At 45.5% G+C, this 72089-nt stretch overlaps 2 protein-coding genes, 1 long non-coding RNA gene and 1 pseudogene across 5 annotated transcripts; 2 read left to right on the top strand and 2 right to left on the bottom strand.

Annotated features, from left to right (window-relative positions):
- The first annotated feature begins 1403 nt into the window (after positions 1 to 1403).
- On the top strand, positions 1404 to 4774 carry LOC123166187 (protein CWC15 homolog). The gene is made up of 7 exons (XM_044583956.1): positions 1404 to 1663; positions 3146 to 3252; positions 3399 to 3440; positions 3527 to 3611; positions 4012 to 4102; positions 4195 to 4301; positions 4427 to 4774. Exons 1-7 carry the CDS (start codon positions 1533 to 1535, stop codon positions 4548 to 4550), a joined length of 687 nt encoding a protein of 228 aa, XP_044439891.1. The 5' UTR covers positions 1404 to 1532; the 3' UTR covers positions 4551 to 4774.
- A 13496-nt stretch (positions 4775 to 18270) lies between these two features.
- Positions 18271 to 22938, bottom strand: LOC123165169 (putrescine hydroxycinnamoyltransferase 1-like). Its single transcript, XM_044582798.1, has 2 exons — positions 22475 to 22938; positions 18271 to 19179 (listed from the first exon to the last, which is right to left on the bottom strand). Exons 1-2 carry the CDS (start codon positions 22901 to 22903, stop codon positions 18271 to 18273), a joined length of 1338 nt encoding a protein of 445 aa, XP_044438733.1. The 5' UTR covers positions 22904 to 22938.
- A 5527-nt stretch (positions 22939 to 28465) lies between these two features.
- LOC123163933 (uncharacterized) lies at positions 28466 to 50992 on the bottom strand (annotated as a pseudogene).
- Positions 50993 to 53024: 2032 nt separating this feature from the next.
- On the top strand, positions 53025 to 56822 carry LOC123167418 (uncharacterized). Of its 3 annotated transcripts, none has more exons than XR_006483921.1 (4): positions 53025 to 53466; positions 54009 to 54070; positions 54894 to 56128; positions 56546 to 56822. It is a non-coding gene; the product is annotated as an uncharacterized lncRNA (long non-coding RNA). The 3 variants fall into 3 exon arrangements; XR_006483920.1 differs by having other exon boundaries at positions 54894 to 56135; XR_006483922.1 differs by having other exon boundaries at positions 54009 to 54102; positions 54894 to 56135.
- The last annotated feature ends 15267 nt before the right edge of the window (positions 56823 to 72089 follow it).

The following is a 72089-nucleotide window of genomic DNA, read 5'->3' as shown; positions in this document are numbered from 1 at the left end:
CGTTCATGTTTAAAAAAAATCAGGAAATTGTTCGCTTTTCTATAAATGTTCATTTGAAAAAAATCATGTTTAAAAACAATAGAAGCTTAGATATTTTTCCAAAACTGACTGGAAAACCGCGCGCTACGGTGCTTATGAAAGGAAATGCAAAATAAGGCAGGTGGCTTCATGAGTTGGTGCTTTGATCCCTCTAGACTGGGGAGCTCCTTATTGGCGATTTCAGCGCCGGTCTGTTTCTCTTTCTGGCTCCACTATGCATGATAGTGGGCTCAATCTACTAGGCCCAACTGGTGTTTGAGCGGTTGCGTGACTGTTTCGACTGAGACCTTTTTCCATTGTTTCGTTTGTCTCATTCCCTTCAGCATATTGTTTCCTTCTAATGCTTGTTTTAAAACGTCCATTCTACTTGAAGATGGTAATAAAACTAAGTAGTATATATCCAGTCAAGATAATTTGGAACTCGAATGCATGGTTGACCGTTCGAAAAAAGTTCACCAACATGCGAAAAAGTTTGCGAACGCCGAAAATATTCATGAATTAGAAAAATCATATATTCAAGAAAGTTCATAAATTTGACAATTTCGCAAATTTCAAAAAATGTTCACGAATTTAAAAATAATAATTTATTCAAAAAATTCCACGAATTTAAAAGTTTCGATTTTATTTCATTTTTTTTCAAACGTTTATTTTTTTAGAATAGTTAAGAAACTTGGAAACAGTTCATGAGATTTAGGGAAAAAATGCAGAAAAATTTTATTTTCGAATTTGAAAAAAAGTTTAAGACCTGGGAAAGTCATAATTTGAGAAAAGATACAAAAATGTAAAAAAGTTAACGAATTTGAATTTTTTCACAATAATTTGATTTTTTTGAGTAATTTGAAAAAGATTTCATGAATTTGGGGAAATTCCACAAATTTGCAAAAAATCTAAATTTTTATAAAGTTCATGTATTGGGAAAAATGAAAAATGAAAAAAAGTAAACAAAAAGAGAAAAAAATGGACAAAACCCGAGTGAAATAAGAAAACCGGGAAACCAAAAACACATTAAAAAATGGTTGGGAAGCTTCTGGAAGGTTACCAGGGTAAGACCCATGGATGAAGTTGACAACCCATACCCCTACCCATTCGGATTGGGTGCTCATGGGCGTGTGAACCCATGCGTCAGAGTGCGGACTTGAAGCGAGGGAGTGTGCGCCAGTTGTAGATACCCTGTTTTTGGCGCATAAGGCGCCGAATAGGGTTTGGGCCCAGACTGTGAGGCAAGAGTCTGTCGGAGGAGGCCCATCCACGCAACTGGAGACCCAGTTTCTAGTCGCTGGAGGCCCAGCATGCACGCGTCGCGTCGTTACCGGATCCTGGCCTGGCCGGCCCGCCACGAAGGAAACAAAACGCGCTTCTGCAGGGTCCTCTCCGCAAAATCGCCTTCCTCTTTCCCCGTCGTCTCCACCAACGCCAGTCCAAATCCAAACCCGAAGGAGGAAGAGAGGCTCGCTAGGGTTCCGCCTCCCGCCGGCCGGAGAGAGAGAGAGAGGATGACGACGGCGGCGCGGCCGACGTGGGCGCCGGCGAAGGGCGGGAACGAGCAGGGCGGCACGCGCATCTTCGGGCCCTCCGGGAAGTACTCCTCCCGCGACCTCGCCGCCCACACCTCCCTCAAGCCCAGGTAAATTAAACCCCGCCGTCGATCCCCTTCCGCCCCGCGCTGTGGTACCGAATCCGCGCCCCCGGTGGCTCGAATCGCCCGCCTGGTTAGAGGCCTCGCGCGCACGCCGCCGTTGGAATTTGGGGTTGGGGGAACGAACGGGTTCTAGGGTTCCTCGCCACTGGAGGCCTGGGCTCCGTCCAGATCGGTCTCCGCGTGGTAGAATTGCCGGCGACAATTGGCCATGGATAGCTCCTGCCTCGGCGCAGGCTGGGGGTGGTTGTGTATCGCCAACTCCGTATAGTGGTTTCTTACCCTGCCCCGCTAATCGCTTGGAAATGGACGCAGCGTCTGCTATTCTGTGTGGGGTTGCCGGGGTTTGGTCGTTTTCTGTACAATCTGACAAGTAAAGGCACCACTTGTTTACTGCAACAACGGAATTAACTAACCAATATTTACATACATACTTGGCTTAAGAAAGTCTGGATGCGTGTGGAAACCTGCAAAGGTCAAACAGAATGTAGCCGTTTGCTATGTTGGTAGGTGGTACACAGAACAAAGCACCATTTTAGATGTTTGGAGCTGGGGAGCTTACTTAGCACCAAGTGTTAATGTTCTACAGCACTACCTGAATCATGTCTGCTGCTGCAGCGTATGGAGAATAAATTTAACCACCGTAAGCAAATGGTTCATCATGGTGCATATGTTCCTCATTTGGGGTCTATTACCCGTTAACAAGAACCAAGGACCAAGTGGAATTAAACCAGAATCATGGACACGGTACATGGCTAATATAGGGATGGCTGGCCCTGACCTTGCTCGTTGAACCCTGTGCGATAGAGTGCTAGCGACATATGCCGGTCGCCAGTCCTTACATTAGCGCAGGTTGTGGTTGGTCTTTTGCCAACTATGTAGTCATATTGCATATGTTTTGGGCCTGAATAGGCCATTACAAGTGCAACCGGCTTTTTCTCTGGCAATCTTTGCAAATAGTCTGCTACTTTGGTTCAAGGTTGCCAGGATTAGATTGATTCTGTACAAACCCAGACACTTGTTTACTGCACCAATACTACTAGTTAAGTAACATACTGAACACCCCTGACCTAAATAAGTCAGGTTATGTGGAAAAACCTGGGAATATCAAACAAAATGTAGCCATTTATCACCAGGACAACCAACTATTTGCATTTTGGAGCTGCAGTAACTACTTAGCACCTAGTGTAACTGTAACGAACATAATCACCTGAACTTGTCTGCTGCTGCTGCTGCTGCTGCTGCATCAAGAGAGTAAATCTATGAAAAAATTCCTTAGCATGGTTCATATATTTGGTTCATCATCTGGGTTTATTACCTGTTACATAAACAGAACCTAGAACACCATATATTGCCAAACTATTGCTTCAGCCTTACATGATTGTTTTTAGTTCTTGACACCGAATCCTTAACAAAATGGGCTGGCAGTTCTTTGATGTCTACATACTGACATTCCCGCTTTATGTGCAGAAAAGAGGGACAACAAACTCAAGAGGAGGTACAGAAGAGGAATCTTAGGGATGAACTTGAGGAGCGTGAACGCAAGCACTTCTCATCCAAGGATAAGTCCTATGTTGGTAATACCTCTGGATCCATCTGCTCTTTCTCCCTCATTTGGGCAGATAGTGCTTGCCATATCCTTTCTTCCGTGATTTTTATCTATTGTTGTTTTATTGTATCTGTGGAATTGTAATTGATTAGTTCAACCACTTCTTTCCCGCAGACGAGAGGGACCGGCGAAAAAGTTCAAGCCTGCTCTTAGAAGGTCGGTGACACTACTTTACCAAAGTATTTTTAGTGCCTAGCTTCAAGGCAGCATAATAATTTACTTGGTTCTTCTGGTAATCACAGGTTCAAAACGGGATGAGGATAAGATAGTTCCACGTGAAATTGATGCAGATGACTCTGATGTGGAACTCAAAAGTGATGATGAAAGGTCTGTTTAGTTCTTGCTCAGTAGGTTATTAATCACACCCGTTCAAAATGCTGATGAGACTTCTTTCTGTTACATTATATGGATGGGATCGATACATCTTCTATCTGCATGAATAAATTTTATCCTAAATTGGGGCCGAAACTGTTCACTATGTGTTATCTACCATAAACTTTGGAATTGGGTGATACACATTCTTATGCTGTCTAGCATGCTTTTCATTGCAGTCGGATTATGTTTATGTTTACAGAAAAACATATAGTAAAATAGCAAAAAAGAATAATGCAGCAATTGTCCTGATAGTTTTTGGGACAGAGCTGTTAAGCTGGGCCCACTTTTGTAGTTCAGTTGGTTATCTCAACTTATTTTATGTCTTACTCATCAAATTGAATCTTTTATTCAGCGACGATGATGACGACGACGATGACACTGAGGCACTAATGGCAGAGCTTGAAAGGATTAAAAAAGAAAGAGCTGAGGACAGGCTTAGAAAGGTTTGTTGTTTTCTTCTCTGCATTATCATTTTGAGGCGCTCTTTTTCTTTAGGTTTAGAGAATTAATGTGAAGTCATGTCTGTTTGCTGCAGGAGCGTCAGCAAGCAGAAGAAGAGGCCAAGATGAAGGAGGCTGAGCTGATGCGAGGAAACCCACTGATCAATATGAATAACTCCGGTTCCTTCAATGTGAAGAGAAGGTTAGGACAGTGATGCGTGTATCATATTATGTGCTTCTTTTATGTTTGTTGGCCCTTTTTTTATGAAAGAATGCTGCCATGCTTTATGCCGAGCTTAATCCTGTTCATATATGTGTTTGTCGCAGGTGGGATGATGATGTTGTATTCAAGAACCAGGCTCGTGGAGAGACCAAGACACCGAAACGGTTCATCAACGATACCATCAGAAGTGATTTCCATCGCAAGTTTCTGCATAGGTACATGAAGTGATTTCCACAGTATGCATGCTGAAAGAGCCTGTGATGTTTCTGTATTCTGAAGATCGATTTGTATGACATAACTGTAACAGCCACGTTATCTTAATGTGATATCTTTACCCTGTTCCTAAGAGTAAAGAAAAGAACCCACTGCTTGTGTATTACTGATGCTTCGCTGAGACCTCAGGATGTTTCTACTGGTACATTGACCTGGAAAATATGTATGCTTGTCGTGTACTCAGTTTGTTTGACTGCCCAGCAGTGTCTTGGAAAGTTCATTGAGTGGTTGATACACCAATTTTCTTGTCGGCCTTCTCTTTGGGAAACTGATTTTAGCAACCAAAGTTCCTTCTCTATTTGATTGTTTTCTGGTTTGGCTAGATGGACAGTTAGTGAGAATTTACCCGAGCAAATTGGCAGGTTACCCTTTGCCTCTTTCTCATGGCATTGGAGTCGTTGTACTGCTCAGAGATTTATATCCTGGTTCTCCAATGTTGGCTGGCCACTTTTTTCATGGCTGGTCGGGAGGAGCTAGGGGACATTTATGTTCTCTCCTTGTTTATTTGGTCAGTCAGTTCTGCTTGCATGGTTGCATTTGCTGTATTCTTACTGTTCAGAATCTGCATAGAAGATATCTTGATTTTGTCGATTGATGTTGAGATAATGTTGCTTGTCATCGAATTCGAATGAAGTAGCTTATTTTCCTTTCTATTTCTTCTCTCCTCTACTTTGGATTTATTGTTTATTTGGTCTTTTATGTTGCATGCAAATTGAATTTCTATTTTCTTGCTGGCTCCTTAGGGGGAAATGATCTTACTTAGCCTGCAATTGAAGTTGTGTTTTTGGTTTGTGGTTCTCACTGTTTTATTAATGTCTAATGTCTAATTTGTGATTACTCTAGTAGTAGGGAGAGCTTTAGCCGAGCAAAATGGCAGGTTACCTTATGCCCCTGTTTCTCATGGCATCGGAGTCGTTGTGCTGCTTGGAGATCAATCACTCCCTGGTTTTCATGATGTTTGCTGGCCACTTTCCAGGGGCAGCTGAGTGAGGCTGGGTGAACATATTCTCTCTTTGGTTGAATTAGTCAGTTGGCCTCCTTGCTCTGCAGTTTTCTTATTTTCCAATGATGTGATCTGGTTTTGTCGGCCATGGCTGAACTTATCTGCTGGTTCTTTCTATTTTATCGGTTGATATTTTCAGATTGTGGCCTGTTTCTTATTGCTATCTACTCCCTCTGTTTCTAAATATTAGACTTTTTAGAGATTCCAGTATGGGCTACATACGGAGTAAAATGAGCGAATCTACAGTCTATATACATCCGAATGTAGTCCATATTAGAATCTCTAAAAGGTCTTATATTTAGGAACGGAGGGAGTACTACCTAGGTCTGCTCCTCCTGGCCATGCTTTTCTTTTGATGATTTGGGTCTGTTCAACCCTTTGTTAGTTGGTTGATTTCTGATTAAACTAGACTGAAGTAGTGAGAGTTTAGCCGAGCAAAATGGCAGGTTACCCTATGCATCAGTTTCTCATGGCATCGGAGTTGTTGTGCTGCTCGGAGATCCATCACTCCCTGGTTCTCATGTTGTTTGCTGGCCACTTTCCTGGGGCCGGTGAGCGAGGCTGGGTGAACATAATCTCTCTTTGGTTGAATTAGTATGTGCGCTCTCCTTGCTCCTGCATGTTTAGAGTGATTGAGATCTGTTTTGTTGGCCTTGGCTGACTCTGTTTTATGCTCCAGAGAAGATATATGATACTCCCTCCGTCCTATAATATAAGAGCGTTTTTTACACTAGTGTAGTGTCAAAACACTTATATTATGGGACAGAGGGAGTACTTACCTGCTGATTCTTTTGATTTTGTTGGTTGATATATGTTCAGACAGTGGTTTGCTGTCTACAACTGGAGCTGCTATTCCTAACCTGCATTTCTTCTGTTTGTTAATGGTTTGTTTGACAGTTGGTTAATTTGTTGATCCCTTATTAGACTAGACTGTAGTAGGGTGGGAGGAAAATGGCAAACTACATGGCATTGGAGTCGTGCTGCTGTTGGGAGGTCCATCACTCCTGGCCCTCCAGTGTCCATGCCCACTCTATGGGTTTGGTTGAGACTCGAGAGGGCCTAGGGTCATTGTGTTCAGTCGATTCTCCGTGTACTCGAGATTGAGCAAAGGATCTCTGAGCTGGTAATTCTCTTGTTCTTGATGTTGAGATATAAGTTGCTTGTTATTCAATCCAATGAAGTAGTGTATGTTATTTTTCTGGCCTGTGATCTTGAAATCTTGGCAAATAAGATTGAAAGGGCTTGGTGCTCCTCCCGTTACGGTATTTTGAGGACTGATTTTGGCAATATGTGAATCTATGGTCTTGGTTTTCTTTTGGGGAGAGCAACATTCTTATTATCTTGAGAAAAGAGGAAGCCCCTGTTTGATGGAGGGTTAAGGAAGGTTGCTGATGTATGCTGTGTCCCAGAAGAATTTTGTTGTATTGTCCATAGAAGAAATGAAGATGAATCAATGTACGTGGTGGTAGTACTCTACCCAGTTCCAAATGTAGAAGAGTAATAAATCGTAGATAACTCTTGTTTTATTCCGTTATTAATTGTTTTTGTCCGTTGAGATGTAAGTATCGTAATGTCAGCCGCTTCACAGGAAACTAGGTAAATGCACAGAATAGAGACGAGAGGAGATATGTACTGTACATCCAAGTCACGTCACAGCGACTGTAACTCTGGCCATGATGATGAAGAAGAAGAGATTACTGTACCACCGCCGGATCCCTGCCGTGAGCCGGCGATCGCCTGACTGAGACTGACACACAGGCATAGTCAGCACACACATTGATTCATCCATCTCACTTCATCTTTTCTTCTTGTTCGGCCGGACTTGCGGATTTACTGCCAAGTTTGGCCTCGGGCCGCCGCTTGATAATCTGCAGTCGTGCATGGTGGACTCAGTCATCAACGACGTCTCCGTCAAATTGACCGAATCCGGCCGGGGTTATCTGATCTACGTGCCTCTTCAGACGTGAAAGGTGAAATTCCCCCTGGCTCATCATTTCCAAGGCGTACAGCGTACGTGTCTATCTTCTTGCTGAAAACTGTTTCTTATATTGTCCTTCTTGGTTGCTAATATGTACTACTAGTCCAATCCATAGATCTCCTGTCTGTAAAAGGTGTGTGTGTGTGCTGAATTTCAGATCTTCGGAAAAAATTCCTGATTTTTACCAGCAAATGATAGTATGATATGATTGCTGGTGCAGTGGGGAATAGGTACACTGTAGTTTGGTGGTATCCTGCCCAAACCTTTTAGACTTGCTACAAACAGAAAGTGGAAACAGCCCCCCAGCCCAATATGATCTTCTAAATTTTGCTATGCTCATCATCAGCGTTTCTTGTATATATATGAACCTTTTTCCCTGTAAGATTAGGCCCTGCTCTGCCTGCATCATGCCTTGCTGAAAATTGTTTCTTGATATCATTCTTGGTTGCAATAACCGTTATTCATAAGCTTCACATCATAATGTATACAATTATGTCTACATTGTGAGTTATCTTTTTAGTTGAAAACGTAGATGGCTATCTCAGCCTACTGTTCTTCCATATGAGATTTAGTTGCTTATTTTTAACATTGTAATAAAATAACATGTATTAGTCTTCTCTTCTATTTAACATACGAGCCCCAAATGCATTTGTAGAAATGCACCTGCAAATGGTTAGACAGGATAGCTTTCAAAATTGTTTGGAGTTTATGTGACTGAGAATGTATCCTGTGCACCAAGCCAATTTGTGCACCCAATGCACCGGTGGATTCTGGGCCCTTAGATGAAAAAGAAACGGGCTAGATTTTGGTCAAAAGTTGGACTATGACTTTTTTGCAGAGACAACCTTGTACTTTGCAGTAATTAACCCGCACTCAGCAGACCACACTCCCATCAGAAATCTGCATGTTTATTTTTTTGGCCCAAACACAAAATGATTCATATATTTTGAACCGAATATTCGATTCTAGATCCGTTTTGACTGCTATTTTTTTCTTGACGAGATCTTTGAAATAAGATCAATATTGAATTTCCATTTTTTTTTACTTTTTTCAAACTTGACTGAAAACTTGATGTACTAGAAGCATGTTGCACAAGAGACCAACGTGTAAGAGAGGCGGATGTTTCTCATAGACGAATTACAAAACTTGTAAATGTTCTTTTTTCCAGTCAAGTTTTGAGTTAAGTTTCAAAAGGAAAAAAATGAATTTTCAAAAATATACCTAATATTAATCTTGATTCGAAGATCTCGTCAAAGCAAAGAAGGCAGTCAAAACGTTTCCGAAATCATATCTAAAATTAAACACACAGAGTTATTTAGAGGGAAGGGAGATGTGGGTCGATTTTGATAAAATAAAAGGACTGTTCTGCAATGTTTCAACAATCCACCTACCAACCTGATCGTATCCCTTTGTTTTTCATCTAATGGCTCATATAGCAACGGAGCATTCAGTGCATGAATTGAGTTGGTGCACCTGATACGTTCTCTTATGTGACTAGTCAGATTGGAGGGCGAGATAGATGTGGGTGGGCCTCTTGGTTTAGGAGGTCATGTAGCGCCATTCGGTGGATGGCATGCCTGATCCGGCCAAGGTACGTGGGGCTTGGCGACCGGGATAGATTTGGGGTGTCAGACCTTCTATGCCTGGTGGATCAGATCTAATGTCGTGCGATCGAAAGTGGCTAGAGTGTCGGGGAAAAAATATGCCATCAAATGTCACATGGCGAGAAATAATAAATGTGCATATGTGTAGATCAAGGCATTAGTATCCTTGTGTTTGAGCATGTATTCGAGGAACACAAAACGTGTGGAGCAAGGGAAGGTTTATGCGGGTTTGTCAACCAAAGTTAGTCGAACATGCGCATATGAACATAGGTATGATGGTGGGCAAAGAGGAGGAAATATAGTGTTAGGAACTAGATGTAGGAGGGGGCAAGCAAAGTTGAGAATGTAGGTACCAGTTTGTAAAGCTTCAATCGAGAATTAAGGGGGAGGGGGGAAGCAGTAGGACAAGTAATGTGTCTTTTGTAGTACGAATGAGCCGCTTGGTATTTCCATTTTGAGGTGAAGCGTAGGGACAATAGAGGCGAACAGACGCACCATGGCGAGAAAACAACACACCGGGGGAAGTGGTGAGGGATTCACTCTTTTTTCACATTGCATGCACTTGATGGGAACATGAAATGGAATGAGAATGTTGGTGAAGAAGCGATAGAGAGTAGTAGAGATGTCGGATTTGTGGCATCGAGAGTAATTCCACAAGTAGTGGGAGAAATCATCATATGGACAATGAGATAATATTGGTAACTAAGAAGCTACAAATAGGTAGGTTAAGTTCACAAATCACAATGGTTAATTGAGAAGGCGCGGTAATAATAGAAGACGTGGAACAAGAACAACAAATGTGGTGTGTTTTTACATGATTCACAAGCATGTGGTGGCGAGTTATCTTTATTACATGATTGAAGGTTTTTGCCCAAAGTGGAAAGAGATATATTGCTAGGGTGGCCGAGTCGTTGATGCCATAGGTCACCGACTATGAAGAGGGGGCGGTGTACTTGCTGAAGACCGGGTAGAGGTCGAGATGACTATTGGACCTCATGATGATTCTTCGAGTTGCTAGGGCCTTAAGAGTAGGCCAAAGGAGTGAAATTTGACGGTGCATAAATTATCGCGAGTGAAGTGGCAGACATGAATTAATTTCTTAATTATGCTAGGGAAACAAATATATCATTGAGAGTAAAGGTGGACAATTTGATTGAACCAGTAACCATAACGGGGAGCCTAGAATTGTTTCCAAATACAATACCTTGAAAACTTGGCGAAAGAACCCATATTACCTGTGATGTGAGAGGAAACATAGATGTCCAGATACCAGTCATGCCCATCCTCTTCTTGCTGCAGTAAGAGGTTGTTGAGGGTGGTATCCAACATGATGTCTAGGCAGACAGTCCTGGAGCCAATACGACATGTTGACAACCCTCGATAACCTCTTGATACAACAACAAGGTTTCGGACAAGACTGGTATCTAAACATCGGGACTTCCTTTCACATCACTTGTAAGACGAGTTATCTCACCAATTTTCGTGCATGACTGGTACCAAGACATGGTTGTTGAAAATGGTTCTAGGCTTCCCATATAGCTAGTGGCTCCACCAAATTGTCCTTCCTTTACTCTCAAGGATATCATTGTTTCCACTAATTAAGAACCTAATTATTTTCCTCCACATCACTCACAATAATTTTTGCATCATCGAATTTGACCCTTCGGTTTTACTATGAAAGACCTACCAACTCGGAGAATCCTCACGAGATCCAATAGTGATGGCGAACTTTGCTAGTTCTTCAGTAACCATGGCATCAAGCAAGACTCTCCATCGTCAGCGACATGTGGTATCAATGACTCGGCCACCCTAGCAATGAATCTATTTCTACTCTAGCCAAAAACACATCTTCAATCATGTAATAAAGACAACCCGCCTGATGTTTGTGAACCATGTCAATAGGAAAGCAACCAACTTTGCCTTGTTCTCATTCCATGCCTATTACCACTGCACATTTTCAATAAATACACTGGGATTTGTAGACATCTCTTATTTGCGTCTTCTTGGGTTGATGATTTCTCCTGCTAGTTGTGGACATTCTTCCTATGTCACAAATACGACACTTGCTCTACACTCCATTTCGTCTTCATTTGTGTTCTCCCACAGTTTTACGTACCCTTCTAGTACATGTAATGCAATAACAACGGTGAATTTCTCACCACCACCCAGCGAGATCTTTCCTCAACATGCTGCTTCCTTTCCCCTCTCCTGTCCGTACACCTCATCTCAAAATGGAAAGGCCGAGCGGCTTATACATACCACAAACATCTTAGGTGTCATATCGCTCCAAGCCTATCTCCCCCTCAACTATGTTCTAAAAAAATCTTGCACTATTTGGTCGAAAGTTACTTTATGTCGTATGATCAATTAGATAAGTAATTTATTTTGGGAACTTAGCTTAGTTTCCAAGTTTTCCCATCCTTGCAATCGACCTTAGGATTTAAGGTGATGTATGGATCTCGTTTCATGTATTTGATATTTTGCACACTAATAACCTATAATAGATCATGGTCATGTAAATTTATTTATTTAAATGTAGTTGATTCATGCAATGATGATAAAGGTCAATGGTCATGGTGTTACTTTCATAAGGTATTTGGTAGACTAACCTACATGAAATGATGATTTGCAAGATGATTAGTGTTTTTCTACCCTTCAATTGTCGTTTCTTATAATTCTCACATGGAATGTTTGCATATGAGCTAGTAAATAGGAGCATTTGATCTTGATGTGATTTTGGTTGAATTAAGGTGAATGATGAGGAGATCAAGCATAGACGGTGAGAGTACTTCGACAAGCTGTTCAATGGAGAAAACAAGAGCTCTACCGTCGAGCTAGATGATTCCTTTGATGATACCAACATATATTATTTGCGATGAATTTTGGAGTCTGTGGTCAGGGAGGCTTTAAAAAGAATGTAAAGAGGCTTTGCAGACATTGCGAAATATGCAAAGTTATACAACCTCATCTTTCGGTCAAACAAGATGCCCGAAGAATGGAGACGGAGTATATTAGTACCAATCTTCGAGAATAAGAGGGATATGCAAAGTTATAGTAATTATCATGGAATTAAGATGATGAGCCATACAATAAAGCTATGGGAAAGAATGACAAGTGTGACAAAATCAATTTGGATTCATGCCGGGAGGTTGAGCCATATAGTGAAGCTATAATTCCGGCTACTTCAATATGAAGAGAAGGTCAAGGCACTGATGCCTAGTGTATCGTACTATATGCTTCTTTTATGTCGCGATGCCTTTTGTTTTTTAAGAAAAGAATGTGGCCATGCTTTATGTTGAACTTAATGTTGTTCATATACGTGTATGTCGTGGGTGGGATGATGATGCTGTATTCAAGGACAAAGCTCGTGGAGAGGCCAAGACACCGAAACGGTTCATCAACGACGCCATCAGAAGCGATTTCCACCGCAAGTTTATGCTTAGGTATATGAAATGATGCTGCTGTACGCTTCATGCTGTCTTGAGAGTTTGCATGCTAGAAGAGCCTGTGATGTTTATGTATTCTGAAGATGGATTTGTATGAGATAACTGTAACATCTTTGTTAAGTGTACAGTGATATGTTTACCCTATTCTTAGGAGTAAAGAAAACAACCCACCCCTTGTGTATTACTGATGCTTTACTGTGACCTCAGGATCTTCCTATTAGTATTGACTATTTGAATTCTTTCAGACCCACGTTGACCTGGAAAATTATTGTGACTGCCCAGCAGTGCCTTAGAAATTGTTTATTTTTTTAGGTGAATTCATTGAGAGTTAGAAACACCAATTTTCTTGTCGGTCTTCTCTTTAGGAAAGTGATTTTAATTGAATTAGAACCCATAGTTTCTTCTCTATTTGATTGTTTTTCTGGTTTGTCTAGCTGGATAGTTAGCGAGAGTTTAGCCGAGCAAATTGGCAGGTTATCCGTTGCCTCTGTTTCTCATGGCATTGGCGCTGTTGTACTGCTCGGAGATTGATATCCTGGTTCTCCATTGTTGACTAGACACTTCTCCCATGGCTGGCCGGGAGAGCTAGGAACATTTATTTTCTCTCCTTTTTAATTGGTCAGTTAGTTTTTATTTACTTGGTCAGTCAGTTCTGCTTGAACGGTTACACCTGTTGTATCCTTATTGTTCATAATGTGCATAAAAGATGTCTTGATTAATGTTGAGATACTGTCGTTCATTCTGAAATGATTGGAGGGAGTAGCTTGTTTTCCTCTATTTTTTTTCTTTATTCTAATTCGGAGTTATTATTTATCTGGTCTTCTTTGTTACATACAAGTTGAACTTTTATTTGCTTGCTGGCCCCTCAGGGGAAACAATCTTAGTGCTCTTGATTTTTAGTTCTTGCTATTTGATTACTGTTTGATTTGTGATTAGTGTAGAAGCAGTGAGATTTTTAGCCAAGCAAAATGGCAGGTTACCCTATATATGCCTCAGTTTCCCATGGCATCCGAGTCGTTGTGTTGCTCGGAGATCCATCACTCCCTGCTTCTCGTGAAGTTTGTTGTCCACTTACTCTGGGTACTCTGGGGCTGGTGAGCATGGCCAGGTCATATTCTCTTAGGCTGAATTAGTCAGTTAGCCTCCTTGCTCTGCAGATGATTTCTGGGGAAAATAAGTCGTCTTGCCCATGTGCCATGCGTCCTCGTGGGGCCATGCACAGCGCTGCTGCCTTATCCCAAGCGTCAAGCCGAGCTGCTCGTTCCTTTCTTCTACCCAGCGAGATCCCTTTTTCCTCTTTCATCTCCTACCTCTGTCACACACAGAATGACCATCTTCCGCTTTGCTATTGGCGCTCGTCGGAGCAGCCCATGGGTGGCTTGCAGCACCAGGCGGCGATGCAGCACTCCAGGGGTCGGCGATCTGTACCCGCTCCGGCCTCCCTGTTGCCGGTGTTGTGAGCACGGCGGTGCAACGTTGGCAGTGCTGCGAGGGAGCGCCCAGTGTTGCAGAGCGCACCGATGCAGCGTCTCCGGTATTGTGGGAGGGTCTCAGTCTCCTTCCGGTTTTGGGAAGCTTCCATGCTGTTTATTTTTGCCTGCTTGTCAGTTTTTTCTTCATTTCTTTGTTTTCATTTTCTTTTTTCCTTTTCCAAATGCATAAACTTTTCCAAATTAGTGTTTTTGTACAAATTTTGTGAGCTTTTTCAATTTTAAAACCTTTTCTATTTGCAAAACTTTTTTCAAATTCGTTAACCTTTGCTTCAAGCAGGTGAGCTTTTTTCAAATTTGTGAACCTTTTTTTGAACACGTGAACTTTTCTCAAATCCGTGAGCTTTTTTCAAATGCATGAATATATTCAAATCCACAAACTTATTTTAAATTTATGATATTTCCTAAAATCCATGAGCTTTTTAAAAATATGTATTGTTTTCAAAATCCGTGAAATTTTTCAAAATTGATGAACTTTTTTCAAATCCGTGAACTTCTTCAAATTCAAGAACATTTTTTTTCAAAATCTATGAACTTTTGTCAAAATTTGTGAACTTTGCTAAATTCGTGATTTGATTTTTCAAATTTACGAACATTTTAAAATTCATGTTTTTTCTAAAATTTTCAAGAAATGATTTTGAATTGATTTCTTTTCAACAGTCAATGCTCAGTCAACCGACAATTGGCAACCGGTTTAACTAGCATGATGTGTCCAGAGCGAGCGAGCGATCGAGGCAGAGAGGCCGGCGAGCGAAGACCCGAGCGAGTGAGTGGAAAGTGCTTAATGGGATGCGGTCCGATTAACACGCATGTGTCCATCCGCTCCTGGCAATATGGGTGGACATACCAAGTGGGCTTCTAGCCTGATCGTGTTGTGCTCTGGGCCGGACCTAGCGGTTTGAGCCCGCTTGTATATTCAGTCAGTTTGCTATGTATAATTTTACCTGAAAACACTGCTGGTCCAGTCCGGATTTCGCCCGCTCCGACCGAGCGGATCAAGATCTATCCCCTGCGCAGTCACCTATTCCCCCCCCCTCCGGCCTTGGAGAGATGCCCCCCCCCCCCCACCCCCCCACCGCAACTTTGCTTCACGGTCTATGTCGACAACAAGACATAAAAGAAGACTCAGAACGTTTTCCTTTCATTTTATTATTTCATACAACGATATGCACACAGAAGATCAGGGGCTCATGAACATGGTAACCGAGGGAGAAAGTTACTGGCTAACAAAATAAAAACCTAAATTTGAAATATTTAGTGAATCTAACATGTGTATTAAACAACCCCTAAGCTCCACGTTGGTGCCCGAATCTCACCCCTAGAGTTTGGCACTTTTATTTTATGATGTAAGGGACTTAGACTAAAGAACACCTATAAGATTTTTCAACCCACTTCTGGCCATAATTTAATGTATCCGCGGTTCAAATTTGAATTATACCTGTTAAATGCATGGAAATACACTTACTGACTTAAATATAGCAAACAGATACCAGAAAATGCAAAATTTTGACATTCTATATGTAATAGTGTGTTGATTGTGGAAAACATTTCAAGGCCAATGGATAAAGCATCGGTCATTTTGTCTCCAAACCTGATCCAAATCCAGATTCTTCCTTAGAGATGATCCGGTTTTTAAGCATTCTATGTAACAAAGTTTTGTGAAACATTCTCAAATTTTATCTCAACCTCTAGGGGTCATATAATGACACCATGGCATGTTTCATTGTTTTCCGGCTTAGTTTGAATTTTTCATAATTAAATAACTTCTAAGATCCACATTGTTGCATGAGTCTCGGCCCCTCGTGTTTGGCACTCCTTTCCTTTTGTGGTATAAGGGCTAAACATATACTAAAGACCACAAATAAGATTTTTCAACCCACTTCTGGCCATAATTTCATGTACATGTACTCCCTCCGTCACGGTTTAGAAGGCGCGCTTGGAAAATCTCAGGGACCTAGGTGGTTATCTATTGGTTGTGAGATGGGCTAAAAAATAGCATTCACACCACGCATGCATATAGGAATAGTACATCAGAGTACTAGTTAGCTATTAGAAATAAATGCAATGCGCCCTAAACCTTGTCTATTGTGGAAACACACGCAAATTTAACTGTGCCTTCTAAACTGTGACGGAGGTAGTAGTTGGAATTTGAATTGATCAATTAAATGCCTAGAAATGCATTTAATGACTTTAATATAACAAACAGACCACAGAAAATGCCCATTTTTGAGATGTTACATTTAATATTGTGTGTTGAGTGTGATTTTTTTCAAGGCCAGCAGATGAAGCGACATGACACTTCCCATGCAAACCTGACCCGAGAAGAAAGAAAGAGAAGAAAGAAAAGCAAATAAAAGAAAAGAAAGAAAAAAGAAAGAGGGAAAGAAACAAAGAAAAAGGAAAGAAAAGCTAATAAGACAAAGGAAAGGAAAGAAAAGGAAAAAAAATCCAAGTGTTATTTACCGTGTACTCTGCAAGCACTTTCTTCATTTTGAAAAAGGAAATAAAAAGGTTTGCCGAGTGTCACAGCCCCGCCCTCACAGCGTGGTCAGCTGCGGTGGGAAGGAACACGTGGCATAAGTGTGCTTAGTCAAGTGTCGTGCGTTGTATTTGCCGAGTATCATATGTTTACCGAGCATTTTCTACGCGGCACTTGACAAACCACACTGCCTTACCGAGTTCCCTCCTTTTGTCGAGTAGTTTATTCTGTGGTAATTGGCAACAACCTTGTTTGTCGAGTGTCCGCGAAAAGGAACTCGACAAACAGATATGCAGTAGGCAAACAACGTTTTTTCAGTAGTGTGAATAACAAGCTATGGCAAAGAGCGAATCTAAAATTAGGGAACATGTTGTAAGAAAAACACTGCATCAGTTATTTAATTAAATATAAGTTGTGCAGAAGGATGGACCACTAAAAAAAGATGTTACAAGGGTAAGCGGAATATATTTTGATAATATCGATAACATGCACTAACAGAAATTAGAGTGATGGCTCCTGCCTCCTGTGAACTCTCGTCTAGGGTTTTCCTACCTCTTGCCGGCCCATTGCCGGTCCGTCTCACCTCCTATGGTCCTTTGACCATGGAGGCACGGTGGATCCCGGCCCTTGCCTTCGTTTTAGGTGTTTTTCTGAGTTTTGTTAGGATTTATGCCATGCTCAAGAAGTCGAGGTGGCGGCGACGGCTTCTTGAAGCTGGAATAAGGTTCTCCCCACCTAGGCCCCGTTCTGGCGATGCTTCTAGCATCATCGGAGGATGTGTGGAGGTGTGTCTCTGGTGGATATCATGGGATCCAGTCGGTGTTTGTCTTCGATGGATCCGCCTGGTCCTATGAGGCCATAGCGACGACTTCCCAACTATCTACTACAACAATGTTCGCCTGGCTCCGACGTGGGAGGAGCGTTGACGGCTGCGCGCCTTCGGCTCGCTCTAGTGCTTGTAGTCGTCGCTAGGTGGTCTACGGACCTAGATGTAATTTTTACTTCTGGTGTTCTTTGTACTATCTTGATAGTTGATGAATAGATCGGAAAATTTCTCAAAAAAAAGAAAGAAATTAGAATGATGAGAGGGCCGGCCTAGAAGCATCTGGAGACAAGTAATTTTTCTAACTAAAAAACATAATTGGAATATGGACAACAGCAAGTTTTTTTTAGTGAGATACAACAACAGGGTTTTACATGTGATAAATGACGTTCTCAAAAGTAAAGCCAAGTATATTTTTGCATGGTGTATTATGGTTACAAGCTTTTTTATAATTTCAAATATTATGCATCTAGTGATTTGCCAATGGTTCAGAACCTATATAATAATAAATATATAAATACAAAATCACACAAATCAAATAACACATAACTAATCTGGCCACACAAATGCACGTGTCATACTGCTAGGTTTATATATTTGCAATGACATACCAATGTCAATGTAGTCATATTAAATATCGCTTAGCTAGTTGCATCTACACAAATGTCAGAACAAGCATATATAATCAATCTAGCTAGCCGTGCAAATGTGCAGGCCATCGTACTAGTTTATCTCCCTTAGCTAAGCACAATTGAGCATATCTTCGATACCGTCTGAGACATACAGATAATTAGTTCTAGATCTAGTGGAAGAAAATCATTCGACAGAAATAATGGAGGTATATACAGCCGGCTAGAACTTGGAATACACCTTGCTATCCAGCTTTGTATAGAAGAAACGCTGGAAGTCCTTGAGAATTGCAGCCTCTATGGACATGGACAGGCGCACGCTGCCATCCCCCTGCGCGCCGTTCATCATGAGCACGAAACCTCCGCGGTTTTGCTCGGCACGCAACATAGCCAACGGCTTTCCCCAGCCGAAATCCACATCGTACAAGGGCATGCCGAGCCAGCTGACCACGCACAGGTCCGTCGCTGGCAGAACGCCGATAGCCGGGCGGTTGTCCCTCTCTGCCAGGTCGAGCTCGAGGTAGTCGACCGCCGAACGCACCAGCTCGTCGTTCACCCGGCCGAGGGTGTCTCTGATCCGGTGCGCGACGTAGGCTAGATTGCCCGAGACGACGTCCCACGTTTTGTCGGCGACACTTACTTGCAACATCGCGTTGCCGAAGTAGACGTCCGGGAGCGGTGGCGCAATGCTGCGTCGGAAGTTGGCCGGGAACTCGAGGCGCGTCGTGGAGTCTGGAGGTAGCCGCCGGGCTAAGCACATGCACCGCCACATGTATGCACTCACGGCGCTGAAGGTGCTCACACGGCCGCCACCACACATGTGCTTAAGAGCGGAAATTTGATCCTTGCGAAGGGTGAAAACCTCGTTGACGACTACAGGCCCCGGCGCCGGCGGCTGGGACAAGTTCGTTGTCTTGAGGCGGAATAGGGAGAGGGTGTCCGGATGAATAATGGGTGGGTCGCGCGCACATAAGAGTGTGCGGTCAAGGTAGGGGAACTTCACCACATCCCGGTCGCCATCCCTGGAGAAGGCTGACCATGTCTGGAAGAAGTGAAACGCGGCAGTGCCATCCATAGCGCCTTGGTGCGTTGCCGTCCCTAAGGCCACTCCACCACACTTGAAGAATGTCACCTGCATACATATATAGATTTGCATGTCGCACATATTACTTGCTTGTTGTTACCATATGTAAGCATGTTTGTGCTATTGCAATATAGTAGTTGATTTGGTGGAGTTATTTGCATAAAACCACCATATTTCGGGCTTCTTCTGCAAAAAAAATCACATGGTCCCTAATCATTTGTAAAAATCACCGCGCACTCGGTAAACTTTTTGCAAAAAACACTGATCAGATGATTTAGCCCGTTTAATCACTTTCTGACAAGTGGGGCCGGAATGTAAGGAGCTGACTTGGCAACATATTAACACACATACCCCTACATCTAAAAGAAAAATGCAATCAGGCCCTCCCATTGTGGATACCACGACAGGGCCTGGGCACGCCGCCAGCCTTCAAGGCCACGCGAGCAGCAGCCGCACTCGCGCTGCTTCCGGCAGATGGCAGGGCCACAGTGGAGCGAGCGAGCGTCGGATCCGCCACCTGCATGTCCAGCTCTTCGCTCGGCTCCGACGTCCCGGCGGCTTCGGTGAAGAGCTCGGCGGCCACGGCAGGTTCGGTGAAGAGCCGGTGACCACCGCTGCCCCGTGTACCATCTCCTTCCTCCTCCCTTTTCTTTCCTTCTCCTCTGGGACGACGCGTACCTCGCCCCTGCCTAGCCCAGCCGCTGCCGGCCACAGTCGGCCCAACCACGACCATGTTCATGGCGACGGATTCTGCGGCGGCCCGCAGCCCCCACTGCTCTCCAACGTGCTACCCGCCACGCACAGGTGCGCATGAAGGAAATATACCCTAGAGGCAATAATGAAGTTGTTATTTATATTTCCTTATATCATGATAAATGTTTATTATTCATGCTAGAATCGTATTAACCGGAAACTTAGTACATGTGTGAATACATAGACAAACAGAGTGTCACTAGTATGCCTCTACTTGACTAGCTCGTTGAATCAAAGATGGTTAAGTTTCCTAGCCATAGACATGAGTTGTCATTTGATTAACGGGATCACATCATTAGAGAATGATGTGATTGACTTGACCCATTCCGTTAGCTTAGCACTTGATCGTTTAGTATATTGCTATTGCTTTCTTCATGACTTATACATGTTCCTATGACTATGAGATTATGCAACTCCCGAATACCGGAGGAACACTTTGTGTGCTACCAAACGTCACAACGTAACTGGGTAATTATAAAGGTGCTCTACAGGTGTCTCCGATGGTACTTGTTGAGTTGGCATAGATCGAGATTATGATTTGTCACTCCGACTGTCGGAGAGGTATCTCTGGGCCCTCTGGGTAATGCACATCACAATAAGCCTTGCAAGCAATGTGACTAATGAGTTAGTTGCGGGATGATGCATTACGGAACGAGTAAAGAGACTTGCCGGTAACGAGATTGAACTAGGTATTGAGATACCGACGATCGAATCTCGGGCAAGTAACATACCGATGACAAAGGGAACAACGTATACTGTTATGCGGTTTGACCGATAAATATCTTCGTAGAATATGTAGGAACCAATATGAGCATCCAGATTCCGCTATTGGTTATTGACCGGAGATGAGTCTCGGTCATGTCTACATAGTTCTCGAACCCGTAGGGTCCGCACGCTTAACGTTTGGTGACGATCGGTATTATGAGTTTATGTGTTTTGATGTAGCGAAGGTAGTTCGGAGTCCCAGATATGATCACGGACATGACGAGGAGTCTCGAAATGGTCAAGACATAAAGATCGATATATTGGATGACTATGTTTGGACATCGAAAAGGTTTCGAGAGAGTTCGGGCATATACCGGAGTACCGGGGGGTTACCGGAACCCCCCAGGGAGTATAATGGGCCTTATGGGCCTTAGTGGAGAGAGAGAGGGGCGGCCAGGGCAGGCCGTGCGCCCCCTCCCCCTCTGGTCCGAATTGGACTAGGAAGGGGGGGGGGCGCCCCCTTTCCTTCTCCCTCTCTCCTCCTTCCTTCTCTCCTACTCCTACTACATGGAAGGGGGGGGGGAATCCTACTCCCGGTGGGAGTAGGACTCCCCAGGGCGGGCCATAGTGGAGGGCCGACCCTCCCCCTCCTCCACTCCTTTATATACGGGGGAGGGGGGCACCCCATAGATACACAAGTTGATCATTGATCTCTTAGCCGTGTGCGGTGCCCCCCTCCACCATAATCCACCTCGGTCATATCATCGTAGTGCTTAGGTGAAGCCCTGCGCCGGTAGCTTCATCATCACCGTCATCACGCCGTCGTGTTGACGAAGCTCTCCCTCGAAGCTCTACTGGATCGTGAGTTCGTGGGACGTCATCGAGCTGAACGTGTGCAGATTGTGGAGGTGCCGTACGTTCGGTACTAGGATCGGTCGATCGTGAAGACGTACGACTACATCAACCGCGTTGTCATAACGCTTCCGCTTACGATCTACGAGGGTACGTAGACAACACTCTCCCCTCTCGTTGCTATGCATCACCATGATCTTGCGTGTGCGTAGGAATTTTTTTGAAACTACTACGTTCCCCAACAACGCACCACCGCCGTCTCCTCTACTCCATTAATCCATGACAAGGAGGGTGGAAGTCGGGGACGAACTCTAGGTGCAGGCCCGAGCCTCCGGCGCGCATCAACATTGCCCGCTCCTGGTTGCCTGGGACACCATGGTCGTCTCCCCATGTCGGCGCCGGCCACGTGGCTTGGACGGCGAGTAAAGGGGGCCGCAACCTGCTAGTCCCGCGTGCGCACGCCCAGGCGACTCCGACACAGGTGGCGCAGGGGTCGGCCTTGGCTGGCCAGTACCGCGCACGCACCTCGCCGCCGAGCTCCTGGTTGCCGGCCACGTGCTCACCTCACTGTCGGTGACGAGGGACCGAGCTCCTGTTCTGGTCGAGGTCGGGACGAACTGCAGATGGTGGGGTCAGCGTGCGCGGAGGGGTTGATTGCTTTTCTATTTGAGATCCAAGGGTGTGTGTGTGCGTGTAAAGTTTTTGCTGTTGCTTTCTTTTTAAATCCAGGAAGGTATATGTCAATTTGTTGCCAAATCAGCTCCTTACATTCTGGCCCCACTTGTCAGAAAGTGATTAAACGGGCTAAATCACCTGATCAGTGCTTTTTGAAAAAGTTTATTGAATTCGCGGTGATTTTTGCAAATGATTAGGGACCAGGTGGTTTTCTGCAGAAGAAGCATGAAATGTGGTGGTTTTATGCAATTAACTCTCATTTGGTGAGAAAGAAAGAAAAACTAAGGGCCTGGTTGGATTGAGGATATTTCTTTGTGTGCTTTTGCTCTTTCAGTGCCTACTTAAGAAAGAATCAAACCTGGGTGGCGCACAGGATGGCCGATGAGTCGTCCATGCGGGGAACAAACAACCTCCTTAGCTTTGATGATGGCTTCAAGTCGCGGAAATCATTGATGGTGAGACGAGAGTAGGCCATAAGAAAAAGCATGCCCTTACCGTTGCAGTCGATCTCCAACCTGCCATGGGCGCCCACCCTGAGCCGGCCGGCCATGGGGTAGAAGGCCACAAGAGCCTTGCCCAGCGCAGTCTTCAACTTAGTCACGTCAAAGAAGTCTTGGGCACTGGTTTCGTCGACACAAGGACGGTAGAAGTGGACGAGAGGGGTGTAGCCTCTGCTGGCCAGCATGATGTCGAGTGGCGAGAGCCAGAGCGCTTTTCTAGGCGTGTCTACGGCCGGGGTTACAAAGCACGACTCTACCACCAGCACCTCCTCCTCACCGGCGGCCATTCTTCTTCTTTCTTGCTCTCCTCCCCCGTTCTCTTTCTTTCTTCTAGTGCTACTCTGATGGAAATGGGCACCGAGCAGCAATGATTTAAAGACAAAGATTTCTGACATATGACGATAAAAAAAAGTCAATACAGCTCGGCTAGATCGGAATTGTGGGTCCAATCCTTACGCCATGACAATGAGATGCTTCTTCCTTAAAATAAAAATAAAGGTAGATAAAGGCTGCTGGAGCGTCGTTTTCTTCCCTACAGCGATGACTCGTATTAGAGCATCTTCAGTAGAAAGTGTAGATGTAAAAATACTTAATTTTTGCATCTTCAAAGCCCAAAACCCCCTCTCCAACAGATGATGTAGATGCAAAAGATTTTACATCTGTGTCTTTCGGAGATGTAAAATACAACACCTTGCGTTGCAAATTTGCATCTCCGCCGACCGGAGATGTAAAAAGGGCAGCCGCGCGCCAACCGCCAACTACCGTTCCATTTGCTTCCCCCCACCCATCTTCTTCGTCCCGCCGCCCAGCCGCACTTCCTTCCACCCGCCCACCACACCCCGCCGCTGCCGCCCCACGCCAAATCAGTCCCCTCCAGCACCTCCGTCGCCGGTTCCAGCGTGTTTCGACCGCCGGCCGCCGCCCCACGCCACGTATCGGGTGTTTTTACCATCGCCGCTTGATTCCGCCGCCGCCACTCAATTCCACCACCGCCGCCGCCCCACCCACATCCCCACACTGTCGCCGCTCATTGGACCTCCGCACTGACAGCCTCGCTCGCCGCCCCGCCCCACCGCTGCCTACAGCCCTGCCCGCCACCCCGCACCACTGCAGCCGACCCGCACCACCACACTGACCGTTGCCTGCCGCAGAAGAAGCTCCCGAAGAGCAAGACGGGGTTTTTCGGCATGCGGGCGAATCCATCCGGCCATTTTGGCATGGAGCTCTCCGATGTCGGCCACCGCTCTGGCTCGGCACCTACCCCACCGTCCATGAGGGTGCGTGTGCCTATGACGTGGCTATGTGGTGTAATCAAGTAGTAGTTGAATTTGCTATGTTTGAATTTACATGTTTCAAATGAAGTAGTAGTTGAAGTATAGTTTTACATCTCCATTTGCATCTTCTATTAGAGTTGCTGTTTTACATCTCCAATATACATTTTCTGTTGGAGTTGCCCCTTTTTTGGAGATGTAAATTTTTACATCTCCAAAATTGCATCTTCTATTGGATGACAATCAAAACACATGCATGGTGGCCCGTCTCCCTCAACATAACTGATAAATATCACGTGGAAGTAGATCTTATTAGGAGCTTTTACCATTTTGAGCGAAGATCTTGTTAGGAGCTTGTTTCTACATGCATGAATGCATGACATAAACACATGGATGAATCATTCAACATTATTACATAACCACATGTTTTTTTAGCCTGCACGCATATTTGTTGGATAACCCTTATGATTGGATCTTATGAGGATTCTCTGGTGGCTCTATAATGGGAAGCCTTCAACAACAACACCCCCCCCCCCCCCCACCCGCGCCACCACACTAGATGTGCCGCTACCGGGTCCATCAAATTTTCCTCCTTTACTCTCAGTGATATGTTTGTTTCCCTAGCATACTTGAGGACTTAAATTCTGTACAGCATTTCACCCGCGACAATTCTTACACCATTAAAATTTTACTCCTTAGGTTTTACCATGAAGGATCTAGCATTTCGGAAAATCATCATGAGATCCAGTAGTCACGATGACCTCTATAAGTCAGCAACTATCCTCCAACAAGTCTCTCCTTCGTTGGCGACTTCCATGATCTACATTACCCAAAAACTTCCTTCACTCACGTAATAAAGACACCTAGCCTCCTCTTGTTTGTGAATCATGTCAAATAGGAAAACAACCATGTATGCTATTTCCCCGTTCCACGTCTATTACTACTGCACCTTTCCAAATAATTCATTGTCATTTCTGGACTTCGCCTAGCTATTTGTAGGTACTTGGGCTACCAATATTATCTTGTTCTCCTTGACGATTTCTCCCAAAGAAAAGGAAATGTTTCAAGATTATATGCATTTAATTATTTTTCACCTTCTTGGATACCACCCACTGAAAAAATAGTGCGCTATAGCGTGTAGAGAATTGTCTCGCTAAAGAAATCAGTATACAATCTCTTGCTAATAGCAATTCTATAGCACGCTATAGCACACTAATAGTGTATTTTAAGGGGCGGAGCTATTTTGTATAGCACGCTATTTTATTTTACCCTGATACCACCCCATTCAGTGTACCATGTGAGCTTAAAGATAGTCTCAAACAAAAACGAGTACAAAACTTTACAGATATATTCTCTGTCACAGTGGAGCACAATAGTCGTCGGAGTAATGCTACACATACATAGATTTACACGGGTTTTACAAACAGATAAGTTTTGATTGGAGATTATGGGGGAGGAGGGGCCCACCCCCATGAAAATCAGGGGGGAGTGGTTAGTTAGATAGAAAGAATCCTAGCCAGCGTGTAATTGCGTGCAACTCTTTATATATTAGCATTATTGTAGTCATCGGTGGAGTATCCTTTTATGTACATGTCTCCTCCCCTCAAAAAAATAAAAAATAAGATGTACATGGCTCCACATTGTCTGGATAAGTCACCGATCGATATGAGCATATTTTACTCACTACACCTTGCTAACCACCCTCGTCTCTTCTAGCTTTAAAATACAGATGATCAAACATCTTGCAAGTCTCTAAAAAAATGATGAAGTCTTCTTAATCATGATTAAGCTCTGGCCTCATGTGAATTCGATGGTTGGCACGTCCAAGTCTCCACCAACTCTTTAGGAAAAAGTAAGCATCTTCTTGGAGGCTGGCCTTTCAAACATTATACTCTCCCCGTCCTAAAATGTAAGATAAAAATGATCTTACATCTTGGGATGGGGAGAGTAGTTCATTATAGAGGCCAACAAGTTAAGTTGTGTCTCAGAATCTTACATGCCCAGAAAAGAGAAAGCAAGAAAAAGAAAGGTTTTGTATGTAAATGGCATGAACCTTTTTATCCTTATCGGTTGAAATGAGGAGTAGAGAGCTATTTTCATATTAAAAGATCAAACAAACAGACAAACAGCTCTACACAACCTTTTGTTCCACAAAAGCCCCACCCACGAAGCGACGAACAACCACTAGCTGAAATCCCCTTCCTTCTCAGCCCCTTTCTCCTCAGTCCACAGAGAAACAAATGTAGAACCGGTGACGACAGTTCATCACGGAAGAAAGAACAAACGACGAAGTTTACCACTAGCTGAAATTAAGGGGCTGCTACCCAAAAAAGAAAGGTTAGGACCGCTAGTTCCGAGCTTCATTTAATGGCTCTCGTTTAAATTTTGGATCTAAACACATCTAGTTCAACTGGCATGCACGAGCAATTTACTTATTACACATTTGAATTTCAGTTGTGATAAATACTTTTTAGGAGTGAACAGTTTCTTTAGTTTTAAACTTATTGGAGTAACGATGGAGTTATGAATAAGTATAACTTGAAGTAAAAAAAAAAACAGCATCTCAAGACTCAAGTTGTTGGCTCACTGGAATCTGAGTCTTGAGGTATATTCAATTTAGTCTTCTTGGATACCACCTCATTGATCAGTGTACCAGGTGAGATTAATGATGCTCTCTGATCTCGGATGGTTCAAAATGCAAACAAAAAACTAGCATTGTGTCCTTTTCAGACGTTTGTGGCTCCCCATTGGCCACATAAGTCACCGATGGATCAGTTGATCTGCCATATTTGAATCACCAGACCTTGCTAACCACCCTTGTCTATAGCATGATCAAACATCGTCTCGCAGGTCTCTAAAAAAACATGGTCTAAGTCCTCGTATTTAGTCCATTGAGCTGCGGCCTCGTGTGAGTTGGATCATTGGCTCGGGTGAGGACGGCCTTTGGAATAATGTAGTAGTTCATTCAAGACGCAAGCAAGTCAAGTTGTTTTTGAGAACGCTATAAAAATGGAGTACAAAAATGGTTCAGTACGCAAGTGATCCATTCACCAAAGACACATAGACAAACAAACTAACAAACAAACAAACAGCTCTACACAGCCTTTCGTTTCACAAAAACCCCACTGTTGAACTTTATCACTAGTTAAAATTAAGGGAGTGCTAGTCTTGGGTTTTGTAATGGCTCTCATTTCTTTCAGATCTGGTCACCATCACATGGCAAATTTACAAATTAACACAGCAGAGGAGCCATCCTATTCCTTGTCTCCACTGCCGCTCTTCCCAGCAATTTTTTTGGCACCGAAAGGTGCTCCTTTCGAAATGTCCACTTCAAGGCTAGCTGCCGCTGGCTTTGAACATATGCAAACACCAATTCCACTTGCTCCGGTAACTAGTTCGCACCCTAACCGCATCTTATGGCATGAAAATTAGCATACGGCTGGGTGTTGTTAAGACATCGTATTGTTGCATATTCATGCACGATCTCCTCTAACCGCATAGGCTGGTGGTTGACTGATCTAGGAAAACAGCAAACGGGCCAGCTCCATAGCGTGCGGGAAGAAAAGGCCCAACTGCTTGAGGTGCAGGTTGTCTAACCGCATCGTGAGACCGGCCTAGGACTAGCGATAGTTAGCTGGAACTAACTGTACGGGAGAGGTAGCACAGGCAAGAGGCTTAGGTGCCTAAGATTTTGGGATTTTTGGAAAAAGCTTGGGTGCCTAAGATTTTAGGAAGGAGTAACTCACAAACCTTTTTTACAGACATTAGCGTATACAATATGATGTTAAGCTTCCGAACAGTACCTGATCTTACAGGGAAATAGGTACTCCCTCTGTAAAGAAATATAAGATCATTTAGATCACTATATTAGTGATCTAAACCATCTTATATTTCTTTACAGAGGGAGTACATATACAAGAAATGCATAAGAATATGGGGCATAAGCAAGCCAATTTTAGCAGACCACAATGAAGAATGGAGCTGTTTGAATCTTTGTCTCTATGGATTCTAAAAAGTTTTGATTGGATATCAGACCTGTGTAACTACTCACTAGTGCACCAGCGATCACATAATATTATGGTGAAATTCAGCAAGCATACATACCTTCTATACACAATAGATTTATTATAAACAGGATAACAATATCTGGATTTGATTAGTATGTATGAGTAACTAAAAGCCAATAAGGAGACAAGGCATGGACTAGTGCACACCTTGGAGATGATGAACTGGGGATCTTCCCTTCCACGTCTAAACAGATAGATGCATCTTTAGTCAATCATACCCCTTGCCAGAAGAGTACCATATACGCTGATTGAATAAACCCGGCCTGATTTGATAACTTTGACGGAAACGACACTGACGGCTGATGACACCATGTACTTCTCCAACTTAGGAATTAGATTGCTATCAAGAGGCGGCCCAAGGCCAAACTTAACTGTAAACAAAGGGCAAGAGACACAAGTCAGAGCCAGCCAACAAAAGATGCCTAGTTCATCGTCCATTACATCCCTCCATTACCATCCAGGCATCCACTAGCCACAACTAACCTGGGCAGAAATTCTAGGGCACGACCAATCAAAACAGAGGCTCGTACTTAGGGCAAGTATAAGCTCGGGGTATACTGGCCCCTCTTGTTAAGACATGTTTTGCCATTGGTTTGCACAGGATGGCAGTCCATGAAACCTTCACTTGCATCTCCCAGGCGCCGTGACCGCAAACTTGCTCTTCAGCAGGGTATGCTAGATTGACCACGGTGCCTGCATCCTCATCATCATCAAGGAAGCGAACATAGACGCCAATTTCATCTTCTTCATCATCCGGATCAGGGACAGCTATCAGGTTGTGAGTTAACACAATAGAGGAGCGGCACTTCGTATCTCTACTATCATACAAAATCATCTGAGAGCAGCTCCAGCCGCGCCCCCAACAGGCCCCCCTAGACGATTTTTTAGCGCCGACGCCCAAAAATCGGCCCAGTCGCGCCCCCCAGGAGCCTGTTTTTCGCCGGTTTGACCGAAACTGGCGCCGGCGGATCCAGGCCAAACCCGACACGCTGGGGGAGGGGGGGGGGGGGGGCGCCCGGGGGCGCCGGGGCAAGCGATTTTGGCGCGAACGAACTGTAGGCCCGCCGAGTCAGCGACCCCCGCCTCATCGTCCTCACAACACATCGGTTTCCACGGGGAATCAATGCCAAGGCTGCCGTCGGTCAGCCTTCCATTGATTCCTCACGGGCGGCGCGGCGACGCCCCCCTCCCGCCACGCATACACACGGCGCCCACCCCCGGCCGGTATATAAAGCAGCGCCTCCCCTCGCCTGTGGCCGCACCTCGCCCACAGCCGCCGAGCTTTTCCTCTCTATTCCCGTGCGCAGCCGCCACCGATGTTCCTCCCCTCTCTCCCCGTGCCCAGCCGCGACGATGGGCGAGAGGTTCCCTGGTGATGGAGCGGCGGCTCGTTGCACGAGTGGGAAGCCTACCCATCCCCCCGCTGCCCGACGTCGCCGCACGCGCCGACTACTTCGGCGACGAGGTCGACCACGTGCGGGCGTCGCTGACGGCGGAGCAGCTGGCCCTCCCGCAGTACGCCGCCGACAACAATGAGGCGTGGGCGGCGTACTTCCAGCGCCGGCAGGCGGAGCGGCTGGCCTCCACCAACAACGCGCCGGTGGTGTAGGGGGGACCAAGAACAGCGAAGGCCGCCGCCTGTGGTGGGGCGCCCCCGGCCGCATGCTCCACGCCGTCCTCCAGCACCTCGAGGGCGGCAACGAGCCGCCGATGATGTACCCTACCGCCCCGGTCCCCCGCCGGAGCAGCGACCAATGGATGCTGGGGAGGGCCGGCTCCTCTTCTTCCTCCTCCCAGTCCTCCTCCCACTCCTTTTCCCACTCCTCCGGGTCGCCGGCGCTGTTCAGCGTCAAGCCCGCGGCGGCACCGCTCGGCCGGCGCACCCACAACGCCGGCATCGTCATCAACGAGGGCGGGCGCGCCTCCTCCTCGGTTCCTCCCCGCGTCGTCAAGCGGAAGACGGACCCGGGTCTCGCCGCCGTGAAGACGGAGCCATGGCTCGCCGGTGTGAAGACGGAGCAAGGGCTCGACAACGCGGCGGCCTTGAAGTGGGCACGCGAAGACTGGGCGCAGATGGAGCTGTTGCGCCAGCGCCTCGCCCTAGAGCAGTTCGCCGCTCAGCGCCGTGGCCGCGATGAGGGAGGCGTTGTCGTCCTCGACGACGACGTGCCGCCACAGGTCCGCTAGGGTGACCCCGGGCAGGGGTCCAGCAGGGGCGGCCGCGTGAAGGAGGAGAAGGATGACGAGGACAACGGCGGTGGCGGCGATGACGGCGACTTCACCTCTCTCAGCGCGTTATTCGACCTATAGTCGCGACCTCTTGTGTTTTTTTTCTAAGTATTTTATCTATGTATAAAACTATTCCAGTTCGCCGAACTATACTGTTTCACCGAATATTTGTCCTGATTCACTGAATTTTAGTCGAAATAATGTTCAAAAAAGTTTAAAACAGACGCCTGGGGCTGACCCGGGGGCGTCGGCTGGGAACCCGATCGTCCCCAAGCCTATTTTAGCGCCGGTTCACCCCCAGGCGGTGATTTTTGGAGCCACCTGGGGCCAACGGCTGGAGATGCTCTGAGTCATTGGTTTTTAACTAGTCCCAGCACATGTTTTGCCACTGAAAGGCGCTGCTCCTTTCGAAACGTTGACTTCAAGGCTAGCTGCCACTGGACTTTCAACAGGTGCAAGCACCAGCTCCACTTTGCTCGGCAAATTTGACAATTTTGACCTCGGGACGAAATCAAATCACAGAATGAACTGTCCGTGAAACTATTTCACGCCGCTAACCTTTTTGTGTAGCGTCCGCCACGCAGGCGCCACACCCTACGGTGCAGTGCCTATCTCGGGGGCGTTGCACCTGTGTCCACCGTGGCAGCCCCTGGGCCCGCATCCATCAGTGCAGCGCATCCGAGCTAGGCGCCACACATGTAATGTGCAGCGCCTAGCGCTCGGGCGCTGCACTGTCTGTTACTACTTGGCTGGACCCCCCTCCCCCACTCCCCCACCCCACACACCCCACCCCCATAGCATCCGACCCGAGCTTTGCCCCCTCTCCCCCTCTCTCCCCCTCTCAAATCCTCTCCCAAATCTTGCAAATTTGAAGAATTTGTCCGTGGATTTCGAAGTCAAACCCTCCCTCAAGGTAATCTTCTCCGATCCCCTTGTTTTGATCCAAGTAATGTTATCAAATTGCTCATTTGTTGCTAGTTTGGGGAAACCCTAGTTTTGTATGGATCTAGAGATTTGCATGGAGGTGTGAGATGTTTGTTTGCCAATTTCCTATGATTAGACTTGTTATATGTTAGGGTTATTCTTATGGGTCTTCTTATGTTGGTGCTAGGGTTAGGGTTAGGGTTGCTGTTTCATATATATTTTAGGGTTTGTGTTCCGTGTTAATCCTTGGATTAGTACTCATGGAAGCAATGTTACGTTGTGTTGTTTGAATGCTTATAGGGATGGGAAGAACATGTGTGTTTATTCATCATGGGGACGAAGACGCCTTCTGGAAAGGCAATATTGAACCGGGTCCGGATGAGCTTGACATGGTGTTTGATAGTAGTCCTAGCTATGCGGAGCTCTTGCAACAAGTGAGGAAAGATTTGAATTGGATGGACCCTAGTGATATCGTTGAGTTGGAGGGAAGGCATAATGTAGGTTTTGGAATGCACATCCGTTGGAAGACAATGCGTGTCAACTCGGAGCAACGTTGGATTGCATACAAGGAGACGGTGGCCGAATCACTAGACAAGGCTCTTGAGTTATTTGCAACGAAGAAGGTTGATTCAAGTTTGCATTTGGACTTGAACCGGAACCCCTCCCCTTTGGTTGCTAGTAGCCCCCCACCCTTGAAGCGAGATGAAATTGTTGAACCTCTTTTGACCCAAGAAGTGAGGCCAACATTGAGCCCGTTTACAAACAACCAAGATGAAGCTTTGCAAGAGGAGAATGATGAGTATGCGGACGATGACAATGAAGTTGTTCTCCATGACAACAATGTGGGTGATCTCGACAAGTATCATTTGCAAGAGACAATGGACCATTCCATCCCTTATTCCCATGGCTATGCATCGGATTCGGATAACGAAGGTCCCGATGAACAAGTTGATGAGGAGGGGTTCACGGTGAAGGAGGCCGAAGCTTTCGAGAAGGTATTCGGTCGCGATCATCGGACTACATTGTTCAAGGATGTTAGTCTCGCGGATGAAGCCGTGGTAGATGGTGGCCAAGGTATATCTCTTGGGGTTAGGCCAAGATCTCACCGTGATTTGGATGACGGCAAGAACGGGATTGCTAAAGGGTCTAAGTTCGATACCTTCTTGGAATTGAAGATGTGGCTCGACAACTACTCGGTTACGCATTATCGTCCACACAAGGTGGTGAACTCGGACGTCAATGTGCGCTACACGGTTGCATGTGCATGTGAAGATGAAATATGTCCGTGGATTGTGCGTGCAAGACCATGGAAAGGAGGTCCCACTTGGCACGTAGTGAGTTGTGTGCCAACTCACATGTGCCGAGGCAAAAGGGTGGATGGCAAGGTTGTGTCCCAAGACCACAAACAGCTCACGTCCGAGTTCATCGCTTACAGGCTCTCCAACTCAATATCCACACTTCCAACAATGAGCATCCAACATGTCATTGACCTTGTGAAAGCCATCTTTCATTACAAGGTGAAGTACGGCAAGGCATGGAAGGCAAAGCAAGCCGCATTTAAGATGTTGTATGGTACTTGGGAGGAAGCATACAACCGAATCCCTAGGTTGTTGTTAGCCATGGCCGCGACAAACCCGGGCATGGTTCATGTGGTCGAGCCTCATGGGGAAAAAACAACGGTTCATGAAGGAAGGAAAGTCCGAGTATTTGGCCGTGCATTTTGGGCGTTCGAGCAATGCGTGAGGGCTTTCGAACACTGTAGGCCGGTCATCGCCATTGATGGCACGTTCTTGACCGGACAATACAAGGGCACCTTGTTGGTTGCGATAGCAAGTGATGCCAATAACCGGGTGTTGCCATTGGCATTTGCTTTGGTTGAGGTGGAGAACAATGACAACTGGGAGTGGTTTTTGCGTCTTTTGAGGACGAAGGTGTTACCCGCTCAGAGGGAAATTTGTGTCATATCGGATCGGCATCCAGGAATTCTTAACGCGGTGGAGATTGACATTCCCGGGCATGCTCCGTTGCACCATCGATGGTGCATGAGGCACTTTTGTTCGAACTTCTATAGGGCATGTGGCCTTAAGGAGTTGGCCGATGATCTTCAAGATTGTTGTCTCGCTTTCTCCGACAAGCGGTTCGCCGCTTTGTACAACAAATTGCTCGCACACAAAAAACTCGATCCCGGGGTCAAGACTTTCTCAATAGGCACATTGAATACCGGAACAAGTGGGCACATGCTTTTGATGAAGATGGCCGGAGATACGGTCAAATGACAAGCAATATGGCCGAATGCTTCAATAAGGTGCTCAAAGGTGCACGTGGATTACCCGTGACGGCAATAGTTCAATACACATTTGACAAGATGAATGCGTATTTTCTAAAGTACTCGATGGAAACGGATGCACAGATAGTGGGTGAGAACAAACGCAAGTACAAGTACAAGTTCCCACCCAAGGTTGATGAATGGTTGGAATTTCAATCACGGAAGGCGGACTCAGAAGAAGCTATACTATATGACAACGAAGAGTGGAAGTACGAAGTGAAAGAGCCAGGAGGAACCACAAACGATGGCCGCCAACATGGAGGTCGGACTTTCAAGGTGTCGTTAACACGTTGTGATTGCTCTTGCGGGAGGCCATTGTTGCTTCATCTGCCATGCTCACACTTGTATACCGCCGGTCGAGTTAGCAATGTGGACATCAATCACCCCCTCACCTTGAGGGAGTCGGAGTTCTCAATCATGACGGTCAAGAAAACATGGGCTCCCCGCTTTCACCCATACTTTGACCAATCACAATGGCCGGAGTACCATGGAGTTCAACTATGGCCAGATTCGGAGTTAAAGGTTGTTAAACGGGGTAGACGTAAGACAAAGCGTCTTAGAGGCGACATGGACGGATGGGGCCATGGTGGCCGCCGCAAAGCGGGCAACGACCAATTCCAAGAGCCTCGTAAGAGCTCCCGTTGTGGGCAATGCAAAGGTCATGGCCACAACAAAAGAAAATGTACGAAACCAAGGAAAAGGTCGAAGAAAAATGATGCAAGCACAAGCCAACAAGGAGCTACACAAGGGAGCCAACCAAGTGGTAGCCAACAAATGCCAAGGCAACCAAGTGGTAGCCAACCTAGTGGTAGCCAACAAGTGCCAAGGCAACCAAGTGGTAGCCAACAAGTGCCAAGCCAACCAAATGGTAGCCAACCAAGTGGTAGCCAAAGAGGATCTAGGCAACAAAGAGGTCGGCAATTAGGACTGACAAGAGGCCGTGGTGGTGGTAGAGCTCGTGGTGGTGGTCTAGGCCGTGGTGGTGGTTAAGGGCAAGGTCGTTATAGAGGAATGTGTGGATACCTTGATGGACCATTTTCGTATGTTGCTCACTAACTATAATGTTTCATATGTTCTTGTTTTTCATATGTTCTTATTGTCTTTACGAACCATTATGTTTCACTCATTGTAGGTATGGCGGCTTCTCAACCCAACAAACCAACAATGAAGGAGGATGGCGAGAATGAGATGGCGGGATGGTGGGAGAAGGCTGCGAAGAAGCTGAGAGAGGAGGATGCAGCCGCACTAAAGAAGAAGAAGGAAGAGGAGCTTGAAGAGAAGAGGAAGGAAAGAGTGAGAATGGCTAATGATTGTCACGCTAGGGAGCAAGCGTTGGTGAGGAAATGTGAGGAGGCACAGAAGAAGCGTCAAAAGGATTTTGAAGAAAGAACCATGAAGCTTTGGGCAATTGCAGCTGAAAAGAGAGAGAGGGAGAATCAGATATTCATGGAGAGGGTGGTTAAGGAGGCTCACCGCATAAGGAAAAGGGAGGACGAAGAGGAAGAAGAGAGGAAGAAGAAGGGAAAGGGGCCTTGCTCTACGCAATAGAGCTATGTCATCTTCAACTATGTGTCATGAACTACTATGTCTCCTCCTCGATTTGGTTGTAAACTACTATGTGTCGTGAAGTACTATGTATTTCCTCCTCGATTTGGTTGTATGAACTACTCCTCAAGTTGAAGTACTATGTGTTATGAACTACTATGTGTTATGAACTACTATGTGTTATGAAGTACTCCTCATATGTTGTCTTCACAGTTTGTTTGCTTGCTATGTATCAATCCTACTTCACATCATTGTACTATGTGTGCATATGCCAAAAAATTCGCTAAGTCCAAGAGCAACGCCTGGGCGCTAGGCGCTGCACTACTCGCTGTGGCGCCTCCAAGCTAGGCGTTGCACTGGTCTGTAACTCTTGCAAACCTTCTATTGCTCTCTAGACAGATCTTCACGGGCGTGCAACGCCTCCGAGCTAGGCGTCACACTGCTACGTGTGACGCCTAGCTCGGAGGCGTTGCACGCCCGTGAAGAGCTGTCCAGAGAGCAACAGAAGGTTTGCAAGAGTTACAGACCAGTGCAACGCCTAGCTTGGAGGCGCCACACCGAGCAGTCGCTGGTGCCGCACTGCTACGTGTGACGCCTAGCTCGGAGGCGTTGCACGCCCGTGAAGAGCTGTCTAGAGAGCAACAGAAGGTTTGCAAGAGTTACAGACCAGTGCAACGCCTAGCTTGGAGGTGCCACACCGAGTAGTGCAGCGCCTAGATCCCAGGCGTTGCACTGTACAGTGTGGCGCCTCCCTGCTAGGCGCCACACCAACACTTAGTGTTTTTTTGGCCCTCAAACTGGGTCATTTTCAGGCACATATAGTTGCATCACAGAATAAACAGTAATGATCTTTAAGTTCAACAAAGACAACATTTCCTAGAGTGACCATCACAACAAGTTACAATCACTTCAAATTCAACATAGAGCTACCACCACTCCATGTTCAACGACATAACAAGTTCAACATTACTAAGAGCTACCACCACTCCAAGTTCAACGACATAACAAGTTCGACATAAACAAAACGCCCACTAGGTTCCTCCCCCCTTCTTGCTTGCTATCTGCTTCGCCTTGAGGACGACGACTAGTTCCTTGAGCGCTTTCTGGCTCCTCCCCCCTCCCGTTGGCTATCTTCTTCGCCTTCCTAGGAAGAGCAACCCGCTCCGGCTCCGGCTCCGGTTCCTCCTCGTCATCCACATAGTCATCCAAAGCCGCCATCCGCGAGGTGCCAACCGTCCTTTTGCCTCTTTGGGTGAAGTCTTCAGGTGTGTATTTATTGATTCCCTTCCTAGGCTTTAACTCGTATGCAGACCGAACTTGGTAGGTTCCCAAGGTCATATCATCAGCAACCTATTACAAAAACAAAAGATATGGAAAGACCGTGTGTCAGGATATAGTTAGCAATGCATCAACAATTGAATATATGCTCATGCCATACCTCTTGGGTGACCACACCCACATCCTCATCCTACAAAGGATCAGCATGGCAAGAAGTGGGATCTGATGGTGTCGCCGACCTAGACCGTTCTGGTGATACATACTCGGAGTCACGACAACCGAAAAGGTTTGATAGCCGCCTTAACCTTTGGCCCTGGCGCTGCAACATGTACAAGTGAATGAGACATCGAACGTAGCAACACATGTTAAGTGCTAGTTTGAAGGAGATGTGAACCTTAATGAATGCTCGAAGTGCACCTTCCCCATCGCTTTTGCCAGCCGGGGTTGGTTTTGCAGAATAGTCTCGGTCTCATCAGCTGCTTTCTTGATCTGGGCACGCTATGAACAAAAACGGTATTAACGTGTTAGGCAAGCGAAGATGTGAATAGTGCAAATGGAAAAGCAAAAAGGGCAAATGCCACAAAGTTCATCATTGGAGCTGAAGGGACCGAGTTGCCTTTCCTGACTAATGTGTTGTACTGGTGCTGGGCTAGCTCATCAAAAATGTTGGGATCTTCCAAAATCTCCTCAGCATACGCTGGCTTGCATACCTCCACACGGGTACTTGCAAGAAACCATGTGAGATAGTTGTTGAACGCGATCGGGCAGTGCTCACGAAGCTTGGCTCGTTTTCCAGCCCTAGCTTGCTCCACACTAAGCGCGAACTGTACGACATACTTCCCGTGATGCTTGCCCCAATCCTTGATCTTACGCTGCTTTTTCCTATCCAACCTGCAAGTTAGAAACAGAATATTAGCACCATCGAAACCGCCGAGAAGCTGCTAAGTGCTGAAGGTTAATTATATCTTACGCGTGTAGTAACTTGTCCGTGTCCTCCCACTCTGGCGGGTGTGGCTGGAACAAACCAAACTGGCGGTACACCCGATGTGGCAGGTGAAGCTCAACCGCCCAGTTGCATATCAGTGGGCACCGCATATGCCAGAGATCCCTATCCCTAGTGCACATCGGATTCAGCCTGAACTCTATAGGGTTACCAAAATTCTCCCCTCTTCCATACGGCTCCCATTCCACCTACAAAATAGCATAGAATGCAAAATTGCGAGTTACGATAGAAGCATGATAATAACTTATGCAATGTCGAGTCACCTGCTCAGCCGTGATCGTGTCCAGCTCGCTCTTGTACAACTTGTACATGACTGACGGATCATCCATCGTCTCATTTAACACATCCCACTTGTAAGCCCAAGTGGGGAGCCGTAGTTGGTCGTCTTTGTCGTCCCAATCCTCGTACTTCACGGTCTTCGGTCGTCCAATCGGCAAACGCTCCCAGCTCCATCTGGAAAGTGCGAGCATACAACCACCAATACCTCCAGATGGCCTACAACAGGCTTTGTCCAACTGCACATAAAAGAGAACATGGTTGAATTAACAGCAAGATCGCATTGATAATGTAGCAATGAAGTGAAAAAGAAACAACTTCATACCTGTCTATGTTGGGGAACGTAATAATTTTAAAATTTTCCTACGCACACGCAAGATCATGGTGATGCATAGCAACGAGAAGGGAGAGTGTCATCCACGTACCCTCGTAGACCATTAAGCGGAAGCGTTATAACAACGCGGTTGATGTAGTCGTACGTCTTCACAATCGACCGATGCTCAGTACCGAACGTACGGCACCTCCGCGTTCAGCACACGTTCAGCTCGGTGACGTCCCGCGAACTCACGATCCAGTAGAGCTCGAGGGAGAGTTTCGTCAGCACGACGGCGTGGTGACGATGTTGATGAAGCTACCGTCGCAGGGCTTCGCCTAAGCACCGCTACGATATGACCGAGGTGGATTATGGTGGAGGGGGGCACCGCACACGGCTAAAAGATCAATGATCAATTGTTGTGTCCATGGGGTGCCCCCTGCCCCCGTATATAACGGAGCAAAGGGGGGAGGCGGCAGGCCAAGGAGGAGGGCACGCCAAGGGGGGAGTCCTACTCCCACCGGGAGTAGGACTCCTCCTTTCCTAGTAGGAGTAGGAGAAGGGGGAAGGATGAGGTGGAGAGAAGGAAGGAGAGGGGGGCCGCCGCCCCCTTCCCTTGTCCAATTCGGACTGGGGCAAGGGGGGCCGCGCGCCACCTCCTGGCTGCCCTCTCTCTTCTCCACTAAGGCCCAATAGACCCATTACATCACCCGGGGGGTTTCGGTAACCCCCCGGTACTCCGGTAAAATCCCGATTTCACCCGGAACTCTTCCGATGTCCAAATGTAGGCTTCCAATATATCAATCTTTATGTCTCGACCATTTCGAGACTCCTCGTCATGTCCGTGATCATATCCGGGACTCTGAACTACCTTCGGTACATCAAAACATATAAACTCATAATACCGATCGTCACAGAACTTTAAGCGTGCGGACCCTATGGGTTCGAGAACTATGTAGACATGACCGAGACACGTCTCCGGTCAATAACCAATAGCGGAACCTGGATGCTCATATTGGCTCCCACATATTCTACAAAGATCTTTATCGGTCAAACCGCATAACAACATACGTTGTTCCCTTTGTCATCGGTATGTTACTTGCCCGAGATTCGATCGTCGGTATCTCAATACCTAGTTCAATCTCGTTACTGGCAAGTCTCTTTACTCGTTCTGTAATGCATCATCCCGCAACTAACTCATTAGTCACATTGCTTGCAAGGCTTATAGTGATGTGCATTACCAAGAGAGCCTAGAGATACCTCTCCGACAATCGGAGTGACAAATCCTAATCTCGATCTATGCCAACTCAACAAGTACCTTCTGAGACACCTGTAGAGCACCTTTATAATCACCCAGTTACGTTGTGACGTTTGGTAGCACACAAAGTGTTCCTCCGGTATTCGTGAGTTGCATAATCTCATAGTCATAGGAACATGTATAAGTCATGAAGAAAGCAATAGCAGTAAACTAAACGATCAAGTGCTAAGCTAACGGAATGGGTCAAGTCAATCACATCATTCTCTAATGATGTGATCCCATTAATCAAATGACAACTCATGTCTATGGCTAGGAAACTTAACCATCTTTGATTCAACGAGCTAGTCAAGTAGAGGCACACTAGTGACATTCTGTTTGTCTATGTATTCACACATGTACTAAGTTTCCGGTTAATACAATTCTAGCATGAATAATAAACATTTATCATGATATAAGGAAATATAAATAACAACTTTATTATTGCCTCTAGGGCATATTTCCTTCAGTCTCCCACTTGCACTAGAGTCAATAATCTAGATTACATAGTAATGATTCTAACACCCATGGAGTCTTGGTGTTGATCATGTTTTGCTCGTGGAAGAGGCTTAGTCAACGGGTCTGCAACATTCAGATCCGTATGTATCTTGCAAATCTCTATGTCTCCCACCTGGACTTGATCCCGGATGGAATTGAAGCGTCTCTTGATGTGCTTGGTTCTCTTGTGAATCTGGATTCCTTTGCCAAGGCAATTGCACCAGTATTGTCACAAAAGATTTTCATTGGACCCGATGCACTAGGTATGACACCTAGATCGGATATGAACTCCTTCATCCAGACTCCTTCATTTGCTGCTTCCGAAGCAGCTATGTACTCTGCTTCACATGTGGATCCCGCCACAACGCTTTGCTTAGAACTGCACCAACTGACAGCTCCACCGTTCAATATAAACACGTATCCGGTTTGTGACTTAGAGTCATCCGGATCAGTGTCAAAGCTTGCATCGACGTAACCATTTACGACGAGCTCTTTGTCACCTCCATAAACGAGAAACATATCCTTAGTCCTTTTCAGGTATTTCAGGATGTTCTTGACCGCTGTCCAGTGATCCACTCCTGGATTACTTTGGTACCTCCCTGCTAACTAATAGCAAGGCACACATCAGGTCTGGTACACAGCATTGCATACATGATAGAGCCTATGGCTGAAGCATAGGGAACACTTTCATTTTCTCTCTATCTTCTGCAGTGGTCGGGCATTGAGTCTGACTCAACTTCACACCTTGTAACACAGGCAAGAACCCTTTCTTTGCTTGATCCATTTTGAACTTCTTCAAAACTTTGTCAAGGTATGTGCTTTGTGAAAGTCCAATTAAGCGTCTTGATCTATCTCTATAGATCTTGATGCCCAATATGTAAGCAGCTTCACCGAGGTCTTTCATTGAAAAACTCTTATTCAAGTATCCTTTTATGCTATCCAGAAATTCTATATCATTTCCAATTAACAATATGTCATCCACATATAATATTAGAAATGCTACAGAGCTCCCACTCACTTTCTTGTAAATACAGGCTTCTCCAAAAGTCTATATAAAACCATATGCTTTGATCACACTATCAAAACGTTTATTCCAGCTCCGAGAGGCTTGCACCAGTCCATAAATGGATCGCTGGAGCTTGCAATCTTTGTTAGCACCCTTTGGATCGAAAAAACCTTCTGGTTGCATCATATACAACTCTTCTTCCAGAAATCCATTCAGGAATGCAGTTTTGACATCCATTTGCCAAATTTCATAATCACAAAATGCGGCAATTGCTAACATGATTCGGACAGACTTAAGCATCGCTACGGGTGAGAAAGTCTCATCGTAGTCAACCCCTTGAACTTGTCGAAAACCTTTCGCAACAAGTCGAGCTTTGTAGACAGTAACATTACCGTCAGCATCAGTCTTCTTCTTGAAGATCCATTTATTCTCTATGGCTTGCCGATCATTGGGCAAGTCAACCAAAGTCCACACTTTGTTCTCATGCATGGATCCCATCTCAGATTTCATGGCTTCAAGCCATTTTGCGGAATCTGGGCTCACCATCGCTTCTTCATAGTTCATAGGTTCGCCATGGTCAAGTAACATGACCTCCAGAATAGGATTACCGTACCATTCTCGTGCGGATCTTACTCTGCTTGACCTATGAGGTTCGGTAGTAACTTGATCTGAAGTTTCATGATCAATATCATTAGCTTCCTCACTAATTGGTGTAGTTGTCACATGAACCAGTTTCTCTGATGAACTACTTTCCAATAAGGGAGCAGGTACAGTTACCTCATCAAGTTCTACTTTCCTCCCACTCACTTCTTTCGAGAGAAACTCCTTCTCCAGAAAGGATCCATTTTTAGCAACAAATGTCTTGCCTTCGGAACTGTGATAGAAGGTGTACCCAACAGTTTTCTTTGGGTATCCTATGAAGACACGTTTCTCCGATTTGGGTTCGAGCTTATCAGGTTGATGTTTTTTCACATAAGCATCGCAGCCCCAAACTTTAAGAAACGACAACTTTGGTTTCTTGCCAAACCACAGTTCATAAGGCGTCGTCTCAACGGATTTCGATGGTGCCCTATTTAACGTGAATGCAGCCGTCTCTAAAGCATAACCCCAAAACGATAGCGGTAAATCAGTAAGAGACATCATAGATCGTACCATATCTAGTAAAGTACGATTACGACGTTCAGACACACCATTTCGCTGTGGTGTTCCGGGTGGCGTGAGTTGCGAAACTATTCCGCATTGTTTCAAATGTAGACCAAACTCATAACTCAAATATTCTCCTCCACAATCAGATCGTAGAAACTTTATTTTCTTGTTACGATGATTTTCCACTTCACTCTGAAATTCTTTGAACTTTTCAAATGTTTCAGACTTATATTTCATTAAGTAGATATACCCATATCTGCTCAAATCATCTGTGAAGGTGAGAAAATAACGATACCCGCCGCGAGCCTCAATATTCATCGGACCACATACATCAGTATGTATGATCTCCAACAAATCTGTTGCTCGCTCCATTGTTCCGGAGAACGGCGTTTTAGTCATCTTGCCCATGAGGCATGGTTCGCAAGTACCAAGTGATTCATAATCAAGTGATTCCAGAAGTCCATCAGTATGGAGTTTCTTCATGCGCTTTACACCAATATGACTCAAACGGCAGTGCCACAAATAAGTTGCACTATCACTATCAAATCTGCATCTTTTGGTTTCAACATTATGAATATGTGTATCACTACTATCGAGATTCAACATAAATAGACCACTCTTCAAGGGTGCATCACCATAAAAGATATTACTCATATAAATAGAACAACCATTATTCTCAGATTTAAATGAATAACCGTCTCGCATCAAAAAAGATCCAGATATAATGTTCATGCTTAACACTAGCACCAAATAACAATTATTCAGGTCTAATACTAATTCGAAGGTAGATGTAGAGGTAGCGTGCCGACGGCGATCACATCGACTTTGGAACCATTTCCCACACGCATCGTCACCTCGTCCTTAGCCAATCTTCGCTCAATCCGTAGTCCCTGTTTCGAGTTGCAAATATTAGCAACAGAACCAGTATCAAATACCCAGGTGCTACTGCGAGCTTTAGTAAGGTACACATCAATAACATTTATATCATATATACCTTTGTTCACCTTGCCATCCTTCTTATCCGCCAAATACTTGGGGCAGTTCCGCTTCCAGTGACCAGATCCTTTGCAGTAGAAGCACTCAGTCTCAGGCTTAGGTCCAGACTTGGGTTTCTCACTTGAGCAGCAACTTGCTTGCTGTTCTTCTTGAAGTTCCCCTTCTTCCCTTTACCCTTTTTCTTGAAACTGGTGGTCTTGTTGACCATCAACACTTGATGCTCCTTCTTGATTTCTACCTCCGCAGCCTTTAGCATTGCGAAGAGCTCGGGAATTGTCTTATCCATCCCTTGCATGTTATAGTTCATCACGAAGCTCTTGTAGCTTGGTGGCAGTGATTGAAGAATTCTGTCAATGACACTATCATCCGGAAGATTAACTCCCAGTTGAATCAAGTGATTGTAGTACCCAGACATTCTGAGTATATGTTCACTAACAGAACTATTCTCCTCCATCTTACAGCTATAGAACTTATTGGAGACTTCATATCTCTCAATCCGGGCATTTGCTTGAAATATTAACTTCAACTCCTGAACATCTCATATGATCCATGACATTCAAAACGTCGTTGAAGTCCCGGTTCTAAGCTGTAAAGCATGGCACACTGAACTATCGAGTAGTCATCAACACGCGACTGCCAGGCATTCACAATGTCTGCAGTTGCCGGCGCGGGTGGTACACCTAGCGGTGCTTCCAGGACGTAATTCTTCTGTGCAGCAATGAGGATAATACTCAAGTTACGGACCCAGTCCGTGTAATTGCTACCATTATCTTTCAACTTAGCTTTCTCAAGGAACGCATTAAAATTCAACAGAACAACAACATGGGCCATCTATCTACAACAACATAGACATGCAAAATACTATCAGGTACTATGTTCATGATAAATTAAAGTTCAATTTAAGCATATTACTTAAGAACTCCCACTTAGATAGACATCCCTCTAATCATCTAAGTGATCACGTGATCCAAATCAACTAAACCATGTCCGATCATCACGTGAGATGGAGTAGTTTTCAATGGTGAACATCACTATGTTAATCATATCTACTATATGATTCACGCTCGACCTTTCGGTCTCAATGTTCCGAGGCCATATCTGCATATGCTAGGCTCGTCAAGTTTCACCCGAGTATTCTTGCATATGCAAAACTGGCTTGCACCCGTTGTATGTGAACGTTGAGATTATCACACCCGATCATCACGTGGTGTCTCGGCACGACGAACTTTGGCAACGGTGCATACTTAGGGAGAACACTTGTACCTTGAAATTTTTAGTGAGAGATCATCTTGTAATGCTACCGTCAATCAAGCAGAATAAGATGCATAAAGGATAAACATCACATGCAATCAATATAAGTGATATGATATGGCCATCATCATCTTGTGCCTTTGATCTCCATCTCCAAAGCACCGTCATGATCGCCATCGTCACCGGCGCGACACCTTGATCTCCATTGTAGCATCGTTGTCGTCTCGCCAACTATTGCTTCTACGACTATCGCTACCGCTTAGTGATAAAGTAAAGCAATTACACGGCGTTTGCATTTCATACAATAAAGCGACAACCATATGGCTCCTGCCAGTTGCCGATAACTCCTTTACAAAACATGATCATCTCATACAATAAAATATAGCATCATGCCTTGACCATATCACATCACAACATGCCCTGCAAAAACAAGTTAGACGTCCTCTACTTTGTTGTTGCAAGTTTTACGTGGCTGCTACGGGCTTAGCAAGAACCATTCTTACCTACGCATCAAAACCACAATGATAGTTCGTCAAGTTAGTGTTGTTTTAACCTTCTCAAGGACCGGGCGTAGCCACACTCGGTTCAACTAAAGTTGGAGAAACTGACACCCGCCAGCCACCTGTGTGCAAAGCACGTCGGTAGAATCAGTCTCGCGTAAGCGTACGCGTAATGTCGATCCGGGCCGCTTCATCCAACAATACCGCCGAACCAAAGAATGACATGCTGGTAAGCAGTATGACTTGTATCGCCCACAACTCACTTGTGTTCTACTCGTGCATATAACATCTACGCACAAACCTGGCTCTGATACCACTGTTGGGGAACGTAGTAATTTCAAAATTTTCCTACGCACACGCAAGATCATGGTGATGCATAGCAACAAGAGGGGAGAGTGTCGTCCACGTACCCTCGTAGACCGTTAAGCGGAAGCGTTATAACAACGCGGTTGATGTAGTCGTACGTCTTCACAATGGACCGATCCTCAGTACCGAACGTACGACACCTCCGCGTTCACCACACGTTCAGCTTGGTGACGTCCTGCGAACTCACGATCCAGTAGAGCTCGAGGGAGAGTTTCGTCAGCACGACGGCGTGGTGATGATGTTGATGAAGCTACCGTCGCAGGGCTTTGCCTAAGCACCGCTACGATATGACCGAGGTGGATTATGGTGGAGGGGGGCACCGCACACGGCTAAAAGATCAATGATCAATTGTTGTGTCCATGGGGTGCCCCCTGCCCCCGTATATAAAGGAGAAAAGGGGGAGAGGCGGCCGGCCAAGGAGGAGGGCGCGCCAAGGGGGGAGTCCTACTCCCACCGGGAGTAGGACTCCTCCTTTCCTAGTAGGAGTAGGAGAAGGGGGAAGGAGGAGGTGGGGAGAACGAAGGAGAGGGGGGCCGCCGCCCCCTTCCCTTGTCCAATTCGGACTGGGGCAAGGGGGGCCGCGCGCCACCTCCTGGCTGCCCTCTCTCTTATCCACTAAGGCCCAATAGGCCCATTACATCCCCCGGGGGGTTCCGGTAACCCCCCCGGTACTCCGGTAAAATCCAGATTTCACCCGGAACTCTTCCGATGTCCAAATGTAGGCTTCCAATATATCAATCTTTATGTCTCGACCATTTCAAGACTCCTCGTCATGTCCGTGATCATATCCGGGACTCCGAACTACCTTCGGTACATCAAAACATATAAACTCATAACACCGATCGTCACAGAACTTTAAGCATGCGGACCCTACGGGTTCGAGAACTATGTAGACATTACCGAGACACGTCTCCGGTCAATAACCAATAGCGGAACCTGGATGCTCATATTGGCTCCCACATATTCTACAAAGATCTTTATCGGTCAAACCGCATAACAACGTACGTTGTTCCCTTTTTCATCGATATGTTACTTGCCTGAGATTCAATCGTCGGTATCTCAATACCTAGTTCAATCTCGTTACCGGCAAGTCTCTTTACTCATTCCGTAATGCATCATCCCGCAACTAACTCATTAGTCACATTGCTTGCAAGGCTTATAGTGATGTGCATTACCGAGAGGGCCCAGAGATACCTCTCCGAGAATCGGAGTGACAAATCCTAATCTCGATCTATGCCAACTCAACAAGTACCTTCGGAGACACCTGTAGAGCACCTTTATAATCACCCAGTTACGTTGTGACGTTTGGTAGCACACAAAGTGTTCCTCCGGTATTCGTGAGTTGCATAATCTCATAGTCATAGGAACATGTATAAGTCATGAAGAAAGCAATAGCAGTAAACTAAACGATCAAGTGCTAAGCTAACGGAATGGGTCAAGTCAATCACATCATTCTCTAATGATGTGATCCCGTTAATCAAATGACAACTCATGTCTTTGGCTAGGAAACTTAACCATCTTTGATTCAACGAGCTAGTCAAGTAGAGGCACACTAGTGACATTCTGTTTGTCTATGTATTCACACATGTACTAAGTTTCCGGTTAATACAATTCTAGCATGAATAATAAACATTTATCATGATATAAGGAAATATAAATAACAACTTTATTATTGCCTCTAGGGCATATTTCCTTCAGTCTATACAAGTAAGCCAGTGTCGCCGAACCCCAACTCCATTTGCTAGCGAAGACGGTCAACGCCTTCAGCCACATCCTTGGAGCATTCTTGCCTGTGCCATCAGCAAACATAGTCCTGGATATAACGTACCACATGTAGACACGAGCATATGTCTTGACCTCATCCTCATTAGCTTCCTCGGGACAAGTACCAAAGTGCCATGCAATCCACGTGAAAGGAGCACCGGCTGCGACTCTTTCCTACTTCTTGTCTTCTGCTTCTGGTTCCCGAGGCTCCGGAGGAACCATACCGATAAGGGCATGCATCTGCGCGCGCCACCCATCAGAATCGGTGTTCATACATAGAGGATTCCCGTTGATAGGAAGACCAGTGATCATAGCAATGTCCTGGAGCGTCACGGTCATCTCCCCGGTCCGAAGATGCAAACTGTGTGTCTCCGGCCTCCAACGATCAATAAGCGCGGTGATTGCTGCAGCATTGTTGGGTGGCGTCGACCGGCTGACCAACTGAATGAAAGGGAGAAGTCCTGTCTCCCTTACATACGGTGTGTATCGCTCATCATAGCGCATCCCCCCAAGGTTGACCCCGTGAGACCGAAGCTTCAGAGGTGCAAGATCCTACAAACAAACAAATAATAAAATTACATATGGGCCATTTGTGTTTGAAATAAACACGAAATTCATAACACCGGACACTTTCATTATTACCCGCTGCTCCACCGACATAGCGTACGACCCGTGTTGATGGTCCCAGTGATCATCGAGAAGCCAAACCATCCTAACAATTTCAAACAAAGCTTTCTTGTCAACACGATTATCCTTTGAATACAAATAAACTAAAGTATGCCTACTATATGCCAAATTCAAAGCATATGTATCCAAAGCATTCTTGTCAATACGAATATAATTTGAACACAAATAAACTAAACTATGCCTACTTCATGCAAGATTAAATACACATCTCTTTTCCATATAAAAGAACATGTCAATCTATGTATCCAAACCATATCTTTTCAATAAAATCAACTAAACTAGGGTTGCAAAATTAGGTACATGCAAGATTCTAATACATGCAACATTCTAATCTAATCAAATCAAACAAGGGTTCCCCAAAATCTTCAAAATAGCATCCATTATATGGATAGAAAGAAGGGGATCGGAGGAGGGTACCTTCTAGGATGGATTGGTGCAGGAATCCATGGACCAAATCGTCAGATCTGAAGGATTCGGGAGAGGGGATTGAGAGGGGGGGAGGAGAGGGCCGCCGCCGCGGCTTCTTCTGTAACTGGTGCAATGGGGTGGGTGGGGGAGGAGAGGGCCGCGGCGGTTGCATCTAAGTCACAATGCAGCGACTAAGGGCTAGGCGCTGCACATTACATGTGTGGCGCCTAGCTCGGAGGCGCCGCACTACTGGGTGCGGGGCCCAGGGCTGCCACGATGGACAGAGGTGCAACGCCACAGAGCTAGGCGCTGCACCGTAGGGTGTGGGGCCTGTATGGCGGGCGCTACACAAAAAGGTCAGCGGCGTGAAATAGTTTTACGGGCAGTTCATTTTATGATTTGATTTCGTCCATAGGTCAAAATTGTCAAAATTGCCACTCTGCTCAGCCAAACTACTCAGCACCCTTGTGACTGGTTCAGGATCGTAGGGACCAACATGGAACACTACAACACCTTTACTAAAATCTTCGTCGCCAGCATCACCTTTCACCCTCAGATTCAACTCAAAATAAATATTATCTAACTGAACTAATCTTCGCTGTGGACCTAGCTATCAATGTTAGCATATCATCCTGCAAAATAATTTAGGATAGGTTAAACATGTCTCTATGTAGTAAGTAGAGCAAGCTGTGTGGTAGAAGTAGGACATGCTAACCAAACAAACCTGACTAGTCACACAAACTCCCATGGAGTGAAGCAATTAATCAAACCACAGTGTAGAAAATACGCAACTATCTCACATGAAGTTAAAAGGCAACAAGTTTTGAACAAGTGAAAATAATAGATATATGAACATGCACCAAATTTGATGAAATAGTAGTGTCTACTAGGGAACTACATTGACAAAACATAGCTTTGACATCAAGCAAGAATAGCAAGCTAAGAAAGATAGCTACATCATGAGATAAACAGTAAGCTACAATAGCTACATCATCAAGAGAAGTAAGCTGTAATAGCTATCAATGTTTTCAATCAGAATTGTAACTCACAGATCAAAATGGTATCCAATATGATGTTAAGCTTCTGAATAGTGGTAATTGCAACCAAGAATGACAAGAAACGTTCTTCAATAAACACGGACACATAATGCTGGCAGAGCAGGACTTGTTCTTACAGGGAAACATGTAGATATACAAAAAAATGCCGAAGTTACATGGAAGTTACATAGTGCTGGCAGAGCTGTTTGCATTCTAGTTTGTATTTGGTCAAGAAAGTTTTGATAGTATTCCAGACTAGTGTAACTACTCACTAGTGTACCAGCAATCATACAATATCATATGGTCAAATCAGCATACACCTTTTATATTACACAGCATATTATTAGAAGAGGATAACAATATTTGGATTTGATCAGTATATATGAGTAAGTCAAAGCTAAGGAAACAAGGAATGGACAAGTGCACACCTTGGAATTGATGATCTAGGGATCTTTCCTTCCACGTCTGAACAGATAGACACATCCGTAGTCAATCGCACCCCTTGCCAGAACAGTGCCATATACACGGAAATGACATTGACGGCTGCCGACACCATGTACTTCTCCAACTTGGGAGTTAGATTGCTATAAAGCGGCGGCCCAAAGCCAAACTTAACTGGAAATGAAGGGCAAGAGACATAAGTCAAAGCCAACAAACTATGCCTAGTTTATCATTTACCACCAACGGAAGAAACCATAGTTTAAATAGCCGGCTCTAGCCTCGCTATAGCCTTTTCAACAGGGTGCCGTTAAATGGTCCCATGTACAAATAGCCCGCTATAGCCTGCTATAGTCCGCTATAACTGATTTGGAGGTCCGCTGCTATTTAGCATAGCTCGCTATTTAAAACTTTGAAAGAAACTTAAGTGAAATCCACACTCATCAGTCTCTGCATGTTTAATCAATCAATGCCCAGACCAATGGAATGAGTGTAAGTGTACTACTCACACTCTCTATCAAGGTCGAAGTTCCCTATACTGAAGCTACAGAAAGCGGGTATGGACCCAAAGATTCTTCCTGGGATCCAACTCGGTGAAGCTTTTGACGTAGGCAATGTGAAGCTCCTGCAGCTCGGCCTTTGTCTTGAGGTCAACCACGCGATCGTCATCGCCGTCCCACACTGGTATCTCAGCCTCCTCAATAACTTCCTGCTCGTCCTCGTCGCTGATTGGGCTAGCTGCAATCTCCATAGGGGCTTGCCCCACGGCCTCAGCGATGCAAACAATGACCGGACTGCCATCGCGGGCTATACAACAATCAAGAAATCCATGGTGAACAGCTGAAGTAACTTATACAGTTACAAAGAAAAGAATAAAGGAGGGTGGATGAAGGAGACGGGGACCTTCTTTGTCGCCTGCGGCGGCGTCCATGCTCCAGCACCGCTTCGGACCGATCTGCGCCGGCACTGGCAGCTGGGTCTCGCCCTGGAGGAAGAAGCGGAAGATGGTGTGAAATGATCGACGGCGATCGACGTCGACGGCGGCGGAAGCTATCTAGCTAGGGTTTGGGACGACGACGATAGCAGGAAAGATGTGTGGGCCCATTAGGCGTTGATCCTTTATCTTGTACTTTCCTCATGTTGTTGGGGCGCTCTTATTAGGCGCCTGCCGCCTGAACTAAAGGGACCACTTGGGATGATTAAGGTGTCCCTACCCGTCGCCATGGCGACTAGGGTTTTCAGTACTCCGGCAGCCCTGGCGCCGTTGAGTTTTCCCCTACGGCCGCCATTGAGTTTTCCCCTCTTGTCCAGTACAGGATCCGTGCTAGTCTCCTAGCGCCATCCCTCGGGCTGAACAAGGGGACGATCGACTGGTCCGTCTGCCCGGCCTTGGGGTGTTGGCGGCGACGAAGTCGACGCTGGTGTCAGATCGCATCGGAGGTTTTCATCTACGTGGTGTTTTGATGCCATGATTTCTTCGGGATTGGGTCCAGCAGGGGATGCAAATCGGGCCGCTTATCCTGCTGTGGCAGATAGAGCAAAGGAAAATAAACAACCGATTGATGCCTCTGCAACTAAGTCGGGTTTCAGGAGAACATCACAGGAGAACTTGCACCTTCCCTCATCGTCAGCGAACCTGCCTGATGGAGATGAACTTGACACTACATCCAGTGCTTTGATCGAGAAGGATGTTGAGAAGAATTTGCCGGGCTCCGAGCCAGAGCGCCGCCAGTCATCATTGTTAGAAGGGAGAGTGAGGATTGGTGGAATAGTTCAATGTATTGCTTGAGCCTCGTGGGCATATATATAGGAGTACAATGACCAACTTGGAGTACAAGACAAGGCAGGAACAAATCCTAGTCTATCCTATACTTCCTAATATACATTATACTTAACACCCCCCGCAGTCACAACGGTAGCGACGCAGACGGTGAGACTGAAGAAGAATCCGAAGGCAAGCCGACGAACACCAACCCCCCCCCCCCCCCCCCCCACCCCAGTCGTAACGGTTGTTGCATCGCGAAAGTCGTGGCTGGAGTGGAAGCCGACAAGGTTGCTCAAGCAAGGCAGTAGCCCTTTGTGCCGATGTCGATGTAACCGAGAGTGTGGGTGGTGTAGCCGTGGTCGAGCTAGCCGTGTGAAGAATGCCGTGCGAAGAATGCCGTGGTCGATGTCGAGTTAGCATGGGCGCAGTGGTGTCGAAGTAGTGGTGCGCCGGGAAGAAGACATAGTTGACGAGGCGTCGCGCCGGGTTTGCCAAACCCGGGGACACGTCGTAGATGAAGGCACACGTCGGTGTTGCCAGCACCGGGCATGCGTAGACGGATGAAAACGAAGTTGACGAAGCGCCGCTCCAGGCTTGCCAGACCCGGGGACACGTCGTGGACGAAGGCACGCATCGGTGTTGCCAGTACAGGGTATCGTAGACAAGGGACCTGCACGAGTTGTACGCCATGTCGGAGAAGTCGGAGAAGCCAGTAGAGAAGGACTCGACGACGGTTGCGGCACCAATCGGCGCGGGGCCAATGTCGCCCGCGGTTGTCGGAGTAGATGAAGCGGTCATGGTAGATGACGGCGACGCTGGCGACGAGCTGGTGCTGGACGAAGACGAAGGGGGTGGACGTCGGCTGCGGCGGCTAGGGGGTAGCGGCGGCAGCGGACGAAGCAAAGCGGCGGCGGCGGCCTAAGAAGAGCCGCGACGGCAGCCAGGTTAGAAGTGCGGCTGCGGTGTTCGAAGTAGGCGAAGAACCCTGACAGCGTGACGAAGACCGGCGCGGACGGTGGCGTTCCCGCGCTAAGGGAGACGGCGCGACGCAACGCGCGGTGACGGCGGAGTGGACCGCGGGTTGCGGCGCTACGGCCCGAAGGGGTGGTGCAGCGGCGGAGCGCGGGTCGGTGCAACCACGGGGGACGGCCTCGGGGCGGCGGCGGGGACCGCGTATCGCGGCACTATGACCAGAAGGGGCGACGCGCGAGTCGATGCAGCCGCGAGGAGAACCATGAGACGGCGGCGCTGCAGCCCGCCAGAGCGATGCAGCGGCAGCCCAATGCTCAATTGGTGGAGTGGCGCGTGTACCGGTGACGATCTTCACAAAATCCCACGAAAACGTGCTCATCTATGGTTGATCAGACCGATGATACAACGGGCGAGAACGAGAAGACGCAGACTGGCGACGAGGTATCCACGACGTGCTTCGCAGCCGAAGATGGCAGAAGGCGCCTGCGGCCCTAAGGCACCAGCGGCGCGCGTCCGCGCAGCCGGATTATCCATGAGCATGCAACTGCATGAGAGCTGATCGTATTGAACATATAAACTCTTCTATGCTACCCGCATACCTGAGGCCATCGCGTTTTGCCTTCGATCTGGTTCATCCAATATGCATCGGTGTAAAGTTTTCAGTACTTTTTGGCTGACTGTCAAAGATCTGGCCGTCAGTTCTAGCTCACTCTGTGTTTTTCGGCTTAGTGGATGACACATGGGCCACGCATCTGCGTGGGCCAGCCGTGCAGTGTGCGTTGCATGCATGCATGCATGTGAGAAAAAGAGGTGCTCTGCGGTAAAAAGAGGGGTGGACTGGAGCGCTCGTCTCCCGCAAGGCGTCGACTGTGGGCTGCTGGTTCGTTTTAGAGTTGATGACATGTGGGTCAATATACAGCGCGGGCCCGTTGTTTCAGTCGCTGCGTGCGTGCGTGTGCTTGTTATGCTGGAAAAGAGGGGTGGGATGCAATGATCGTGGGCTGCAGGCCATCCAGAGCGGGCAGCAGCACAACCAGAGAAAAAGGAGAAGCGACAGGGCGGGCAGCAGCGTCTCCTCCCCCCGCCCTCATCCCTATTGCCGCCGCCGGGTCCTCTCCTCTTCCTATCGGTGCGAGTGGGCGGGTCGCGGCTTGCGGAGAGCGAGGAGAGGGAGGAGACAGATGCGTGAGGAGGAGGAGGCCACGGCCGTCGGCTCCTCTCCTCTCCCCGTCGGCGCCAGCGCGCTGGTCGCGGGGAGTGAGGAGAGCGAGGAGAGGGAGGGGGAAGATGCGTGAGGAGGAGGACCAGGCGGTGGCGCGGCAGCCAGATCCGAGGCGCGTGGGCGCGGAGGCAGCCGCGGTGGGCTCCGGCCTCTTCTTCACGCACGGCGGCAGGAGCAGCTCCACCTCTCCACTCCCCCACGCGTGAGCCCTCCACAACCCCACCCACCACACCGAGGCGGCGTCCAGAGGCGGTCGGCGGTGGCGCAGGTGAGCTCCCTCCCGCGCCCTTCTCTTTCCTCTCCTCGACGGCGCCGGTGAGATCCATCCCGTGCCTTCCCTCCTCTCGCGTCCCCCCTCCCCCCACAGCGGCCCTCCCTGTTGATGGAATCCATCTCTTCTATGCTCTTCTTCTTCCCCTTCCCTGCCTCCCCGGTTCTCCATGATCCCATCTATTTGTACATACTAAGCTAGCTCAACCACACAGGCAGCTTGATTGGTTCCTATACTAGCAGCAGTACGGTTGTGTCTAGGCGGAACCTCCTGTACGTGCGATTTCGTGGAGTCATTTAGCTCTAGATAGATGCCACTGGACTCCCAGGTTCTTTCCTGTGTTGGAGCTTACTAAATTTTGTAGTTTGCAATGGCTGTTTGGGTGACATCTCAGATTCCCTTTGAGGTCCTGTATGCGCCTTGTTCAACTTTGGTTCAAATTCATATCATAGTTAGTCCTGCTGCATGATGGAACTAGCTAAGGTGGTTGTTGTTTTGCTACCTAATGGGCACAATCTTTTAATCTTTTTCGTTTCCAGGTTCTGATAAATGGTTGAAGCAAAGGAGGAGGCGTACTGATGGAAGCTGGCAGCAAAATCAGGTGAGACTGGATAGCCCGTCCCAAGTGCGCATGTGAGCCCCCCCCCCCCCCCCTCCTCTCTCTCACACACATTTTTCCTTTGAGGTTACAAACGCGAGCACCAGCTGTTGTCGCCTTGTTGGGTCAAGCCGCCATTGCATCAGACACACAAATACACATTGCTCTCAGATTCCTTTGGTGGGGTTTGCAAGTAGAGAGATCGCATTTACGAATTATATTTTGCCATCACACAGAATGACACAAGATGAGGCAATAGGTGTGTGGTGCAGAAGATGCTCTCCAACCATTTGAATCTGCAGTTCTCCACAACTCATTTACAACAAAAGCCTTGAGTAGTAGCACTGATGTCACTATAAGATATAATTTTGTAAAAATCCAAATAAGCATTGTACATACAATTCAGTTCCATACATTAAGCATAACTCAATCTATAGGCCGAATGAATTGAAACTGAAAATATAAGTGATGCACCAAATTTTTATCTAGGAAAATTGGGGCATTTCTTTTTAGCATTACTCCTTATACATTAAATATTATGTGCCAAAACAGGATGGATAGAACCATACTTTGTGCTGGCTTGAATTTAATACTTATATATCAATTCCTTACTCTAGCCTTTTCATCAGGATTAATAAGTAGTAGTGATGCATCACTTCTCTAATAGCCTACAGCTGGCAAAACTTAGGTTATGAAACATCATGTGTCAACTGTCAATTTTATAAATGTCTGTATATTATGTCATAATCTTCCGACATGATTTCAATGTTTACTGGTGTACTACAATGCAGTAAACTGATCGTGTACATTTCTCAATTTTCCATAGGACCTCTCCGTCCTCGAGCCCTTCTTCTCCTCTCTCCGCGCCGTCTCGCCTCCCCTGCTCTCGCACCGCCACCTTCCCTGCTCGGCGCTCGAGGCGCCATGATTTTGGATCGGGCGGATATCTTCACCAGGAGAGTAGGAGCACTTGCTGTTAATATGAACGATCTCTCACTAAGTTTTTGTTATGGCGTTGTGTGCCGATTCATGATTTAAACACGCAAAATGTCTGGTTTGCATATTTGTGCCTAGCCCTGTTACCAGCAGTGTATTTTTTGCCGTAAGAAAGACAACAATGCTTTATTTCTTTGACTTTTTGACCGTGTCTAATTTCTGGTAAAAGAGAGGAATTTCAGAGAGATAGACAACCTGAAGAGCTTTGAATGGTTGTTCGAGTGTGCCGCCAGCCTCCTCGCCGCTGCTGTTGCGTAGCTGGCACCGGTGTGTGGCTACTGCCGAGATAAGCGCAGTTTACTCCAGGTTTGGTGATGGTGTTGAACAACACCTTAACTGGGCCAAGGAATTTAGTAGCATTGTGGGATCATAAACCAGTTTTTCTGTTCTCTGTGCTCACATAGTAAGAACATGCTTGCAAGTTCTTTTCCTTAGGTGTAATTTCTTTTGCTGAGATAGATTAAGCCTGGGTTGAGGTGGCTGCTGTGTGCCGGTTGCCAGTACTTGTTTGTTGTAATGTCTTACCCAGTGAGATTTCTTTTATTCTTGCCTATTTTCAGAGGTTCTGCTTGAAGATTCTCTAATCACTTTCTTTGGAACTTTTTGCTGAGATATGCTTCCAGGTTACTTCAATGTTACCAGACTTAAAATGTACTATCTAGCATACTAGCACGTGTGTATATGATGCCTCCTTTTATCCTTGAATGTAAGACACATGGTGTTTTGTTCCATTGTTATGCTTAACGGAAGTGATGTTCTGTTATCATATTCAAAACTATAGCTCTTTGTTTGCAGTATCTCGGAGGGAGCAATATTTTGATACTTGCTTTATAGGAATTCTCTTTCTTTGCCTAGAATTTGTGATTTATGGCTGATGTCAATTCCACCTTTGTAGGTGTTTCTCAATTATTACTAATGTTGAAACTGCAGAGGAGCAGGAGATGAGGAGGGCCCCACTTGGTGTACAATGGTGAATGATGCGGCAGTTAGACCGGGAGATGAGGAGCGCGGCACTGGGTGTACGAAGGATTAGTAGGAAGAATGTTAATCACAGTGGGTGAAAAGGTATACGGTAAGCTTGAGCTTGAATAAATGTTCACTGCTTGGTTCATATTTGATTCCAATGCCTTCGCTTTAATGTCATTGGTTTGTCCCAAGTTTATGTTCAGAGATTATGATTCAAATATTCTGTTTGGATTTCTTACAAACAAATTGTGTGATTATTGCCCAATTCTAGCTTCATCTACTATACCTTATAATTTATATATTAATTGTCGAAAATTCTGATTTAGATCATGTTAGTTCCAGGCAGCGAGTACTAGAAAGCATGATCATATTTTAGGGCATTTTTCTACTCTGTGCAAGAAATTTAATTTGATGGATATGCGACCTGTTTTCTCTTGATTATGTGTGGATTTTAATAGACAATCATTTCTGTAGAAGGTAACCTGATTGAGACTGTTTTGTTATTTCCATGTGCAGAAAATGCGAGCTCGGCTGATTGCATACTGTTTGGTTGAGTTGTTTTTTCCTAAAGATACAATCAAGCGGAAGATTTCTTTTGTATGGAAATTCACCATGGGAATCAAAATAATGGTACTCTGCACAGCCTTTACTTTCTTGCATCGATTCTTCATTCTACAAGTCACACCTTTTCTATTTGGTAAAAGAAGAGTGAGCTCATGCTTGAACTTCCACTATATATGTTAACACTTGGATACTGTATCAATCCAGTAATCATCTGATCCTTCATTGTTTTCCCTTGCATTGCCTCCTTTAACTCTTCTGGACCTTTGAAAAGAATGATTTTTCGATTATATAATGTATTATGTTTTGTTTCGTTGTCGAGAGGTAGATGGTAAAGTAGGCTGGTATTTTCATTTTGTTCATATGCAGATATTTGATATAAGTGAATATATACCCTTTGGTAGGTGAATGTGCTCTCCGTTAATATCACTGATATATTTGAGCTTCAGAGAAGGATATCTATGCCATTTTGTTTTTGTTTTTTTGAACAAAAGAGTGTTGTATGTGTATCGTTAAGGGGATGAAGCAGCAAAGTTACCTACGCAATTTAGCAGGATGTGGCTGATACGTACAGAGTGGTTTACTTAGGTTTGGTGTTACTGCTATCTCTATCGTTGTAAAACTGCAGAGCAGCAGAGTTTATAGATTTATCGACCATGCTTTTGGTGCCAGTAGTTTTGTATGTAAGATGTAGCTGTTGTGCAGCTCCATGTGTCTATGTGATCTGATGTATAGATATAACATAACATTCTAAAATTTATAGTTATTCTCTATATATGAGAAAGCATGAAAGAACTGTGTATTAGGGGTAAATAATCTTTTCTGCTGTTTGATAAAACAGTTAGGCGGCTACCCTGTCATATATTTTGATTCTCCTTTGACGAAATTCCTATCCTTGAATGCCATTTTCTCCATGGTTTTTATGTTTTATGTTGTTCACTACATGATACTGAATTAACAATTACACGAAAGTTTAGCGAACACTTTTTAAGAGAAGCCTCTTCCCGCACATGGATGCTGATCATGATGAGCTACCAATCAGTACAGGAGATGGGACCACCAGTGTCATGGCCCTCTTTATCAAGGGCGTCGACAACAGGGCTACACTCACAATGAACTAGAGCAGCTTCTTCCATAAGGCAAACATGAAGAAAGGGTGTACATATGCTTTCACCTTCAAGTGCACGTCCAAGGGCCTTTGCATGATTGTCTATCCAATCTAAGCAGGTCACGGTAGTCCTTTGCTATGTAACTTGGTATTACTATAAGTACCTATTGAGACTTTTATATCTGGCATCATTTTGGATCTTATGTAAAAAAATTATGATAATCCTGTCCGTATGACTATTATCAATCCATACTAATTTTCATATGTTTCCTTCCGTGTTTACATATTTTGATGCACACTCTTTCAATATTTGGCTTGCTCTTGGCCTTTGCGTCATGGGCGCAACTGGTCATCTAGTATGCACAAAAGCCAAAGCTGATCGTACTTGAACACAAGCAGCCCGCGGGATGCATCATCCGGAAAAAGCAGCCGTACGCGGAACCTGAGCAGCCAACAACACAGCGCAGACGCACGAGAATCGATCTCGCCCGCGTTGGGCACGTTAGCGCTTGAGTGATCCCGGGCGTATGCGGCCGAAGACGATGGCCAGCAGGACCGTGCGAGCAGCCGCAGGAGTAGCGGCGACCACATGGTGCGGGCCAGCGATCCGACGCAAATACGCAAGCTGCCGTCTCATGACCGACGAAGATGCTGATGGAGTCGACCCCAATGATGAAGTAGAGGCGCGTTGTAGACCACGAACGACGGCGGATGACGCAAACCGATCGTAGATCGAAAAATAAAAAAAGAAACACCGATCAAGACGATCGGCAAGAGAGAGAAAAATCCGGATCAAGGGATCGGGAAAAAGACTCTCTAGGGCAGCCGGTCAACAGGACCGGCGGACGAACCCTAGGTATGGGCCGCACGGCCCCCGGCGGCGGTCATGGAGGCTGACCGCTCCGAGGGCGGCGTGGAGCGGAAGCGTCGGACGGTGGCTAGGGTTTGGATCGATTAGGCTGATACCATGTTAGAAGGGAGAGAGAGGATTGGTGACATAGTTCAATGTATTGCTTGAGCCTCGTGGGCATATATATAGGAGTACAATGACCGACTTGAAGTACAAGACAAGGCAGGAACAAATCATAGTCTATCCTATACTACTTAATATACATTATACTCAACAACCGTGAATATCATTAGCTGGAACTATCGCGGGATTGGCAACGACACGACAGTCTGAGAGCTATGCACGTACGTTAGTGCAACGGTTTGCTCCCCGGTGCTATGCTTGCAAGAAACTCAAGTAGGAGGGTTACAGGCTAGAAATCTAGCATTTTCTTTTGGTTTTGGTAGGTGTTATACTGTTGGAAGTGATGGTAGATGTGGAGGTTTGGCTATGTACTGGAATGATGATTTATCTCTTGAATTAATTCACTATTCACAATACCATATTGATATGATTGTGAGGAAGAATGGAGAGGAGCCATGGAGGCTTACCAACATCTATGGTGAAACTACAGTGAGCGAGCGACAGAAAACATGGGATTTACTAAGATTTCTAAGAAGCGAGTCAGTGCGGCCATGGGTCCGCATCGGAGATTATAACGAAGTGCTCTCTCCAGAGGAACATTTTGGAGTAGGCAAAAGGTGCGCGAGGGAGATGACAGGCTTTAAAGAGGCAGTGGACGTTGCTGGCTTGTGTGACCTGGGTTTTGTTGGACCAATCTGGACATTTGAAACCAAGGTACGTGGAGGTACTTTCACTAGAGTCAGGTTAGACAGGGCGCTTGTCCTGCCAACTTGGATGGCTCGGTTTCTGACTGCGACGGTTAGGCACCTAACAACCGCGCGATCGGACCATTACCATATCATGCTACAGCTAGAAGAGCAGGCGCCCACGCAAAGAAGCACGCGAACTTTCCGCTATGAACTGATGTGGGAGACACACTTCCAGTATTTTATGCAGCAGTCTTGGGGATTAGTAGCACGGTCTGGCTCCATGCATGCATTGGGAGCAAAGCTCAATCCAATATCCCAAAAGCTACGGGGTTGGGATGGGGACGTGTTTGGTCATGTGAAGAAAGAAATTAAGAATCTGCAAGGGCGCCTAGAATTATTACAAGCTGATCCAGGTAGACTGGAGCCTTCGGATGAAGAAAAAGGAGAGAGTTGATAAGTTGACTGAAGAGTATAACAGAGAGGAAATTATGCAGAGACAGCGTTCACGCATACAGTGGTTGTCGGCTGGAGATAAGAACATGAATTTTTTCAGCAACAAGCGACTAGGAGGCGGAAAAAGAATAAAATTGAGCGTCTAGTTCTGTCGGACGGCTCGGCCTGCGAAGACTTGGAGCAGCTGAAATTTCATGCGGTCGATTTCTACAAGACTTTGTATACCTCTGAAGGAACAACCGGGATGGAGATGGTACTATCATGTGTGCCTGTCAAGGTGACAGTAATAATGAACGAACGACTTGATTCACCATACATAGCTGCCGAGGTCAAAACAGTACTTCTCCTAATGTACCCGACCAAGGCATGGATGGGTTTCCGGCTCACTTTTTCCAACGTCATTGGGACGTTTGTGACAAAGAGGTAACGCATGCAGTCCTTAACATTCTTAATGGTGTGGAGGAGATTGGAGAGGTAAAGCAAACTTTGCTCGTGTTAATCCCTAACGTCTTGGGGGCTTATGCAACGTCGTCCTTAAAATCGTGTCTAAAGTGCAAGCTAACAGATTGAAGGAAATCCTGCCAGAAATTATTTCAGAAGAACACTTAGCGTTTGTACCTGGTAGATTGATCACACACAATATTTTGAGGGGGTACAATCGTGTTTAAGAAGACTAGTTAGTTACCGTACCAGTGGGGTTAGTTTTTTTTAGGGGATACCAATGGATTAGTTTAATCCATTGTACAATTTGTGTCCCACTGAGAAATTCTTTTTTTTTTGAAATGAAAGGTAGATGGGGTTCTACCTCATATATTTCAAAACAGGCGCAAGCCTGGGGACCAAAAGGTCTATTACATGAAGCTCATATTTAGCACCAAGGTGCCCTGGCTATGAGCGGCCAGATAAGAAAGGAGATAAAAGAGAGAAAAGTGGGAAAAGCAAAACAAGCCAACATGGAAGGCAAAGGTAGCAAGTGTGATTAATCAGGACAACCCACTAGTAAAAAAGGAGCTTTCGTTCAGGCCTGGCCATCCCATTAGTCCCGGTTCTGCCACGAACCGGGACCAATGGGGGCATTCGTCCCGGTTCGTGAGCCCAGGTGGCCGGCCGGGGCCTCGTGGGCATTGGTCCCGGTTCGTCTGAACCCATTTGTCCCGGTTCTAGGCACGAACCGGGACCAATGGGCCTCGCTCCTGGCCCAAATCCATTGGTCCCGATTCCAGCCACGAACCGGGACAAATGAATTGCCTATATATAGCCCATCGCCGGTGAGCAGAGCACTCCACTGTGCTTTGTTTTTTGCCGGCGAGGGGAGGGCATTTGGGTGCTCTAGCTCACCTCCTATGCACATGAGGTGTTCGATGAAATGTCCGAGCCACACTAGTTAATATTTCTTCTCTCGAAACTCGACCTCCGAGCTCCATTTTCCCCGAGATTTTTCTAGATTTAGCGGTCCGTCACGTCCCGTCCCCGTCTTCATCGCTGTCGATCGCCCGCGCCGATCTCGTCGCCGACACCACCGTGGTGAGCCTCTTGTTCTTATCTTCTTTCTGAAAGAAAAAAAATTCTTACTTCAGATAGTACTTGTCTAATTTTCTTACTTTTATTATTCCTTGTTATTATATAGTGCGATGGTTCTGGTATCCGCCCCCGTCGGCCCTCGTCCTGTCTATGATTCGGATGTGGTATATATTATCTTTTTATAACTATTTGGTTCATTTATTGTTTATGACAATTATGCCGACCAACATGACATAGATTTTATTTATCTAGGAGGTGGTGAACCGGAAATTCCAACCGACCCTATTGTCGAGAGGTTAAATTTAGTTGAAGAAGAAAACAATTACTTGAAGGAAAAAATAAAAAAATTGAGGAGGAGAAGATGATATTGGAGTTGCATGTTGCGGATGTCGTCGATGATCACAAGATCAAGATGGATGCAATGCGGTTGAAGATTAGAAAGATTAGAAAATATGCCATTCATACTGAGGCTTGGTATCATTATGCCGTTGGATCAATTGTTACCTTAGTTGTGATTATGATCGCATTTGTTGTTGCATTGAAAGGTTTTACATAGTTTCAATGTATGGTTTAACTACATGCTCTAGAGAGCTATATGTTGTTCAATTTGAACTATGTATGTACTTTGGTTTTAATGTGATGATGAACTACTATTAATTTGGTCACTTATCTATCCATGTTCATTTGTAGTGCTTTTTAATTTCACGGTCATATAGCTCAAAAAAATCAGTAAATGCATTAAAAATAACAGATGAAGTCAGAAAGGGTTGAAAATTGATGATGTGGCTTTGAACGGTGCATTTTGAACACACAAAAGGTCTGTAGTTCAAATAAGTTCAAAAAATGATATCCCGATTGTAACAGATGAGTTTTCGTCCGAAACCCTGATACTTCGAAAGAGATTGTCCATTGTGTACATGAAGTGCATCCAGTTTTTGCCCTAACCCTCTCAACTTTTTAGCCACATGCTATGTGGGTGAAATGATGACACCATGCCAACTTTCAACATTTTCAAAGTTCATTTGTAGTGCTTTTCAATTTCACGGTCATATAGCTCAAAAAAATCAGTAAATGCATGAAAAATAACAAATTAAGTCAGAAAGGGTTGAAAATTGATGATGTGGCTTAGAATGGTGCATTTTGAACACACAAAAGGTCTGGGGTCCAAATAAGTTCAAAAAAATGATATCCCGATTGTAACAGATGAGTTTTCGTCCGAAACCCTGATACTTCGAAAGAGATTGTCCATTTTGTACACGAAGTGCATCCAGTTTTTGCCGTAACCCTCTCAACTTTTTAGCACATGCTATGTGGGTGAAATGATGACACCATGCCAAATTTCAACCTTTTCAGAGTTCATTTGTAGTGATTTTCAATTTCACGGTCATATAGCTCAAAAAATCAGTAAATGCATGAAATATAACAAATGAAGTTAGAAAGGGTTGAAAATTGACGATGTGGCTTTGAATGGTGCATTTTGAACACACAAAAAGTCTGGAGTTCAAATAAGTTAAAAAAAATGAAATCCCTTTGTAATTGATAAGTTTTCGTCCGAAACCCTGATACTTCGAAATAGATTGTCCATTTTGTACACGAAGTGCATCCAGTTTTTGCCGTAACCCTCACTTTTTAGCACATGCTATGTGGGTGAAATGATGACACCATGCCAACTTTCAACCTTTTCAGAGTTCATTTGTAGTGCTTTTCAATTTCACGGTCATATAGCCCAAAAAATCAGTAAATGCATGAAAAATAACAAATAAAGTCAGAAAGGGTTGAAAATTGATGATGTGGCTTTGAATGGTGCATTTTGAACACACAAAAAGTCTGGAGTTCAAATAAGTTCAAAAAAATGAAATCCCTTTGTAACTGACGAGTTTTCGTCCGAAACCCTCATATACTTCGAAAGGGATTGTCCATTTTGTACACGAAGTGCATCCAGTTTTTGTCGTAACCCTCTCAACTTTTTATCACATGCTATGTGGGTGAAATCATGACACCATGCCAACTTTCAACCTTTTCAGAGTTCATTTGTAGTGCTTTTCAATTTCACGGTCACACAGCTCAAAAAAATCAGTAAATGCATGAAAAATAACAACTGAAGTCAGAAAGGGTTGAAAATTGATGATGTGGCTTTGAATGGTGCATTTTGAACACACAAAAACTCAGGAGTTCAAATAAGTTCAAAAAAATGAAATCCCTTTGTAACTGATGAGTTTTCGTCCGAAACCTTGATACTTCGAAAGAGATTGTCCATTTTGTACACGAAGTGCATCCAGTTTTTACCGTAACCCTCTCAACTTTTTAGCATAGGCTATGTGGGTGAAATGATGACACCATGCTAACTTTCAACCATTTTAGAGTTCATTTGTAGTGCTTTTCAATTTCACGGTCACATAGCTCAAAAAAATCAGTAAATGCATGAAAATAACAAATGAAGTCAGAAAGGGTTGAAAATTGATGATGTGGCTTTGAATGGTGCATTTTGAACACACACAAAAGTCTGGAGTTCAAATAAGTTCAAAAAAATGAAATCCCTTTGTAACTGATGAGTTTTGGTCCGAAACCCTGATACTTCGAAAGAGATTGTCCATTTTGTACACGAAGTGCATCCAGTTTTTGTCGTAACCCTCTCAACTTTTTAGCACATGCTATGTGGGTGAAATGATGACACCATGCCAACTTTCAACCTTTTCAGAGTTCATTTGTAGTGCTTTTCAATTTCACGGTCATATAGCTCAATAAAATCAGTAAATGCATGAAAAATAACAAATGAAGTCAGTAAGGGTTGAAAATTGGTGATGTGGCTTTGAAAGGTGCATTTTGAACACACAAAAATTCTGGAGTTCAAATAAGTTCAAAAAATGAAATCCCTTTGTAACTGATGAGTTTTCATCCGAAACCGTGATACTTCGAAAGAGATTGTCCATTTTGTACATGAAGTGCATCCAGTTTTTGTCGTAACCCTCTCAACTTTTTAGCACATGCTATGTGGGTGAAATGATGACACCATGCCAACTTTCAACCTTTTCAGAGTTCATTTGTAGTGCTTTTCAATTTCACGGTCATATAGCTCAATAAAATCAGTAAATGCATGAAAAATAACAAATGAAGTCAGAAAGGGTTGAAAATTGATGATGTGGCTTTGAAAGGTGCATTTTGAATACACAAAAAGTCTGGAGTTCAAATAAGTTCAAAAAATGAAATCCCTTTGTAACTGATGAGTTTTGGTCCGAAACCGTGATACTTCGAAAGAGATTGTCCATTTTGTACACGAAGTGCATCCAGTTTTTGTCGTAACCCTCTCAACTTTTTAGCACATGCTATGTGGGTGAAATGATGACACCATGCCAACTTTCAACCTTTTCAGAGTTCATTTGTAGTGCTTTTCAATTTCACGGTCATATAGCTCAATAAAATCAGTAAATGCATGAAAAATAACAAATGAAGTCACAAAGGGTTGAAAATTGATGATGTGTCTTTGAATGGTGCATTTTGAACACACAAAAGTCTGGAGTTCAAATAAGTTCAAAAAAATGAAATCCCTTTGTAACTGATGAGTTTTTGTCCGAAACCCTGATACTTCGAAAGAGATTGTCCATTTTGTACACGAAGTGCATCCAGTTTTTGCCGTAACCCTCTCAACTTTTTAGCACATGCTATGTGGGTGAATGATGATACCATGCCAACTTTCAACCTTTTAAGAGTTCATTTGTAGTGCTTTTCAATTTAAGGGTCATTTATAGCTCATGAACTAATAGCAAAAAGAATGAACTAAAAATAATCAATTAAAATATGTTGTTATGATCAACTAAAACAAAACTATAATATTCTTCAATAGCAAAAAGATTCAACTAAAAAGCTTTTATAAAACTCCGATTGCAAAAGGAATAAAAAAATCTTTTAGAAACCTCTAGTATTATTGAAACTAAAATTATATAAAATTTATGGAACTAAAATTATCAAATCATTTTCTGCTCAAAACATTAAAAGCAAAAAGAATTTTCATAAAGAATGTTTTTGTTAGAAACTTTAATAGCAAAAGGCATTATCATAAAGATTTTTTTGTTAGAAACTAAAATAACAAACTAGAATCATAAAACACAGTAATATTAAATAGCAGGAAAAAGAATCACTCGAAAATCTATTTTTATAGTAAAGTTAATCACAAACTAGTGATTCACACAAATTTTAAAGAATTCAAATTTTAACTATTCAAATTTGAAAACTAATGGCACTAATAGAAAGTTTATAATTTTTGTGACCTAAAAGCAAAAATAATTAAAAAAGATACTTTAATAAAATAAATAAAAATAGCAACAATAAGTATTTTGTTGTAAGTAGAAACAAAATAAAATAAATAAAGCAACAAAGAAAACAAAGAAAAGTGCCACCTATTGGGAAACCACGGCCTGAATACGACTAGAAACCCAACCATGGGGCAGGATTCAGGCCCGCAGAAGGCCCAGTAGGCCCATCAGGCATAGTAGTGACAATTAGGCCCGTAAGCCTGCAATCAAGAGGAGCTCGAGAGGGGTGCGGCAGTGGGCTTATAAACCACTGCGCGCCCCTGTCAACTAGCGAGGTGGGACTAAAGTTTTGGCCACGGGCAGCACGAGGACTTTGGTCCCGGTTGGTGGCACCAACCGGTACCAAAGGGGGGCATGCGTACCGGTTCGTGGCACCAACCGGGACCAATGCCCCCCCTTTAGTCCCGGTTGGTGCCACCAACCGGGACCAAAGGCCTCTGCTTCCCGCCCTTTGGGCTACTGAAAAGAGACCATTGGTCCCGGTTGGTGCCACTAACCGGGACCAAAGGCCTCTGCTTCCCGCCCTTTGGGCTGCTGAAAAGAGACCTTTGGTCCCGGTTGGTGGCACCAACCGGGACTAAAGGGAGGCATTGGTCTCAGCTGGTGCCACGAACCGGGACCAATGCTCTTGGTATATAAGCAGGACTTGCGAAAATTTTCACTTCTCATCTCGCAGTTGCCGCCCCGACGACGCCGAGCTCATCGACGGCGCCAGGCTGCCGCCCCCGTTCATCGTCTCCGCGTCGCCGTCGCCCCTGTCCCGGCCTCGCCGCACCCTGCCCCGACCTCGACGCGCCCTGCCGCGACCTCGCCGTCGCCGCGCGCTGCCCCGACCTCGCCGCCGCGCACGTCGAGCACCCTGCCCCGACCTCGCCGCCGCTCGCCTGCACTGTGAGCCTCACCGCGCCGTTCCCCCTCCTCTCCCCCCTCCCCCCCCCCCCCCCCCCCCCGCGCCCCAACGCCGCCGCCCGCCCGGACGCCGACGACGAAGGCCCTGTTCACACACACACACACACACATATTGTAGTAGTAGTATGTTCATTTGCAAAAGTTAGGATTTTTTTCTGTTCATAGATTTTTTTGGTGATATTATTGTAGAATATGCAAATGTTTGTATATTCATATGCAAATAATGTCATTTTTTCCATAGAATTTTTATGATTTTTTTCTGTTGTAATTTTGTTCATAGAATTTTTATTTTGTTCATGTAATTTTTGTTCATTAAATTACAGAGTAACAATTTTCTATATGAACAATGCATTAGGCAAAACCTTTACTTTTTTTTCTAAATTTTCTATTTGAACATTTAAAAAAAACCAAGCAATACTACTTCATGTATTTTTTCAGAATTTTCTATCGTGCATAGACCGATTTTAGACCACGGGAGCACCCCCCACCCCCTATCGTTGCAAAAGTTGCTAAGTGATATTAAGAAGGAAGAAGAAGAAAAAGAAGGATAGGAAAAAATAAAATAAGAAGAGGAAGAAAGAAGAAGAGGAGAGGAAGAAGAGGAGAAATAAATAAGAAGAGGAAAAAAGAAGAAAAAGAAGAGGAGAAGAAGAAAGGAATAGAGGAGAAGAAGAAAACATAGAAAATATTCTATGTTTTCTTCTTCTCCTCTATTCCTTTCTTCTTCTCCTCTTTTTTTTCTTCGATCTTCTCCTCTATTCCTTTCTTTTTCTCCTCTTTTTATTTCTTCTTCGTCTTCTTATTTTTTATCGGGTATGTCGTTGTCGATATACCCCCTCCCGATAACTTCAACATGAGGGGGGGGGGGAGTCGATATACCCCCTCCCCGATAACATTATTTTCCCATATATGTATGTATGTCGTCGTTGTCGATATAACCCCCTCTCCCTGATAACTTCGACATGAGGGGCGTTCGATATATATACCCCCTCTCGACCGCGATAACTTATACCACGGGGGCACCCCCTCGGCCCTCTCGCTCGACCAAAACTCTCGAGGACACCCAAACCCTAAAAAAACGATGTCGGTCTCCTAGCCCCTCCCGCCGCGCCCCTACCCGACAAACTCTCTCGAGGCCACCCAAATTTACCAAGTTAAAAGAGCGTTGTCGTCGAGGCCACCCCAAACCCTAGAGAAGCGTCGAGGCCACTAATATGATTCCTTATTGTGCTTAGCTAGCTAGTTCTACGTTTGCCACTAATATATCCATCTGTCATGTTTGAATAATAACTGCCATGTTGTAAATATTTGCAGAAACTATGGAGCACCCCCGAGACGAAGCAACCGAAGCGGCGTTGGGGGAGATAATCGCAGCCGGAAGTGATGCCGTCTTGTCGTTTCTCAACGACATATGCACCGATGGTCTGGAAGGACAGGGTGAAGAAGCAGGCTACGATGATCGAACAATGGAGGAGGAAGGACATGATTATGATGGCTCGGGTGACCGAATCGAGGAGGAAGAACACCGTGATGACGGCTCCGTTGACCGAATGGAGTCCGGCCAGGTAAATATATTAATTAAGCATGTGCTGACTATAGCTAATTGATGCATTAATTGTTTTTGCTATGTACTCATATTAACTCTCTTCTTTCTCCTTTTCTAGCCCTCCGGATCGAGCAACACTTCGGTAACGAGACGAGGCCCGAAGAGAAAGTTGGGCTCGGATGAAAGGTACACGATCACCGAAATCGATCACGCTGACCAACCGATTGAACCCCTCCGGACCAAGCAAGCATTTGCTACTCAGTGCGGGGTTCTTGCTAGGGACATGATCCCGATCAGCATCGAGCAATGGTTTAAGCCTAAGGACAAAGACTCTAAGGTGTCTTATGTCAACGATAGGCAGAAAGCTGATCTTTGGACCACGCTGAAGGCAAATTCACCCTACCGCCAGAGGAGGATCCGGAGAAGCCGGTTATAGAGCCAATTATCAAGGCTTATGCTCTTAAGAAGATGGCTGAGCTATTCAGGAGGTGGAAGAATGAGCTGAAATCAACGTATGTCGACAAAGACAAGACTCCAGAACTCACCGGCCGATTTGAGAAGATCAAAGATCACTGAGACACATTTGTCGCCCAAAAGAAATCTGAGAGAGCACAGAAGATGTCAGCGACAAACAAGATAAATGCTGCAAAGAAGAAGCATCACCATCGCACGGGGTCAGGTGGCTACCTGAAAGCCCGGCCGTTGTGGGACAAGGCTGAGAATGACCTCCTTAATAAAGGGATCGAACTAGAGACATTGCGCTGGCCAGACCGTTGCAGGACTTGGTTCTTCGGGGTTGGGGGAACATTGGACCCTGTAACAGGGAAGTGCGTTTGGACGAACGAGCAGCTGAATACACCCATCAAGAAGCTTCATGAGTTTATCGAAAAAGCGCAGGAAGGGACGTTCGTTCCGGACAGAGAGAACGACGAGCTCACAGAGGCCCTCGGGAACCCTGAGCACCCCGGACGGACACGAGGCACGTCAGGCTCCGTTTCGTGGAAGGCTGGGTTTCCCGACGCAAGCGGTTACAAACGCCGGGAGAGGAAGAAGAAAAAGGAGTTGACCGAACTACAGGCGCTGCACGCAAGGGTACAAGCGCTAGAGGAACGTGACGCAGTTCGCAGCAAGCAACCTGCTGAAGCTACCCCGCCATCTCAGCGGAGAAGCAGCGTGGCTTCCACCGAGCTGCTTCAGGAGCATGTCTTCACAGCTCCTGCTAGCTACCCCGTGGATGCTATCACGGAGTCTCAGCATTGCCACCTTATGACGCAATGGCTGAAATTGAAAGTCAAGGCGGCTGTTGGCTCTGTTGCACCTCCTGAACCTGGCGAAACTTTTCACTGCCGGCCGATTCCAGAAGGATATGCTAGGGTGATGGTGGATGAAATAACGGACGGATTTGAGGACCTCGAGCTTGACCACCCTACGGGTGAAGGGGAGACTCGGCTGGGTTCTTGTCTGAAGACTCCATGCCTATGGCGGAAGGAGCTCATCAACCTTCCGAACTGGACGCCTCCGCCTCCTTCTCCGGCGCGTGGCGGCACTCCGCCTCCTTCTCCGCCTGCGCCGGCGCGCCCGAGCAGCCAGCCTCCTCCTTCTCCGCCTTGGCAGCAAGGGCGGAAGAGACCCGCCGCCGCTCCGGAAGCTCCGGCGCGTCGTAGTCCTTCTCCTCCGCCTCGTAAGCAAGCACAAAAGAAGACAGTCGCAGCCGCTCCGTCTGCTCCGGCGTCTAGCAGTACAGCCAGAGGCGGGAGGCAATACAGATTCGGTCCATCTCTCAAGCCTCTAGATAAGTTACCATACGAGAGGATCGTTGAGGAAAACGAGAAGATCGTGCAAAAAGAAGTGAGGGACTTCTTTGAAGGGGTGAAAGCAAAGAAACATCCACCTCCGGAGGAGAAGGTAGATCCGGTGAAAGCAAAGCGCACTGTGGATGCCCTGAAGAAACGACCAAAGTCTCCGCCGAAAGGCAACTATGAGCGCATTATTGAAAGGTCATATATCAAAGCGGAGCGGGCGGGAAGTACTATGAGTGATCAAAGGTTAGCAGAACGACGAGCTGGGAAAACAATTCCCCAGCTCGGCGAACAAGCGAACCAATCGTGCCCTCAGCTCAAGGTGTCTAGCGATAGCGTCGCTAATGATCCGAAGATGGTGCCCGGTTATACCAATGTTGGAGATTACCTGCCCGACGATGTACATTATGATTTCTTGGAGGTGGACGAACACAAATACCAGTACGGGAAGCCTCTCGTCAAAGATGAAAGATCTCTAACAACGATGATGCGAAGATTCCATGATTGGTACATGAAAACCTGCAGAGAGTCTGATGGGATGAATACTTTGACGCTGAGAGTTAAAGAGGAGCATGACCTCGTTGGAATTGATCTGTTGAATGTTCCATTTGAGCAGTTCTTCGAGTTTTTCAATCAAAAGGCCCTTGATAAATTAACGGTCACTTGCTACTGTCTGTAAGTACTACTTCTGTCATTAAGTCTCTATATATAGGTCAGCTCTTTCATTGCATGTATTTTTAATTATCCTCACTATATTATGCAGGTTCAAGATCGCCGAATTGAAGAAAAGACAAATCGGTGATATTGGGTTCATTAACACAATCTCATAGATGCATATACGGTTGAATTTCATGCCAAAGAAGCCGAGGCCAACATGCTACGATCGTTGGTATTAAATCAAAACAAAGCTATAATACTCCTTCCTTACAACTTCAAGTGAGTGTTACTGTCTTTTGCATATTCGGTTTCCCTTATTACTCGAGGTTATAGTAATGTAATTGATGAGTTATGCATGCGTGCGCATATTCCACTATATTCTCCTAGAGATTAAGCTTGAGCAGGGACTAGTAACCGTCTTAGACTCGAGACGAAAAGATCCCCAGGAGTATGCGGACATGACTCAAATGCTCGAGAAGTAAGTTAAATCGATCATTATTGCACCATATCGCCAACTTTGTTCATTTCCTGATATCAAGTAATTGTTTTCTTTGTCTGGCAGGGTTTGGAAAAAATTCACCTCAAAAGCTCCGGGACTGCCGAAGAAGCTGCAATTTAAACACCCGAAAGTAAGTACTACTAGCTAGTTCCGCGCATCTCCTAGTGATTCAAGCGCTAGTTTCATCAATACCATTTAGCATGCTTGCTTATCAGTTTGATTGACCTCTATTTCTTGTAAAGTGGTTGTGGCAGGAAGCCGGAAATAATTACTGTGGATACTACGTTTGCGAGTCCATCCGCCACACGACCTGTGAGCGGGGCTACTCTAACAAACAATATGAAGTGCGTAAGCAATAATATTCACAATTTTATTTTATTACCATCATTTGTGTTGAGTTTCATTCATTCATATATATGTATTGACCCCCTTCTTCAAATTTAGATGTTTCAGATGCGGGATGAACTCCTACCACCAGATCGCATGCGAGCAATTCAAGAGGAATTGGCGGCATTCTTTCTTGACCACGTGATCGATAAAGACGGAGAATACCATGTGGACCCTAAGTTCATATATAATTAGGGGATTATATTGTAAGAGATCTTATATTGTATATATGTAGCCAGTAGCGTCGGATAGATATACAAAAACTTGTTGTTCGACCAATCTCTCGGAGAAGGAGAGGTCGATATCACTTCTCTCTGTATGCATTTGTTCATGACGATCTTCTGTTTCCTTCATTTGCTTACTAGCTAGCGTGTCGAGTCCTTTCCATACGTATAGTACGTAGCGTCGACCAAGCACGGAGATAAGAGAGGACACGTACTTCTCTCTATTAATTAGCTAGTTAACACAATATATGAAACATCTAAATTAACTCCCCAAAACCCCCTAACCCTCCCCCTTTCAAAAAAAAAAAACAAAAACCCCAACCCCTGAAATGTTGACGCATGGACGCTTATTGGTCCCGGTTGGTGCTACCAACCGGGACCAAAGGCCTTACTGCCTGGGCTCGCCGCAACGGCCACGTGAAGG

This window comes from Triticum aestivum, chromosome 7D (assembly GCF_018294505.1).
Source record: "Triticum aestivum cultivar Chinese Spring chromosome 7D, IWGSC CS RefSeq v2.1, whole genome shotgun sequence".
Taxonomy (NCBI): domain Eukaryota; kingdom Viridiplantae; phylum Streptophyta; class Magnoliopsida; order Poales; family Poaceae; genus Triticum; species Triticum aestivum.
The sequence above is the reverse complement of the archived record's forward strand: the minus strand, read 5'-3'. Positions and strand labels throughout refer to the sequence as shown.

Coding starts and splice junctions, on each gene's coding strand:
- LOC123166187 (XM_044583956.1), top strand. CDS start 1,533: ATGACGACGGCGGCGCGGCCGACGTGGGCGCCGGCGAAGGGCGGGAAC. Junction 3,253..3,398: donor CAAGGATAAGTCCTATGTTG/GTAATACCTCTG, acceptor TCTTTCCCGCAG/ACGAGAGGGACCGGCGAAAA. Junction 3,441..3,526: donor TTCAAGCCTGCTCTTAGAAG/GTCGGTGACACT, acceptor TGGTAATCACAG/GTTCAAAACGGGATGAGGAT.
- LOC123165169 (XM_044582798.1), bottom strand. CDS start 22,903: ATGGCCGCCGGTGAGGAGGAGGTGCTGGTGGTAGAGTCGTGCTTTGTA. Junction 19,180..22,474: donor CCATCCTGTGCGCCACCCAG/GTTTGATTCTTT, acceptor ATATGTATGCAG/GTGACATTCTTCAAGTGTGG.